This window comes from Rutidosis leptorrhynchoides, chromosome 1 (genome assembly GCF_046630445.1).
Source record: "Rutidosis leptorrhynchoides isolate AG116_Rl617_1_P2 chromosome 1, CSIRO_AGI_Rlap_v1, whole genome shotgun sequence".
NCBI lineage: Eukaryota > Viridiplantae > Streptophyta > Magnoliopsida > Asterales > Asteraceae > Rutidosis > Rutidosis leptorrhynchoides.
The window spans coordinates 637,321,931-637,394,019 of record NC_092333.1 but is presented as its reverse complement, the minus strand read 5'-3'; the positions used below and the strand labels follow the sequence as shown (position 1 = coordinate 637,394,019).

The 72,089-nt window shown below is 34.1% G+C and overlaps 1 protein-coding gene and 1 pseudogene across 1 annotated transcript; one reads left to right on the top strand and one right to left on the bottom strand.

Moving 5' to 3' along the window:
* The first annotated feature begins 30,739 nt into the window (after positions 1–30,739).
* Positions 30,740–31,180, top strand: LOC139849123 (uncharacterized). Its single transcript, XM_071838794.1, has one exon. It carries the CDS (start codon positions 30,740–30,742, stop codon positions 31,178–31,180), a length of 441 nt encoding a protein of 146 aa, XP_071694895.1.
* Positions 31,181–32,014: 834 nt separating this feature from the next.
* LOC139849117 (pleiotropic drug resistance protein 3-like) lies at positions 32,015–58,505 on the bottom strand (annotated as a pseudogene).
* Between the last annotated feature and the right edge of the window lie 13,584 nt (positions 58,506–72,089).

Genomic DNA, 72,089 nt, shown 5'->3' with positions numbered 1-72,089 from the left:
GTTGTAGTTGATGTTGTTGTTGTTGTTGTTGTTGTTGTTGTTGTTGGGCCGTTTGTTGTAGTTGCGATTGATGTTGCGATTGTTGGGATAATTGTTGCGATTATTGTTGTAATTGCTGTTGTTGTTGTATTGGTGATTCTTATCACCGTTTTCCTCCCACTTTCTTTTGACTTGCTTCACATTGGCCTCTTCAGCAGTCTGTTCTTTAATTCTTTCTTCAATCTGGTTCACTAGTTTGTAAGCCATTCTACATGCCTGTTGTATAGAGGCGGGCTTGTGTGAACTTATATCTTCTTGGATTCTTTCTGGTAATCCTTTCACAAACGCGTCGATCTTCTCTTCCTCATCTTCGAATGCTCCCGGACACAATAGGCACAATTCTGTGAATCGTCTTTTGTACGTGGTAATATCAAATCCTTGGGTTCGTAACCCTCTAAGTTCTGTCTTGAGCTTATTGACCTCGGTTCTGGGACGGTACTTCTCGTTCATCAAGTGCTTGAATGCTGACCATGTTAGTGCGTACGCATCGTCTTGTCCCACTTGCTCTAGATAGGTATTCCAACATGTTAACGCAGAACCTGTGAAGGTATGCGTAGCGTACTTCACTTTGTCCTCTTCAGTACACTTACTTATGGCAAACACCGATTCGACCTTCTCGGTCCACCGTTTCAATCCGATCGGTCCTTCGGTTCCATCAAATTCCAAAGGTTTGCAGGCAGTGAATTCTTTGTAGGTGCATCCTACACGATTTCCTGTACTGCTAGATCCAAGGTTATTGTTGGTATGTAGCGCAGCCTGTACTGCGGCTATGTTTGAAGCTAGAAAAGTACGGAATTCCTCTTCATTCATATTCACGGTGTGTCAAGTAGTCGGTGCCATTTCCTTCAAAATAGTTAAATAGAACAAGTTAATCATACAGAATATTAAGAGTAGTTAATAGTATTTCGTAGCATAATATGAACTCATTTATAAAAGCTTTTTCTTCATATTACCGTTTTATAAGTTTAAATTCGGGTAGTACCTACCCGTTAAGTTCATACTTAGTAGCTAATATGCAATTCAACTACTACAATTCTATATGAAAAACTGATTATAATAATATTTCGCGTTCAAACTTTTACACAATATTTTACAAACTTACAATACCGCTTATTTTACATATAGCATGAAATATAGCACACAATAAATTTGATACAAGATGGTTGTGAAGATAATTCTAGCTAGTACACAAGTCGTTCAGCAAAGGAAATAAAGACACGTAATTCATACGTCCAGAAACAAGTCATGCATTCTGGTTTTACTAGGATTACTTCTCATCCTTGGTCTTGTGGAACATAACCGTTATGGCCGTTGATAAGACAGCGTGTTGTAACGTTGTCAAAGGGACGAGGGTTACGTAATGTCCAACAGTCCCATAACAATCTAAAAACCTCATTTCTTACCCCAATTACCGACTCCGTCACTTGTGGGAACGTTTTGTTTAATAGTTTTAGCCCGATGTTCTTGTTCTCACTTTGGTGAGAAGCGAACATTACTAATCCGTAAGCATAACATGCTTCTTTATGTTGCATGTTAGCCGCTTTTTCTAAATCACGAAGTCCAATATTCGGATATATTGAGTTAAAATAATTTCTTAACCCATTGCGTAAAATAGCATTTGGGTTTCCCGCAATATATGCGTCAAAGTAAACACATCGTAACTTATGGATTTCCCAATGTGATATCCCCCATCTTTCGAACGAAAGCCTTTTATAAACCAAGGCATTCTTGGAACGTTCTTCGAATGTCTTACAAACTGATCTCGCCTTAAATAGTTGTGCCGAAGAATTCTGACCGACTCTAGACAAGATTTCATCAATCATGTCTCCGGGTAGGTCTCTTAAAATATTGGGTTGTCTATCCATTTTGTGTTTTTATACTGTAAAATAGACAAGAGTTAGATTCATAAAAAAAATACTTATTAATACAAGCAATTTTTACATATATCACAAAGCATAAGCACACTATATTACATATATTACACCACACGAATACAACTATCTTATTCCGACTCGCTTGTTTCTTCTTCTTTGGTTTTGGTTCGTTTTGCCAAGTTTCTAGGGATATATGATGTTCCCCTAATACGAGCCGTCGTTTTCCACATTGGTTTAGAAAAACCTGGTGGTTTAGAGGTTCCCGGGTCATTGTTACAACTTAAGGACTTCGGGGGTTGACGATACATATAAAGTTCATCGGGGTTGGAATTAGATTTCTCTATTTTTATGCCCTTTCCCTTATTATTTTCTTTTGCCTTTTTAAATTCAGTTGGGATAATTTCTATAACATCATCGGAATTCTCGTCGGAATCCGATTCATCGGAGAATTGGTAATCCTCCCAATATTTTGCTTCCTTGGCGGAAACACCATTAACCATAATTAACCTTGGTCGGTTGGTTGAGGATTTTCTTTTACTTAACCGTTTTATTATTTCCCCCACCGGTTCTATTTCTTCATCCGGTTCCGATTCTTCTTCCGGTTCCGATTCTTCTTCCGGTTCCGACTCTTCTTCCGGTTCCTCTTCGGGAACTTGTGAATCAGTCCACGAATCATTCCAATTTACATTTGACTCTTCATTATTATTAGGTGAGTCAATGGGACTTGTTCTAGAGGTAGACATCTATCACATAATATCAAACGCGTTAAGAGATTAATATATCATATAATATTCACATGTTAAAAATATATAGTTTCCAACAAAATTTGTTAAGCAATCATTTTTCAAGTAAACACGGTCGAAGTCCAAACTCACTAATGCATCCTAACAAACTCGATAAGACACACTAATGCAAAATTCTGGTTCTCTAAGACCAACGCTCTGATACCAACTGAAATGTCCCGTTCTTATTGATTAAAAACGTTCCATATTAATTGATTTCGTTGCGAGGTTTTGACCTCTATATGAGACGTTTTTCAAAGACTGCATTCATTTTAAAACAAACCATAACCTTTATTTTATCAATAAAGGTTTAAAAAGCTTTACGTAGATTATCAAATAATGATAATCTAAAATATCCTGTTTACACACGACCATTACATAATGGTTTACAATACAAATATGTTACAACAAAATAAGCTTCTTGAATACAGTTTTTACACAATATCATACAAGCATGGACTCCAAATCTCGTCCTTATTTAAGTATGCGACAGCGGAAGCTCTTAATAATCACCTGAGAATAAACATGCTTAAAACGTCAACAAAAATGTTGGTGAGTTATAGGTTTAACCTATATATATCAAATCATAATAATAGACCACAAGATTTCATATTTCAATACACATCCCATACATAGAGATAAAAATCATTCATATGGTGAACACCTGGTAACCGACATTAACAAGATGCATATATAAGAATATCCCCATCATTCCGGGACACCCTTCGGATATGATATAAATTTCGAAGTACTAAAGCATCCGGTACTTTGGATGGGGTTTGTTAGACCCAATAGATCTATCTTTAGGATTCGCGTCAATTAGGGTGTCTGTTCCCTAATTCTTAGATTACCAGACTTAATAAAAAGGGGCATATTTGATTTCGATAATTCAACCATAGAATGTAGTTTCACGTACTTGTGTCTATTTTGTAAATCATTTATAAAACCTGCACGTATTCTCATCTCAAAAATATTAGATTTTAAAAGTGGGACTATAACTCACTTTCACAGATTTTTACTTCGTCGAGAAGTAAGACTTGGCCACTGGTTGATTCACGAACCTATAACAATATATACATATATATCAAAGTATGTTCAAAATATATTTACAACACTTTTAATATATTTTGATGTTTTAAGTTTATTAAGTCAGCTGTCCTCGTTAGTAACCTACAACTAGTTGTCCACAGTTAGATGTACAGAAATAAATCGATAAATATTATCTTGAATTAATCCACGACCCAGTGTATACGTATCTTAGTATTGATCACAACTCAAACTATATATATTTTGGAATCAACCTCAACCCTGTATAGCAAACTCCAACATTCACATATAGAGTGTCTATGGTTGTTCCGAAATATATATAGATGTGTCGACATGATAGGTCAAAACATTGTATACGTGTCTATGGTATCTCAAGATTACATAATATATAATATAAGTTGATTAAGTTATGGTTGGAATAGATTTGTTACCAATTTTCACGTAGCTAAAATGAGAAAAATTATCCAATCTTGTTTTACCCATAACTTCTTCATTTTAAATCCGTTTTGAGTGAATCAAATTGCTATCGTTTCATATTGAACTCTATTTTATGAATCTAAACAGAAAAAGTATAGGTTTATAGTCAGAAAAATATGTTACAAGTCGTTTTTGTAAAGGTAGTCATTTCAGTCGAAAGAACGACGTCTAGATGACCATTTTAGAAAACATACTTCCACTTTGAGTTTAACCATAATTTTTGGATATAGTTTCATGTTCATAATAAAAATCATTTTCTCAGAATAACAACTTTTAAATCAAAGTTTATCATAGTTTTTAATTAACTAACCCAAAACAGCCCGCGGTGTTACTACGACGGCGTAAATCCGGTTTTACGGTGTTTTTCATGTTTCCAGGTTTTAAATCATTAAGTTAGCATATCATATAGATATAGAACATGTGTTTAGTTGATTTTAAAAGTCAAGTTAGAAGGATTAACTTTTGTTTGCGAACAAGTTTAAAATTAACTAAACTATGTTCTAGTGATTACAGGTTTAAACCTTCGAATAAGATAGCATTATATGTATGAATCGAATGATGTTATGAACATCATTAATACCTTAAGTTCCTTGGATAAACCTACTGGAAAAGAGAAAAATGGATCTAGCTTCAACGGATCCTTGGATGGCTCGAAGTTCTTGAAGCAGAATCATGACACGAAAACAAGTTCAAGTAAGATCATCACTTGAAATAAGATTGTTATAGTTATAGAAATTGAACCAAAGTTTGAATATGATTATTACCTTGTATTAGAATGATAACCTACTGTAAGAAACAAAGATTTCTTGAGGTTGGATGATCACCTTACAAGATTGGAAGTGAGCTAGCAAACTTGAAAGTATTCTTGATTTTATGTAACTAGAACTTGTAGAATATATGAAGAACACTTAGAACTTGAAGATAGAACTTGAGAGAGATCAATTAGATGAAGAAAATTGAAGAATGAAAGTGTTTGTAGGTGTTTTTGGTCGTTGGTGTATGGATTAGATATAAAGGATATGTAATTTTGTTTTCATGTAAATAAGTCATGAATGATTACTCATATTTTTGTAATTTTATGAGATATTTCATGCTAGTTGCCAAATGATGGTTCCCACATGTGTTATGTGACTCACATGGGCTGCTAAGAGCTGATCATTGGAGTGTATATACCAATAGTACATACATCTAAAAGCTGTGTATTGTACGAGTACGAATACGGGTGCATACGAGTAGAATTGTTGATGAAACTGAACGAGGATGTAATTGTAAGCATTTTTGTTAAGTAGAAGTATTTTGATAAGTGTATTGAAGTCTTTCAAAAGTGTATAAATACATATTAAAACACTACATGTATATACATTTTAACTGAGTCGTTAAGTCATCGTTAGTCGTTACATGTAAGTGTTGTTTTGAAACCTTTAGGTTAACGATCTTGTTAAATGTTGTTAACCCAATGTTTATAATATCAAATGAGATTTTAAATTATTATATTATCATGATATTATCATGTATGAATATCTCTTAATATGATATATATACATTAAATGTCTTTACAACGATAATCGTTACATATATGTCTCGTTTAAAAATCATTAAGTTAGTAGTCTTATTTTTACATATGTAGTTCATTGTTAATATACTTAATGATATGTTTACTTATCATAGTATCATGTTAACTATATATATATCCATATATATGTCATCATATAGTTTTTACAAGTTTTAACGTTCGTGAATCACCGGTCAACTTGGGTGGTCAATTGTCTATATGAAACATATTTCAATTAATCAAGTCTTAACAAGTTTGATTGCTTAACATGTTAGAAACATTTAATCATGTAAATATAAATCTCAATTAATATATATAAACATGGAAAAATTCGGGTCACTACAATATGCATCAAGGATGAGAACCATGATGAACATCAAGCACCAAGACCACCGGAACCCTTTTAAACTTACTGTTTCTGTCCAAAAGCTACTGATCTGATGTTTCTGTAACAGACCAGTAGACCTGGGCTGTTCTAACCTTGATTTTTAGATAGAACTTTTTGAGTAGATAACTTTTCATATAGGACTCGTCTTAATCCGAGTTAGGGTTTAGGATTTACGGCCCTCCGATCGTCACTATGTCCTTTAACGTTGTGCAGAAATTTCTGACCTATTCGCACTTAGACCGTCGCCACGGTCAAACAAAGACGAGTTTGCTTCTGGAATTTCTACCACACTTAAGGGACTCATAGACGGAGCTATGGCCACTGGTATCACCTTAATTCAGTAAGGGTAGAGGCCGTGGTGACTGACTGAAGTCAGACTTTGTTTTAAACTACTTTCATAAACGAAACCTACCTTACGCCTTTTGTTTAATGATGAATGATGATGACCCTTAAGACCTTAATTACATACTTTTAAACCTATTAAGACGATTTACTGACTTAGTACTATTTGACTTAGGTTGAGTGTGAAGACCCGTCCTAATCCATCCGGACGAAGTCCATATCGATTATAAACGATTCACAACAGTTGATTACATCGCGAGGTACTTGACCTCTATATGATACATTTTACAAACATTGCATTCGTTTTTGAAAAGACAATCTTTCATTACATCGAAAGTTGACGGTATGCATACTATTTCATAATATAACTAACTATAATTGACTTAATAATAATCTTGATGAACTCAACGACTCGAATGCAACGTCTTTTGAAATATGTCATGAATGACTCCAAGTAATATCTCTAAGATGAACAAATGCACAGCGGAAGATTTCTTTAATACCTGAGAATAAACATGCTTTCTAGTGTCAACCAAAAGGTTGGTGAGTTCATTAGTTTAACATAAATAATCATTTCAATATTTTAATAGACCACAAGATTTCATATTTCCATTTCTCATAAATACGTCCCATGCATAGAGACTAAAATCATTCATATGGATTGAACACCTGGTAACCGACATTCACAATATGTATATAAGAATATCCCCATCATTCCGGGATCCTCCTTCGGACATGATATAAATTTCGAAGTACTAAAGCATCCGGTACTTTGGATGGGGCTTGTTGGGCCCGATAGATCTATCTTTAGAGTTCGCGTCAATTAGGGTTTCTGTTCCCTAATTCTTAGATTACCAGACTATATAAAAAGGGGCATATTCGATTTCGATCATTCAACCATATAATGTAGTTTCAATTACTTGTGTCTATTTCGTAAAACAGTTATAAAAACAGCGCAGGTATTCTCAGTCCCAAAAATATATATTGCAAAAGCATTTAAAAAGGGATTAATGAATCTCACGCATATAATTATTGTAAAACGGTTAATAAAGCATTTGCATGTATTCTCAATTCAAGATATATTTCAAAAGCAGTTAATAAAGCAATTGTAAAAAAACAACGCATGTATTCTCAGTCCCAAAAATGTAAAGAGTAAAAGGGATCAAATGAAACTCACCTAATGTATTTTGTAGTAAAAATACATATGACATCATTGAACAAATGTAAGGTTGGTCTCGGATTCACGAACCTATATTATTTGTATATATATTAAAACATATACTCGTAATCGAATAAATACATTTATTATTAATGATGTATTTGTTATAATAATAATTCATAAGTTTCATTATTTATTTATATATTTTTATTTTATATATATAGAGATATTAATATAGTTGTAACAATAATAATAATCTTGATAACAATGATAACTCTAAATATTAATCATAATACGTAAAAATGATAAAATTATTTTTTAAATGATAATAATAATATTAGTAACAACAATAATAATACTAATAATCATATTTGTAATCATAATTATGATATTAATAATAAATGATATCTAATACATATTTTAGTAATACTAATAAGGATAATAACTATAATACTTATATTAATAGCAATTAATAATAATAATCATAATATTAATTAATAATAATAATAATAATAATGATAATAGAATAGAAGTGTATACCCTTAAAATAGCTTCCCTAAAAAGATTTGTCCCATACGAGGCTCGAACCCGTGACCTCTCATTAAACACAAACACTCCTAACCATCGAGCTGCGCGTTACTTTTCTGTTTAATGTTCAATCGAAATTTATTCAACCCATTATTATGTTTCATCTTCTTCATTCGCCTTTATCATTCATCATCAACATCATCATCGGTTATTATAAAACAGAAAACATGAATTATCATAATCATCTTCATTTTCACGAGGCATTATCATAAACTCGTCTTCCTATATCATCATTAACCACATCCTAATTCGTTAATCATTTAACCTCACCAACATCATAATCTTAACCGTATCATATTCGCGTTAATCATTCTCGTTATATCCTCATCACATAATCAACACCATACTCTTCTTCATAAATTCACGTAAAATCACAAAGCATAATTATAACCTGTTCAACCTTCGCATATTAAACTCTAATTGAAACAGCAATTGCTGAAGCAAGAACGCGTGTAACTTCTACCTGTTTGAGCAACAGTAACTTCGAAATAACTCAATGAATCGAAATAAAACAAAAACAGTAGACTATTCATCGTCTTCTTCTTATTTTTCCCATCACTGTTCATCTGGGTTTCGATTGTTTATTTGGATTTTGTTTGAAACAGCTCGTAGCAATAACAATGGGTGTCAATGGAGGTTGTTTAAGGGTCTGTGAAAAGAGAATATAAACAGAAGTATTGCAGCAGCATACCGGCTGCAGTAACCATCGCGAAAAAAAAATAAAATAAATAAATGTTGATAATTGTGATGGGTTTTACGGCTGCTACAGCAGCGGCTTTCGGTGGTGGTGGTTAAGGTGGTTTATTTCTCGGACAACAGGAGCACTAGTAACAGTAATGGGTTTCTTGGTTTTGCTTGATATCAATCAGAAATAGAAGTGAGAGAGAGAGAATGAAAGAGAGGTGAGGGTGACGGTTAGATGGTTGTACATGGTGGTTGCTCCGGTAGAAGGAAGGTGTCGATGGTGATTAGGGTGACGGTGTGGCTGTTGTTGGTTGATGGTTAATAGGGGGTAAGAGTCATGGTTGAAGGATAGAGTGGTGGTGAGTGATCAAGAGATGAAGCAACAGAATAATAGAGGATTTTGAGGTTTTATAAGTTTATTATGGAAAATTATATGTCTCCATCTTTTAAACGATCATGTTTCTCGAACATTATCACCTCCCTTGTTTTTGCATTTCTGCATTTTGAAGTTAGAAAGTGAAAAGAAATGGATTTCAATTATATAATTTTGATTGGACTTACATGTATCTATCGAGCAGTTATATAGATATAGAAGTAGATTTTTATATATAATATATATATAATATAGAAATTTAATATAATATATGTTAACACATGTGCACTCATAAGTCATACATACTGTAGTAATTTTAATTCAATCAAATACAGTAGTTTGTCAATCATAATCTATAAGCAGCCGAATATTAGTCCTATTATCAATTCACGGATTATTATATCGTGCTCCGTTGTTAATGAGTGGCGGATAAAATACACGAAAAAAATCCCAATTTTTATATATTAAATTTCTTTATTTATTTCAGTCATTATGGTATAAAATTCGATCCTTAATTTGTTAAATAAAAATTACATCAACAGTCCCTCTCAATTCTGGGTAAAATATAAAAAGTGTTAAAACTTAACAAATAGTTCCTAAATACATTTTTAATAAGTCTAAATTTATATAACTCATTTTCGTATCACCACTTATTTTAAAATCACATAAGTTTGAATTTAACTTACTTAATATCCATCAAAACCTCAAACGAGTATTACAATCATTTAATATTTATTTTTAATATACTTTATTTATATATAGAGATATATTTTAAATAATAATTATAATATCCTATTTTTATTTTATTAATTTTAAATAACAACAACATATAATACTTCAAGTTATATTTCGAATTATTATTTATATATACATACACACATATCTATTTATAATTAATATTTATATATTTTATATACAAATATATATATATATATATATATATATATATATATATATATATATATATATATATATATATATATATATATATATATATATATATATATATATATATATATATATATATATTTGTATATAAAATAGTGATTTCATTATTTAGTATATTATTTTACATGATTATTTATAACAACAATTTCATATAATGTATGAATAACATTTTAAGTTATTATATAAATATATTTATTTATATATATATATATTTACATATCGATTTATCAATAGTTGTTCGTGAATCGTCGAAAATAATTGAAGGGTAATTGGATATATGAAAATAGTTCAAAAATTTTTGAGACTCAACATTACGGACTTTGCTTTTCGTGTCGGAAACATATAAAGATTAAAGTTTAAATTTGGTTGGAAATTTCCGGGTCACTACAGTACCTACCCGTTAAAGAAATTTCGTCCCGAAATTTGAGTGAGGTTGTCATGGCTAACAATAAAAAATGTTTTCATGGCAAATATGAGTTGATAAATAGAATTTTATCACAGGGTGTAACCTGGATAAAATAATTTGATTATTCGAAGCGTACGAGTGAAGCTATCACGAAAGAATGAAATGAAGAAATAGAGATTCGTCTTAGCTTTTGGCGTAACCAGGGTTGAATTTAGAACATAAGGTGTGTCTTAACTTTTGACGTTGTCTTGGTTGAATTCCGGAATTCAAGGGATTTAAAGAAAAATCTTGGAAATCTATAAGATCTGATTCTTCGAGATTTATGGAAATTAAGATCTCTATAATTAAATGCGATCATCTGTCTCGATTACTTTGTCTGGTATTCTCACTATAAATGAACTTCTTCCGTTCCATTGTCTTTACCACTCCTATACTAAATTCCCAAACTCAAAAGGCTGTGAAAATGCTTAATCCAGTTCTGATTATTGTCCTTATCCTTACTATCTCAACAGTCATTCTCCTTTTCCAACTTCCACCTGAAGAATCTGTGTTCTTCTACTTCACCCTTGGGATTATAATGTTTTTAATTCTCCCGTGTCTTTATGTTGCGATAAACATTGATATACACGGTTTGTAATTTATGTGTTGTTATCGGGCTTTATTCTTTCTTATATTTCAAAGCTCTATGCTTTTGTTTTCTCTTCCTGATTTCAAGTCAAGCGAATAATGGTCCAGAATTCGTAGATATAGAGTTTCGAATGATTATAATGTTCTAAGCAGGGTGGAACGTGATAGCATGATTTTGATTTTCAAATTTATCAAAAATACAGACGATAGAACTATCAAGAATATATTCTTCTTGATATGTTCGGAGGTTATGTAGAATGAAAGAGTCATGTAACATGACACATGATGATGGTATAATCTACTGTGAACCATCATCACGTTCCATTAGAAACTCAGCATGACTTACTGTAATATAATCACGTTGATCAAGTGTCATTATATTATACTAACTCATGCATCAGTTCCCAACATTACTTCAATAACATTCATATTTTGAGCTCGAAAGTTAACAGAATATAGAAAATAATAGTTTCTATATGATGTAAAACTGATAGCACGAAGAGATTACTGTTTTCAGATAAGAATAGTTATGAAAATATCTTCAGAAATATGGAGGATATTTATAATGAAAGATACGATGATATCTTGGAATTTCTAATATCGAAGGATGATAGGAACTATTGTCCGCAAGGGTTTAGAGTAAAGAGCAAGATATTCGCTAAAGACTTTAGCAGTCATTGAATCATTTGAATTCTTTGAAGTCAAACTTATTCTTTGTGATTTGTCCACGGCTTTCTTCATAGTTTCGCATAATCTGCTCTTCGGTACTAAATTTTCTCTTTAATGTTTCCAATATAATGATACACAGGAAGCATGAAGAGGTACATAATTTCGGACGAGATTATTTATGAAAATATCCTCAGAAATATCGAAGATATTGATGATGATATTTTGAAATTTCTAAGTTCGATGGTTAATGGAGAAAGATTTTTCCGCAAGATTTTAACATGACTTCGGGGCAAGATATTCTCTAAAGATTTCAACGGATCCAGAATTACCTGAATCCTTTGAATATAGGGTTTGGTCCTTGTATTTGTTCTTGGTCTCCTTCATGGGTAGCTCAATCTGTTTTTCAATACTCAATTTTCTATTGAGCGTTCCTAACACTCCTTTCTTTATCATCAAACTTTTGGTCGTTTAGACCCTCTACCATTTTTCTGTTTCCTCTGCATTTAATGCTATGATATCTGAATCATCGGTTATTAATCCGAGGTGGTCTCAGGAAAATTGTGTTTTTAGATGATTAAACGCTGATGGTAATATGGTGGAATATGAACGGTTCCCTGGTAACAATAAAAGAGCATGCGTATATATCAACATTATAATAAGGTTGTTTCGTACGAAAAGTCGAAGTTGTCTTGCTGGAGCTGTGACAAAACTGGCTATCCCGAACAGCAGATGTAAAGTTATTTTCGGTAATAATAATGCTAAAGGAATTAGCACTGCTACGTGTTAAACGTTTAATCAGGTTCCGAGTATTTTTTTTTTTTTTAGGTGCACAACTATATGCATCAATCTTTTCTCCCGTAAATGAAGTGCGGTTGGTTCATCCTATTGATTGAGGTATTTTTCAAGAACCATGAAAAATTTGAACGCAGATTGTAATCGTCAAGATACAAATGAGGTTTAAGATGAAATCAAGTGGCAACTTGAAGAATTATTTAGTTTCATATGTTATAATCAGTATTTTAATTCATTTTAATTGTCCCATATCATTCGTCCACAGTTAACAGTTCAATAATTTATATACAGTTTAATATATAATATTCGAAATAATTAATAAGTGTCGTGACCCGTATACATCTCAGACTCGATCACAACTCAAAGTATATATATTATTGTAGAATCAACCTCAACCCTGTATAGAGAACTCGATCATTACTGCATATAGAGTGTCTATGGTGATTCCAAATAATATATATAGATGCGTCGATATGATATGTCAAAACCTTGTATACGTGTCCCGATATTTAAAGTGCGTAAAATAAATAACAGAAATTAAATAACGATAAATAAAGTGCGTAAAGTAAATAACAGAAATTAAATGACGATAAATAAAATTGCGAGAATGTAAATTGCGATAAAATAAATTGCGATAAATAAACTGCGATAAATAAAATGTAATACGGAATTAACAGTTAGCTAGGAACAGTTAGCTAGGATTTCGTTAGCGTGGATTCTTAACAAAATTTCTCATAGTTAATTTGTTTGTTTCTAACAAATTTTATCTTGTCTAATGTTTTCTTCATTATGCCACTTGTTGGATTCTGATAGATCAAAATCCAAATATGAAATTGAATGAAAATGGTTATTTGGTGGTGAACGGATTTGTATATCGGTAGATGTAAGTAGGATAGTAAATGACTATTGAATCTGATTCGAAGAATGTACAGTGTAATTTATTAATGTGAAATCTAAATATTCTTTGGGTATTACCTACCCGCTAAAATATTTTCACCATTAACAGTTTGTACAAAAAAAAATTTTAATTACAATCTTTATGAAAATATACTTGCATATATATTTTCTTCAGATGTAATTATGGATTTAATGAGTTAATATGATATTAATCTCATTTGATTTACCATTAGAATAAGAATATATAATCTCTAAAACATTAGATATTATATAATCGCCATGTCGAACGAAGATAAATGATGTAGAACAATTCATGGAACGATAATTATACTCGAGGTACAGATGGTGATATTGAGGCATGGATTGTTAATGATACTGGTGCTGTTATTGATGGTACTGTTGGTACCGGTGATGTTGCTGAAGCTGGTACATTTTGCACCATATTTTCCAAATTTGTTTCTCGAACTCGAAGTTTGTTGACTTCTTCTATTATTCCAGGATGATTGCCGGTCGGAACTAGCGGATGAATAACGTTTAGAATTGTGGATAGAATATAATCTTGGCGAGATATTCGGAAAATGAGAGAGAAAACAGTATTACAAACAGGTTCGCCGGTAAATGTTTCAGGTTCATTTCCAAGAGGTAAATTCAGTTGGTGGAAAGGAAAAGATCGCTTTCTTCTTTTCTCTATTGGTTTAGTCGACTACGAACCCATCAGATGAATTGGGGATGGCTGATTGGTTGTTTTCATTCTAGTGACACAGCTTTTAGAGTTTAGGTGAAACTCGATGTCAGAATAGCTGTCGGAATAACTATCGGAATAGCTATCAGAATCTGAAGGACTCGAACTGGTTGAGGGATTCATCTCGTATGATCAGACGAAGGATTTTCGATAAGAAATAGATTATAGGATGTAGATTAGTACCCTACAATACATAATTTACATATGCATATATAATACTAAAATCCCATAAGTTACGGAAGAATCTACGGGAGCTGTCAGGCAAAGGTAACAATAACATATATGCTAAGATATGAATTAGCAGATACGCTAAGATACGAATTTTGTCTATACACTATTCATGCAATCAATACAGTAAGATGTGTCTAGACTAAGAAGGATAAGCAGATGATTTTCGACAAGAAATGATAAGCAAAACTTTTGACATGCAGACACGGTCGAAGTCCAGACTCACTAATGCATCTAAACAACTACTAGTTAGACACTCTAATGCAAGACCTGGTTCGCTAAGACCACCGCTCTGATACAAACTGTGAAGACCCGTCCTAATCCATCCGGACGAAGTCCATATCGATTATAAACGATTCACAACAGTTGATTACATCGCGAGGTACTTGACCTCTATATGATACATTTTACAAACATTGCATTCGTTTTTGAAAAGACAATCTTTCATTACATCGAAAGTTGACGGTATGCATACCATTTCATAATATATCTAACTATAATTGACTTAATAATAATCTTGATGAACTCAACGACTCGAATGCAACGTCTTTTGAAATATGTCATGAATGACTCCAAGTAATATCTCTAAGATGAACAAATGCACAGCGGAAGATTTCTTTAATACCTGAGAATAAACATGCTTTCAAGTGTCAACCAAAAGGTTGGTGAGTTCATTAGTTTAACATAAATAATCATTTCAATATTTTAATAGACCATAAGATTTCATATTTCCATTTCTCATAAATACGTCCCATGCATAGAGACTAAAATCATTCATATGGATTGAACACCTGGTAACCGACATTCACAATATGTATATAAGAATATCCCCATCATTCCGGGATCCTCCTTCGGACATGATATAAATTTCGAAGTACTAAAGCATCCGGTACTTTGGATGGGGCTTGTTGGGCCCGATAGATCTATCTTTAGAGTTCGCGTCAATTAGGGTTTCTGTTCCCTAATTCTTAGATTACCAGACTATATAAAAAGGGGCATATTCGATTTCGATCATTCAACCATATAATGTAGTTTCAATTACTTGTGTCTATTTCGTAAAACAGTTATAAAAACAGCGCAGGTATTCTCAGTCCCAAAAATATATATTGCAAAAGCATTTAAAAAGGGATTAATGAATCTCACGCATATAATTATTGTAAAACGGTTAATAAAGCATTTGCATGTATTCTCAATTCAAGATATATTTCAAAAGCAGTTAATAAAGCAATTGTAAAAAAACAACGCATGTATTCTCAGTCCCAAAAATGTAAAGAGTAAAAGGGATCAAATGAAACTCACCTAATGTATTTTGTAGTAAAAATACATATGACATCATTGAACAAATGTAAGGTTGGTCTCGGATTCACGAACCTATATTATTTGTATATATATTAAAACATATACTCGTAATCGAATAAATACATTTATTATTAATGATGTATTTGTTATAATAATAATTTATAAGTTTCATTATTTATTTATATATTTTTATTTTATATATATAGAGATATTAATATAGTTGTAATAATAATAATAATCTTGATAACAATGATAACTCTAAATATTAATCATAATACGTAAAAATGATAAAATTATTTTTTAAATGATAATAATAATATTAGTAACAACAATAATAATACTAATAATCATATTTGTAATCATAATTATGATATTAATAATAAATGATAACTAATACATATTTTAGTAATACTAATAAGGATAATAACTATAATACTTATATTAATAACAATTAATAATAATAATCATAATATTAATTAATAATAATAATAATGATGATAATAGAATAGAAGTGTATACCCTTAAAATAGCTTCCCTAAAAAGATTTGTCCCATACGAGGCTCGAACCCGTGACCTCTCGTTAAACACAAACACTCCTAACCATCGAGCTGCGCGTTACTTTTCTGTTTAATGTTCAATCGAAATTTATTCAACCCATTATTATGTTTCATCTTCTTCATTCGCCTTTATCATTCATCATCAACGTCATCATCGATTATTATAAAACAGAAAACATGAATTATCATAATCATCTTCATTTTCACGAGGCATTATCATAAACTCGTCTTCCTATATCATCATTAACCACATCCTAATTCGTTAATCATTTAACCTCACCAACATCATAATCTTAACCGTATCATATTCGCGTTAATCATTCTCGTTATATCCTCATCACATAATCAACACCATACTCTTCTTCATAAATTCACGTAAAATCACAAAGCATAATTATAACCTGTTCAACCTTCGCATATTAAACTCTAATTGAAACAGCAATTGCTGAAGCAAGAACGCGTGTAACTTCTACCTGTTTGAGCAACAGTAACTTCGAAATAACTCAATGAATCGAAATAAAACAAAAACAGTAGACTATTCATCGTCTTCTTCTTATTTTTCCCATCACTGTTCATCTGGGTTTCGATTGTTTATTTGGATTTTGTTTGAAACAGCTCGTAGCAATAACAATGGGTGTCAATGGAGGTTGTTTAAGGGTCTGTGAAAAGAGAATATAAACAGAAGTATTGCAGCAGCATACCAGCTGCAGTAACCATCGCGAAAAAAAAATAAAAAAATAAATAAATGTTGATAATTGTGATGGGTTTTACGGCTGCTACAGCAGCGGCTTTCGGTGGTGGTGGTTAAGGTGGTTTATTTCTCGGACAACAGGAGCACTAGTAACAGTAATGGGTTTCTTGGTTTTGCTTGATATAAATCAGAAATAGAAGTGAGAGAGAGAGAATGAAAGAGAGGTGAGGGTGACGGTTAGATGGTTGTACATGGTGGTTGCTCCGGTAGAAGGAAGGTGTCGATGGTGATTAGGGTGACGGTGTGGCTGTTGTTGGTTGATGGTTAATAGGGGATAAGAGTGATGGTTGAAGGATAGAGTGGTGGTGAGTGATCAAGAGATGAAGCAACAGAATAATAGAGGATTTTGAGGTTTTATAAGTTTATTATGGAAAATTATATGTCTCCATCTTTTAAACAATCATGTTTCTCGAACATTATCACCTCCCTTGTTTTTGCATTTCTGCATTTTGAAGTTAGAAAGCGAAAAGAAATGGATTTCAATTATATAATTTCGATTGGACTTACATGTATCTATCGAGCAGTTATATAGATATAGAAGTAGATTTTTATATATAATATATATATAATATAGAAATTTAATATAATATATGTTAACACATGTGCACTCATTAGTCATACATACTGTAGTAATTTTAATTCAATCAAATACAGTAGTTTGTCAATCATAATCTATAAGCAGCCGAATATTTGTCCTATTATCAATTCACGGAGTATTATATCGTGCTCCGTTGTTAATGAGTGGCGGATAAAATACACGGAAAAAAATCCCAATTTTTATATATTAAATTTCTTTATTTATTTCAGTCATTATGGTATAAAATTCGATCCTTAATTTGTTAAATAAAAATTACATCAACAGTCCCTCTCAATTCTGGGTAAGATATAAAAAGTGTTAAAACTTAACAAATACTTCCTAAATACATTTTTAATAAGTCTAAATTTATATAACTCATTTTCGTATCACCACTTATTTTAAAATCACATAAGTTTGAATTTAACTTACTTAATATCCATCAAAACCTCAAACGAGTATTACAATCATTTAATATTTATTTTTAATATACTTTATTTATATATAGAGATATATTTTAAATAATAATTATAATATCCTATTTTTATTTTATTAATTTTAAATAACAACAACATATAATACTTCAAGTTATATTTCGAATTATTATTTATATATACATACACACATATCTATTTATAATTAATATTCATATATATATATATATATATATATATATATATATATATATATATATATATATATATATATATATATATATATATATATATATATATATATTTGTATATAAAATAGTGATTTCATTATTTAGTATATTATTTTACATGATTATTTATAACAACAATTTCATATAATGTATGAATAACATTTTAAGTTATTATATAAATATATTTATTTATATATATTTACATATCGATTTATCAATAGTTGTTCGTGAATCGTCGAAAATAATCGAAGGGTAATTGGATATATGAAAATAGTTCAAAAATTTTTGAGACTCAACATTACGGACTTTGCTTTTCGTGTCGGAAACATATAAAGATTAAAGTTTAAATTTGGTTGAAAATTTCCGGGTCACTACATTGAGGACTTCGGACCGTTTACTTGCACACCTTTCCCGACTACTACTTTACCGCTACATATCATTGTGAGTTATAGCATTCCCTTTTTACTTTAACTTGTTTTGGGAACTGAGAATACATGCTGATTTTATGTTTTACATACTAGGCACGAGTACTTAAACTTTATATATGTGTGGGTTATATAACGGCAGAAAGATTCCCTTTAGCTCGGTAACGTTTAATCATTGGTTTATGAACCGGTGAACGCGAATCTTAGATATGGATCCATAGGGTTTGACATCCCCACTCGGGCTAGTCGTGCTAGCAGTCAACGAGTGTTTAATACTTCGTAAACATACGCACTCGCCAAGTGTACTTTCAAGGGGTATTTTAAACGTTAAGTTAGTTACCAAGTGCCCACGGTTAAGCATATACTTTTACATACTTTTGAACGCTCGTTGTAGCACTGAAATCTCGTGGCCTACTTACATTACTGTTATACTTAAACTATAGCTCACCAACCTTTGTGTTGACAATTTTAAGCATGTATTTCTCAGGTGCTTGAGGTTGCTTCCGCTGTGTACTAGTCGTGCTGTAGAACCCGCTGCTTAGAGTTGTTATCGCATGACTACTTATCTTGCATTCAAACTTATTTTTCTTTTGAAACTATGTTATGTAACGACCTTTGGGGTCACGTACACTTATTTATTGCTTCTACTTAGCGAAGCATGCTTTTGGATTGTAAAACATTTGACGTTAGTTATGACGTCACCTTTTATTAATGAATGCAAACTCTGTTTTGAAAACGCATATAGTACTTAACCTTGTAATGATCCTGTTGTTGATGGTCCATACATGATGATTTAGTACGGGGCGTCACACATTAGAACTTTGGTATGGCTTACCATAATATAACCACGTTGATCGAGTGTCGTTATATTATGCTAACTCATACCTCCATTCCCACATCACCCCATAAATTCAAGTTCGTGTAATCGTGAAAATTTAAAATAAACAAAGTGTAACGACGTCTCTAACGTGACTCGTATTGAATCGAAAGAATTAGTGCAACTCTAAAGAAGCGTTCCCCGAGGGAAGTGTATAAATGATTGTTCACGTCAATGCGGTTCAAGTCAAACAATAATGCATTTAGGTACTAAAAGAGTAATGCATCATGATAACGAATAGTACGCAACTGTAGTGATAAGTAGTGACGACGATACTCACCTAGAGTAGTGATGTTAGTAACACAAAAAAGTAGATAGTAAGAAGCACCGGTGGGAAACCGATAGTAATTTGAAACGGTGGCGAATAACAATCCGGGAGACAGAGTTCCCGAACTAGTGTGACTAATGAAGTCGTCGTCATCCTTACGCGTATGAATCTTGAATTTACGTGTGTTACCAGAAAGTTACAGAATACGAGTTCGTATGATGGAAGCTTGGTACCATCAAGAAGTTTGCCTAAGAATGATTCAAGTATAATGCACAAGTAGTCAAGTAAGTGCTATCTATAGCAAATGTATGTCAGAATGCAATGGCTAACAATCCGGTTGTAGTCTAGATTCACTAATGCGTCCTAACGACTCTGTCAGACACACTAATGCACGTCCTAGATCCCTACAACCAACGCTCTGATACCATCTGTAGCGACCAGACAAAATCGTCATTGGCGGCGCCGCTAACTTAGGTCCTGTTACGTGGTCGTAGTCCCTATATGAGACTTGTTTGACCAAAAATATGTCGCATTCATTTGAAAAGTACCAGACTTGTAAAGTTTAGTTTACCAAACGGTTCGACAACAAGTTTAAGTTTACAAAAGTATAAAGTATAAATGGAATAACTTTTGACATAATTAGTTTAAAAATCACGGTTGCTATAAATAGCGTGAGTATGTAAACAATATGTTTAAATCCAAAGGTGCTATCACTAGCGTATGTATGTATGTATGTATGCTTGACCCCAAGAAAGAAATCAGAGTGTATGCATGTATGCTTGACTCCAAGCAAGTATGAGTGTACACGGAAGCATATATCAAATAGCCAAGTATGAACATGAGAAACATATAGAAATTTGTCAACGAAAAACGTTGGTGAAATCATAGGTGTTTGTAAACGTTGTTTTTGAACCACAAGATTTAATATAAGATGATTATCAAAATCATTTGCATTCTAAAGTTGTTGTTTGTATCGCGGGCACCCAATTATCAAACTTAACTGTTTTGCACCCTTTGCGTAGTGTTAGAACATACACTAGACCCTAAAATATATTTCATCCGCTAACGGTAGCGAACCGTCCAAATGAGGCTCGTCAAGCCCATGTGATCACATAATATAAGTTCACGTTTACACCCTGCAAGTGTAACTAATGATAATTGAATTAAGGATTTTTGTTCAAACCCGTACGTGGAATGTTCGTTTTCGTACTTGTGTTCAAAGTGTAAAAGCATGATACGTATATGTTTCTCATCCTATAGTTTAAAGCATAAAAGTTGTTTGAAAGATGGGACTATGATCTCACCTCAAGTGCACGAGTATAAAAGTACTTCACAAAGTAAACATGTGCATGATTGTTGCTTAGCCTTGACCTAAACAAGTAAGTTGTATCAATTAACCGGTTACGACACAAGGTCGGGCAAAATGTGTTCAGTTAGTCCTATGGCTCGTTACGACTTGATTAAATATAGCATGTGAATCACGTTGTCAAGTTTCATGCAAGAATCAAGTATAAAATAATATTAGAACGATTGCATAAACGTTTGGTTAAGTTTAACTAAAAGTCAAACTCGGTCAAGTCAAAGTCAACGAAAAAGTCAACACGTTCGGGTCGGGTCCCGAACTATTTTTCTATGCTTAGAAGTCATATTTGAGCATGTTGGCCAAGTTACATGTTAATCAGAGGTGAGTAGCATAGTTGGAATTTAACGAAAAAGTGCAAAGTTGAACAGTCCCCAAACACGGCCATTGCCGCATCGCGACATTAGGCGTGGCCTGGTACCTGGGCTGTTTCAAAAGTTCAAGTCTTGATCCAAAATTTAATTTAGCGCAAAACACAAACCGTAAACACTTAGAATACGTATTTTATATCGTTGGAAAGCTCTTTTGACAAGGAATACGACTAACCACTTTTCATCAAGCAAAAACATTAATTACAATAACCGAAATCTCATCAAGTGATCAATAAAGGTTTATTTTCAAAGTTTCAAGTTCATCAAATGCATTTTAAGTTTCGGGAATCCAATTCACACATATAATATGCCGTTTTGAATGTAATGAAACATGCATTACAACTATACATTTACAATTTACATTTTATGGCATTCAAGCATCAAAAAGTTTGTTTTAAGTCTATCAAACCCTAACCAAAATCCACAAAAATCAATATTCATGTTTTTGAAGTTTTCTTAATCAACCTATGCATCAAAACGAAGCTAGTGATACTAGTAACACAATTAAAACATGAACTTTAACAATTTAACAACATTAACTCATCCAAAACCAAAGATTTAGCACACCCATTTCAAATTTTCAAACTAGTTACTCAAAACAACGAATCGAGCAAACAAAACATATATTCATGTTATACACGAGCCATAGACACTAACTAACACCATTTCAAGTATATAAAATAAATTTAGAGAAATTTAGTGTTTTAGAAATGTTACCTAAACTTGATGAAATTGGTACCAAGATGTAGAGGATGAAGAGAGGATCACGAATATGTAATTTTTTTTTATGTTTGCTTCATGATTCGGGTTTAGATGATGATTCCTTGATGAAGATGAAAATGGGGTTTTGTTGCTAGAGAGAAAAGAGAGGTGGGAGGTGAAGAGTGAATGAATGGTGATGGTGGGGTTTGACTAGTTGACCTAGTCAACTAGTTAGGCCCCCTTGCAACTTTGGTCCCTCAAGTTTCAAAGCGGGTGCGGGAATTAACCAAACGAATATTTTAAAAACGTTAGTGTAACCGAGAGATGTTATAACCAATTAACGGAAATATTATGAACGTTAGTCAACGGAAGCTACGAATTTAAATAATGAAATATATTATTTAAAAAAAGACAGTGTTAAAAATAAATTTAACGGAAAAACGCGGGATGTTACAGGAGGAGAATAGCTCAAAGAAGAAGATGTTGACTTTCATAACGGATTAGTTGACCTTTGCAATTACAGTTAGTTTGTTAGAGTTAGTTGAACTGGAGCTAGCTATTAGTAGAGATGTTATTCCGTTTGTAAGATGTCAATTAATTTCTGTTGTAATTCATTCTTTTCTCTCAATTTCTGTAAAACGACGATTAGTCAATAAAAGTTAAATAGTTCAATTCCAATCTTTGTTCTTGAAATCAAGGATTCTATTGTTCTATAGATTCATTTTTGAATATATTGTGATTCCTAATTGAATCATATCAATTGATATCAGAGCAATTTCCTGTGGAATCGATCAAATTTGAAGAAATTCATAACAATGGTGATGTTTACCAGAAGCTCAGCTGTAGATGAATCAATAAAAGAAAGTATTACTGAAATTGTGAATTCATCTATGGCAGGATTGCAAAACACCATCGCAGAGTTGACTAATCAACTCAAGAGTGTTCTTGTGCAACAAAACTACCTGACAACTGAGATGCAGAAGATGAAGGCTGATGAAGGTGGTAGTAGTCTGCATAGAAGAGGTGGGATGTAATTAACAAGAATAACCAAATTAAACTTCCCTAAATTTGAAGGGGAAGATGTTAAGGGTTAGATCTATCGGTGTAATCAATTCTTTTTTGTGGATGGAGTGGAAGAAGAAGATAAAGTCAAGATTGCTTCCATTCATCTCTATCATAAGGCATTAAATTGGCATCAGCAATATATCAAGATCTATGGTGAACATGTATATTGGGATACATATGCTGAAGCAATTCAGAAGAGGTTTGGTTCAAGTGTGGAAGATCCAATGTTAGAGCTTAAGAATTTAAGACAAACAACAACTGTGCAGGCATATCAAGATGAGTTTGAAGTGCTTTTGAATAAGGTAGAGATTAGTGAAAAATAAGCAATTAGTCTATTCTTGGGTGGGTTGCAGAAGGAGATAGAGTTGCCTATGAGAATGTTTAAACCCAAATCATTAGAAGATACATATTGCTTAGCCAAATTGCAAGAAGATACTATTGCAGCTGCTAAAAAGAGGTATACACCTCAAGTGTCCACCATGAGAACCAACCAAACTTACCAGTCAAAAAGTGTAACCCCTGCTCAGAATACTCAACCCATACTAGCCCTACCATCAACACAATCAAGACTAGAATTACCATCCACAGCTAGTAATCCAATTAAAAGTGCTGTTCCAAGAAAACAAATGACATAAAAGGAATATGAAGATAAGAGATCAAAAGGATTGTGTTTCTATTGTGACCAAAAGTATATGCCAGGTCACAAATGCAGTGGCCAACTATATTCACTAGAAGTGCTGGGCAATGATGAGGTGTCAAGTCAAGATCAGACAGATTATGAAGAGCCACATTTAGAAGAAGATCTCATGCAGGAAGAAGAGGTGATTCAATATACACCTCAAATATCTTTGAGTGCTCTTACTGGTACAGCCACATATCAGACCATGAGGGTGACTGGTCAAGTTCAAAACAAGTCAATTAACATCTTAATTGACTCTGGAAGCACCCATAATTTTCTGGATCTGGATACTGCAAAAAAATTGGGTTGCAGACTTAGTAGCATCTGTCCAATGCAGGTTAATGTACCTGGAGGTAATAAGATTTTAAATACTAGTGAATGTCTTGATTTAAGGTGGAAAATGCATAACCATGAATTCAAGGATAGTATGGTCATAATATCATTAGGGGGTTGTGAAATGGTTTTAGGAATCCAATGGCTAAAACCATTAGGTGATATTTGTTGGAATTTTGATGAGTTGAGAATGGCATTCACTTATAAGGTTAAAAAGTAGTGTTAAGGGGAATCGCTAAAGTTGATGTTAAATGGTCAAAAGGGAAAAAGGTGGCTAGAGTGTTAGCTCAACAGGAGGCTCAATTAGCATTTATGTACTTGTGTGTCTACCCTACTAGCTATTGTCACATGGCCTTGGTAGAAAATAATGAAAGCAAGAGTGTGGACCCCCCACAAATTACAGAATTGTTGAGTAAATACTCAGATGTATTTGCTTTACCCATTGGTCTGCCACCTAAAAGAAGTCATGACCATAGGATACCATTGAAGGAAGGTACATGAGCTCTTAACATCAGGCCTTATAGGCATCCACCTACACAAAAAGATGCCATTGAATCAATGGTCAATGAGCTGTTAGACACAGGAGTGATAAGATCCAGTCAAAGCCCCTTTTCTGCTCCAATAGTGATGGTTAAGAAGAAAGATGGTAGTTGGAGGATGTGTATAGATTATAGAGAGCTTAACAAGCATACCATCAAAGATAAGTTTCCTATCCCAATTATAGAGGAGTTGATAGATGAGTTGCATGGTTCCACAGTGTTTTCTAAGTTGGATTTGAGGTCTGGTTACCATCAAATCAGGATGAATGAGGGTGACATTGAGAAAACAGCATTTATGACCCATGAAGGTCATTATGAATTTTTAGTGATGCCCTTTGGTCTCACTAATGCACCTTCAACCTTCCAGGCTTTAATGAATGAAACATTCAAACCCTACTTAAGAAAATTCACATTGGTATTCTTTGATGATATCTTAGTATACAGTGCTACCCTAGCAGATCACATTAAACACTTGGATTTGGTCTTACAAGTGATGAGGGCTAATACTTTGTATGCTAAACAATCCAAGTGTGTTTTTGCCACTAGCAAGGTAGAGTACTTGGGTCACATAATTACTGCAGAAGGAGTGGCCACAGAACCATCTAAGATAGAGGCAATTAAACAATGGCCATTACCTACAACTCTTAAACAACTCAGGAGGTTCTTGGGCCTCACAGGTTATTACAAAAGGTTTATACAAGGGTATGCAACCATTAGTCACCCATTAACCCAGCTTCTTAAAAAAGATGGGTTGCACTGGAATGATCAAGCCATTATAGCATTTGAGAAATTGAAGGAGGCAATGCATCAATCTCTAATTTTGCAGTTTCCTGACTTCAATAAGGAGTTTGTCATTGAAACAGATGCATCAGGGTTAGGCATTGGAGCAGTGTTACAGCAGGATGGTCACCCTATTGCCTATCTCAGTAAGACCTTGGCACCTAGGCATCAAAAACTGTCTACTTATGAGAAGGAATTTTTAGCTGTGCTCCAAGCTTTGGAGAAATGGAGGGGATACCTTTTAGATAGACACTTTAAGATCAAAACTGATCATGTTAGCTTGAAATATTTGCTTGATCAAAGGATTTCAACCCCTAGCCAGATGAAATGGTTACCTAAGCTCCTAGGGTATGACTATGAGATTATTTACAAGAAAGGAGTTGATAATGGGGCAGCAGATGCACTCTCTAGAGTTCAAAGTAGTGGTGAATTGTGTCAAATGCTTTTGTCCTCTATAGATAGCAATTTACAACAAAGGATTGATGCAAGTGTAGCTGCTGACATTGACTTGCAGCAAGTGATTAGTCAACTTCAGTCAGACCCTAGTTCTTCTAAGCATTATGTGTGGAAGGATCACTAATTGAAGAGAAAGGGGAAGATAGTAGTAGGTGCAGACCCAACCTTGAGGGCTGAATTGATTCATTACTTCCATAATGATTCAAATGGAGGCCATTATGGGATTCATGCTACTATTAAAAAAGTTGCAGCTAGTTTTTACTGGAAGAAAATGAGTAAACATGTGAAGCAGTTCATTAGGGAATGCATTGTGTGTTAAAGAAATAAACATGATCTATCCAAATATCCAGGGTTGCTTCAGCCATTGCCCATTCCATCCCTCATTTGGAATGAATTTTCCATGGACTTCATTGAAGGGCTACTTGTATCTGGGGGTAAGTCAGTAATATTAGTGGTGGTAGATAGACTGAGTAAATATGGACACTTTATGGCACTTGGTCATTCTTTCAATGCTGTACAAGTGGCCAATGTTTTCTTGGATGGGGTCTATAAATTGCATGGTCTGCCTAAAACAATTGTGAGTGACAGAGATAAAATCTTCATTAGTCACTTTTGGTAGGAGTTGTTTAAATTGCTCAAGGTTAGCTTACACTTGTCCACAGCCTACCATCCTCAAACAGATGGGCAAACTGAGGTGGTAAATAGATGTTTTGAGTGTTATTTGAGGTGAATGTTGTAGTGACCCGAACTTTTCCATGATTATATATTAAAAAAAACTATATTTACATGATTAAATGTTCCCAACATGTTAAGCAATCAAACTTGTTAAGACTTGATTAATTGAAATAGGTTTCATGTAGACACTTGACCACCCAGTTGTCCGGCGATTCACGAACGTTAAAACTTGTAAAAACGACATGATGATATATATATGATTATATATATATTGAACATGATATTATGATAAGTATGTATCTCACAAAGTATATTAACAATGAGTTATATACATAAAATGAGACTATTGAATTATGAAACTCGAAACGATATATATAACGATTATCGTTATAGCAACGCCTTACTAAATGCATATGTATCATATTAAGATATATTCATTGTTGGTGATTTGTGTCACCAATATGATTTAAGTAATGGGATTAATTTGTTAACCAAGATAACCTTGCTAAATATTGAACAAGTTTGGGAAAGTGTTGAGTGCACACTTGTTTGAACTTATCGTAATTATGACGGCGGTTCGGGGGCAGCGCCCTCGATAGCGGGGTCTAAGGGGTGATAACCCCTGGCGGGGTCCAAGGGGCAGAGCCCCTGGTTGGGGTCGAGCTTTATTAAAAATGTGTTAAAATTTGATTTAAAGCTTTCAACAACATTAAATGAGATCATTAACTTAAAGTTTTCAAAAACAACACTTACATGTAACGACTGACGTTGACTTAACGACTCAGTTAAATGAATATACATGTAGTGTATTAAGATGTATTAATACACTTTTGAAAGACTTCAAGACACATATCAAAGTACTTATACTTAGCAAAAATGCTTACAATTACATTTCCATTCATTTTCATCAAAAATTCTACTCGTAGTCATTCCGTATTCGTACCCGTATTATACAGGTTCTAGACGTACTTACTATGGGTATATACCAATAGGAACTAGCATGGGATTCCACTCTTGATTATGTCATGCATGACTAATCAAATTTAACTTCTACCATGAACTAGTCAACTAACTAGAACTCCTTTTAACCCCACTCACCACTCACCATTCACCACTCACCAATCAATCCATTTCACTTCCAATTCTCTTTCTAATTCTCTCTAAACACACACACACTCTTAGGAACGAAATTTCCAGTAAACTAATCATCATAGGAAGAACACTTCAAGAACACTTCGAAAATCCTTTCAAGTTTGCTAGTTTACTTTCAAATTTGCAAATCCATTCCATGTAATCATCTAAGATCAAGAAACATTTGTTAATTATAGTAGTTTATCTTTCTTATTCAAGGTAATATTCATATCCAAACTTTGATTCGATTTCTATAACTATAAACTATCTTAATTCGAGTGATAATCTTACTTGAACTTGTTTTCGTGTCATGATTCTACTTCAAGAACTTTCAAGCCATCCAAGAATCTTTTGAAGCTAGATCAATTTTTGTCACTTCCAGTAGGTTTACCTACTAAACTTGAGGTAGTAATGATGTTCATAACATCATTCGATTCATATATATAAAACTATTTTATTTGAAGATTATAACATGTAATCACTAGAACATAGTTTAGTTAACTCTAAACTTGTTCGCAAACAAAGTTAATCCTTCTAACTTAACACATGTTCTATAGCCATATGATATGCTAACTTAATGATTTAAAAACTGGAAACACGAAGAACACCTTAAACCGGACATACGCCGTCGTAGTAACACCGCAGGCTGTTTTGGGTTAGATAATTAAAAACTATGATAAACTTTGATTTAAAAGTTGTCCTTCTGGGAAAATGATTTTTCTTATGAACATGAAACTATATCCAAAAATCATGGTTAAACTCAAAGTGGAATTATGCATTTCAAAATGGTCATCAAGACGTCATTCTTTCGACTGAAATGACTACCTCTTACAAAAATGACTCGTAACCTGTATTTCCGACTATAAACTTATACTTTTTCTATTTAGTTTCATGAATTTTAGTTCATTATGAAACCATAGCAACTTGAATCACTCAAAACGGATTTAAAACGAAGAAGTTATGGGTAAAACAAAATTGGATATTTTTGCTTGTTGTAGCTACGTGAAATTTGTAACAAATCTATTCTAACCATAATTTAACTAACTTATATTGTATTATACATGTACTCTAACATATTATGTAACCATGATAGACCATAGACACGTATACAATGTTTTGACATATCATATCGACCCATCTATATATATTATTTGGAACAACCATAGACACTCTATATGCAGTAATGCTTGAGTTAGCTATACAGGGTTAAGGTTGATTCCAAAATAATATATATACTTTGAGTTGTGATCGAGTTTGAGACTTGTAGACACTGGGTCGTGGATTGATTCGAGATAATATATATTGATTTATTTCTGTACATCTAACTATGGACAACTAGTTGTAGATTACTAATGTTGGACCGCTAATTTAATAAACTTAAATCATTAAAACGTAATAAAAAATGTTGTGAATATATTTCGATCATACTTTTATATATATGTATATATTTGTTATAGATTCGTGAATCGATCCGTGGCTAAGTCTTAAATTCCGACGAAGTAAAAATCTGTGAAAGTGAGTTATAGTCCCACTTTGAAAATCTAATATTTTTGGAATGAGAATACATGCAGTTTTATAAATGTTTTACAAAATAGACACAAGTACATGAAACTACATTTTATGGTTGAATGATCGAAATCGAATATGCCCCTTTTAGCTTGGTAGCCTAAGAATTAGGGAACTGGCCCCTGATTGACGCGAATCCTAAAGGTAGATCTACAGGAACTAACAACCCCCATTCTGGAATTTGGAATGCTTTAGTACTTCGAGTTTATCATGTCCGATGGGTGTCCCGGAATGATGGGGATATTCTATATGCATCTTGTTAATGTCGGTTACCAGGTGTTCACCATATGAATGATTTTTATCTCTATGTATGGGATGATGTTTATGAAAAATGAAAATATGAAATCTTGTGGTCTATTATTACGATTTGATTAATATATAGGTTAAACCTATAACTCACCAACATTTTTGTTGACGTTTAAAGCATGTTTATTTTCAGGTGATTATTAAGAGCTTCCGCTGTTGCATGCTAAATAAAGACAGGATTGGAGTCTGCATGCTTGTACAATATTGTTTAAAAACTGCATTCGAAGACTTAAGTTGTTGTGTAATATTATTGTAAACTATTATGTAATGGTCATGTGAAAACGCTACATTTTAGATTATCATTATTTGATAATCTTCGTAATATTTTAAACCTTTATAGTAAATATAAAGGTTATGGTTTGTTTCAAAAATCGAATGCATTCTTTGAAAAACGTCTCATATAGAGGTCAAAACCTCGCAACGAAATCAATTAATATGAAACGTTTATAATTATTATGAACGGAACATTTCATATGTCTGGGGATAAACCAAAGGATTGGTTAAAATGGCTACCTTTAGCTAAATATTGGTACAATACCAATTATCATACTGCTATCAATACTACCCCATTTGAAGTTGTATATGGTCAAGCTCCACCTACACCAATCTTATATACTAAGGGAGATAGCAGAGTGGAAGCTGTGGATAGGACCTTGGTGGCTAGGGAACAAGCTATGCAAGTGTTGAAGTTTCATTTGAAAAGGGCTTAAGATAGGATGAAGAGTCAATCAGACAAACACAGAACTGATGGGGAGTTTACCATACATGATTGGGTGTATGTCAAATTACAACCACACAGGCAGGCAGATGACCGTAAGAGGAGGAAGGCAGAACAAGCTTTCACCCAAATATTTTGGCCCTTTCCAGATAATTGAAAGGATTGGGAAGGTGGCTTATAAACTGCAGTTACAAGCAACATCACAAATACATCCAGTAATTCATGTTTCACAACTCAAAGTGCATAGAGGAGTTGCTCCTGCTACGATTGGGAATTTACCTGTCCTAGACCCAAATGGGTTAATTGCTACTGCCCCACTGAAGATTTTAGGGCGAAAATTAGTGAAACAGAACAATCGAGCTGCAGTGTATGTGTTAACTCAATGGATAGATGGAAATGAAGATGATGCTACTTGGGAACCTGCTGAGGACTTGAATCGTCGGTATCCTGATTTTCAAATCGATGCTTGACATTCTTGAGGTCAAGAATGATTTTAAGAGGAGGGAATTGATAGGGTTTAAAAGTGATCACGTGACCGGCACCAGTCATCTTTAATACCAGAAGCATGTGAGTGGCACGTGGGAGGAGAATAGCTCAAAGTAGAAGATGTTGACTTTCATAACGGATTAGTTGACCTTTGCAATTACAATTAGTTTGTTAGAGTTAGTTGAACTGGAGCTAGCTATTAGTAGATATTGTTATTCCGTTTGTAAGATGTCAATCAATTTCTGTTGTAATTCATTCTTTTCTCTCAATTTCTGTAAAACGACGATTAGTTAATAAAAGTCAAATAGTTCAATTCCAATCTTTGTTCTTGAAATCAAGGATTCTGTTGTTCTATAGATTCATTTTCGAATCTATTGCGATTCCTAATTGAATTATATCATTGTTATGATTTGATGATATTGATGAGTATAGTATGAATGTTGAAGAAATTAGGGCTTTTAGTTTTCATAAGGATTAAGATGAAAGAGCAGGAGATAAAAGGATGAATTTACGATTAAAATATTAAATGTTGAAAAATGTTAAATCCTAGTCAGGAAAAACAGGCGACGTGGAAAAAAATCGGTGACGTGAAATGCCACGTTGACATTTAACGGAGAAAGTTAACGAGACTCCTTTTTTTGATTAACTTTTGAAAATAGACTCCTTTTTTGTGGCCAAATGAAATAGATTACCTAAAATAGGAAAACAAAGAAAGTAAATTACCTTTTTATGTAATTTGCCCTATTATTTAATGTCTTCAGAAAAACATACGATCGATCTGAGGTGAAACTCCAATGTTACTAAACAATTCGTAGGACTCACCTTTTTTGGAAGTTTAGTTTCACTATACAATACGCAAATAGAGAAGCAAAAGCGATTGGATATAGTGCAAGAATAACAAGTGTAACTGGCAGCTGCTCATGATGATAACCAAAGTAATCTCTTAAGAAGGCTTCCACAGATTTAGTTTCCCCAAAAACCATAATCTCCTTCTTCACATCACCAAACTGTGACGTTAGCAACGCGTTAAGTGTCCATGAAGTAGGAGTCACATAGTAGAGCCATATCCACCAATTCGGAATTTTCTTCAATAAAACAAATTATTTTGTTAAGAATTATTTTATTTTTATTTTGAATCCTAATTAACTTATAAAAAACTAAGCAAGCTAGAGTCAATATGGACTTACTGGCTTAGGAATTAAAAATCCAGCAAACAAGTTAGATACTGCGTAAGACGCAGATTGTAGAATGCCAACTATTGGTAAGCTTGGTGTGATTGCAGCAAAGAGCATACCCAAATATGTAAAGTACATCAGTGTGCACAAGAATGTATAGAAGTAGCAGAAAACTTTGTATGCTGACCAACTATATCCAATCATAGGATACGTGATGTAAGCGACTGGATAATGAGATACGGAAACTCAACTGTCACCTGTAAATTTCTTCATTAAAAAAAAAAAAGGAAGAAGAAGAAAAAAGAGTACTTATGGAAGTAGACTTGAAAGGATTGTATACCTGTGCAAGGGAATAAGCTAACGATGCATACATCCCAGAAAACCTTTCTCGATACACAACAGTTCGCTCTAAGGATATGACTGGTATAACTGCAGCACCATTGTGTGTGCCACAAAATGTAACGGCAGTGAACATCGAACCGAGGATGTTAAATAAACTCTGTTGGGTATGTCTGTCACACACACAAGAAATGTGCATAGACACATACATATATATGTAAGTAAGCAATCAAACGAATATACAAAAACGGTTTTTCTAAAAAAAAAATTAAGGGTTATGTTATTGAAGAAGGTGTGGCTATCAATAATGACAGTTTGAATCATTCATAACATATGTAATTATAAAAAATAAATATAAATATTCAGTGATGCTTACATTTTCTTTCCTTGCCCCCAAAAGAGTAACCCAAAAATACATGAGACAATGAACATGTGCAAGCAGCGCATAAAATTGTATGAAGGACTTCTCCAATACGACAAGTGATGTTTCCATAGGCAAGCTTTGAACGGGCCCCAACCATTGTGCGAAAATCGTGTCGTAAAATACAACATTTTGGAACCGGGAGGTGGTTTACTTAATGTGTTTATAAGGTCTATATTGCTCCTAACATAATAGCCAAAAAAAAAAAAAAAAACCGTAGTAATCATAAGTAATTTCATCTGTAGTAAAATATGTTAAAGGTCCTGTTTCCACTCCAAAAAAAAAAAAAAAAAAGCAAACAACCACTCATAACATTAGAACTTAAATTGCTCCTAACTTCGACCGAATTAGAAGCTGTCACCGACACCATTAAACTCGCAGCAATTTTCCAAACCTGAGAGTACAACTTTCTCCGGCATACTGTTCGAAACGCGCGCCACGCGCCGCCTCTCAGGTCACCGGAATTTTTTTTTCTTTTTTTTCGTTCACTTTTTCTGTTCTTTTTCGCAGGTAGTATAACGGAGACTTTAGCAAGAGCCATTGGGAACCAGAAACTCTGCTAATCTGCTGTTTGCTGCTGTCTCTGAGCCGTCGGGTGCCGCTGCTGCCGGAACTCCCTTGTTTAAACAGGGCTGAGTTTGTTTTCTCTAACCCTTAAACTTCCTTTTTCTATAATCTTTGCTACTCTAATTTCAAGTTGGTTTTTGTTTGCATTTTTCTTTAATTGTTTTCTCAAATTGCATTTCTATTACCTGTTCTTTTATTGTGTAATTTTTAGGAGTTTTAGTTTTTATTTTTTATTTTTCCAGCTAGTAGGATCTTTTTATATTTATATATTTAGTTTTTTTTCTCATCTTTTATTTCATATTATAATTGTAGTATTTTTCCTTCTAATTTGTTATAAGCTAAATTTTTGGTTAGGTTACTTATAATTCTATATATAATATATATAATATAATAATTTACCTACCGTGAGTTGGTGTAATTTCGTTTTATTTACTCCCTGTTATTTATTTATATTTTTACTACTTGCTTATAGTTATTATTACTTTATCATATTTTCTTCTAGCTGCTTGTAGTTTGGTAAGATAGACACTAGACGTTCTTATGATTTCTTGAGGTCATGTCCTTCTAGTTCAGGGGCAGGTAGGTCTATTGGGCCTAGAAGCGGCAATAGGTTAGCGAGGTTGGGTAGGATTAGAGTGGGTAGTTGGAATGTGGGAACTTTAACCGGCAAGCGGTATGAACTGGTCGAGACTTTACGTGAATGCAAAGTGGACATTTTGTGCGTCCAAGAGACTAGATGGAAAGGTCGAGGGGCGGCTAGGATCAATGACTACAAGTTGTGGTTCTCGGGATCGAGAGTAGCTAGGAATGGGGTTGGAATCATTATTGGCCCACCCTACAACGAGTATGTTGTGGATGTAGGTAGACAGAGCGACAGGATTATGTCGGTTAGGTTGGTTATTCAGGAGGTGACTTACACGGTAATTTGCGCTTACGCACCCCATGCGGGCCGTGGAGATGCTGAAAAGAGACACTTCTGGGAATCGTTAGACGAGGTTGTGAGGATGTGCCCTCCGGACCACAGATTACTTATTGGTGGAGATCTCAATGGCCATATAGGATCTGATGTTGAGGGATATGCGGGAGTCCACGGGGGTTTCGGTTACGGAGCTAGAAATGAGGAAGGACTCTCTATTCTTGAATTTGCTGTTGCCCACGACTTGGCAGTTGTGAATTCGTTTTTCAAGAAGAGGGATGCTCAGTTAGCAACTTTTCATAGCGGAGGTCATAGTACCCAGATTGACTACATGTTAATTCGCAAAGGGGATCTTAGGACTTGTGGAGACTGTAAGGTCATGACTGCCTGGACATGCTCCTCCCAGCACAGACTGTTGGTCATGGATTTGGTTCTCCAGAGACGGACCACCAAGAGTGTGAGACAAGTCCAACCTAAGATCTTGTGGAAGAAGTTGAACGGAGAGAAGGCAGAGACCTTTAAAACCTCGGTTGTAGGTAGAGTGGATGCTGAATTAGAAATGGTATCCAATGATGACGCGGATCAGATGTGGAATTGTCTGGCGTCCTCCATTAGAGAGGTAGCCAAGGAAACCCTAGGTGTGGCTCTAGGTACATCTAGAGACCATAGGGCTGTTAGAGAATCATGGTGGTTCAGTGACGAGGTTCAAAGCAAAGTTGCGCTTAAGCAATTAAGGTTTAGGGAGCTCATCACTGGTGGGGAGGGGACTCCGACGGATAGAATTAGGGCTGTAGAGAGATATAAAGAAGCCAAAAGAGAAGCTAAGAAGGCTGTAGCCCTAGCAAAAGAAAATGCATATGAAGATCTGTATAAGAAACTTGACTCCAAAGAGGGAGCTAATGATATTTACAAGATAGCCAAAGCTAGGGAGCGAAGACGTATGGATCTTGATAACATCAAGTTTATCAAAAATGAAAATGGTCAAACTTTAGTTAAGGAAGACGAAATTAGGAAAAGATGGGAAGAGTATTTCTCATCTCTCTTTGTAGGGGGAAGACCAGAGCGCCACGAGGACTTACAAGACGCTGATATAGAACAATCCCATAACAACATAGATTGTGAGAGGATTAGCGAAGAGGAAGTAAGATTGGCACTACGAAAGATGGGGAGAAATAAATCAGTGGGACCGGATCAGATCCCTATTGAGGCGTGGCGGTGCCTGGGCGACACTGGTGTTAGGTGGCTGACTTGCCTTTTTAACAAGATGTTTCGAAGCTCTAAAATGCCTATGGAATGGAGACTGAGTGAGACTATTCCCATCTATAAGAACAAGGGGGATGCTCAATGTTGCGGTAACTATAGAGGCATAAAATTACTTAGTCATACTATGAAGCTTTGGGAGAAAGTGATTGAGACTAGACTTCGACGCGAAAGCAATGTTTCGGAGAACCAATTTGGTTTTATGCCAAAGTGCTCTTCGATAGAGGCAATCCATATTATTAGGAACCTTATGGAGAAGTATAGAGAAAAGCAAAAGAACCTAGAGATGGTCTTCTTAGACTTAGAAAAGGCCTACGATTGCGTGCCACGAAACTTGATTTGGAAGACCCTTAAGGGTAGAAGTATCTCGAGTAGGTATATTAATGTTATTAGGGATATGTACGAAGGGGCGAAGTCTTGTGTTCGAACACCGGTGGGAAATACTGAAGTTTTCCCAATAGAAGTAGGCCTGCACCAGGGATCGGCCCTTAGCCCTTTCCTTTTCGCTTTGATCCTTGATGAACTTTCTCTAGGGATACAAGAGTGCATCCCTTGGTGCCTGATTTTTGCCGATGATATTGTGCTCGTTTCGGACTCTAAGGAGGAGCTTAATAGAAGACTGGAGCAATGGAGGGTGGCCTTAGAAAGTAATGGTCTATACATTAGTAGACAAAAGACAGAATATCTTAGTAGCGATTTTGATAGGAATGTTGATGAACAAAGTGATGGAGTGAACATCTGTATTGGAGAACAGATCTTGCATCCACAAATTTCGTTTAGATACCTGGGCTCGGTGCTCCACAAATCGAGGAGGATAGATGAAGACGTGTCGCACCGAATTAAGGTAGGGTGGGTGAAGTGGAGAGCAGCGACTGGAGTCTTATGCGACAAGAAGATCCCCCTTAAGCTGAAAGGGAAATTCTTCAAGGTGGCAATTAGACCTGCCTTGTTATACGGATCAGAGTGTTGGCCTATGACGAAAGCACAAGAAAGGAGGATGGAGGTGGCAGAGATGAGGATGCTTAGGTGGACATGTGGTAAAACTGTCATGACCCGGAAAATTTCGACTAATTTTAAACGAAACTCTCGATACGATTTAATATTCTCGACACAATAAGAGAAATCTGTTAGGTTGAGTCTCAAAAATTTTGAAGTGTTTCATATATTCAAATGACCTTCGACCATACCTAAAGATTCACGAACCATTGCTTGTAAATATATATATATATATATATATATATATATATATATATATATATATATATATATATATATATATATATATATATATATATATATATATACATATATATATATATATATGCTGTTATATACAAATATATTTATTAGGAAATCGGTATTATTATTCATTTTTATTATTAATATTATTATTAATATTATTAATATTATTATTATTATTATTATATTTATATTTATTTAACATTAAAAATATAAACGAATATTAACATGTGATTAAGTGTAATGTTTCCATCATACTGTGATCCTTTTTGTTTTTGTATCTTTGAACTTGTGCAAACAAGATTCTATCTCAAGAACCAGACAAACTCAATTAGTACAAACTTTTTATTTTTTTTTATTTCTTCTCTGTTGCTAATTCTAATTTGTCGAGTAAACAAACTATAATTGAGTTCATATGGGTGTAATAACATCACTTCACTTTTATATAACCCACACAAGTGTTCGACCAAATTGCCATATTTTGATCATCACCCTTTCCTTCCTTTCTTATTCCGTCGACCACCACCCTAAGTTCACCGTAGACAACCATCATTACTTACCACCTTTCACCATCTTTTCTTATCCCAATATCCGCCACCCTAGTTTCTTCAACAATAAAACCTGCAACTCATTCTAGTTTTATATTTTCTTTTCGAAACCTTAATCATAACAACAAACACCCTACCACCAAGAAACATCACCTTATAATTCAGATTCTACCTTTGCAACTCACCATCATCACAAACAATCAACATTCCTTGTTGTTATAGTTGCTGCTACATACTTCTGTTTCTGCTTCAACCGACAATCACCACCCATAAACCACAACAAACCGATTCAAGCTGCTGCATATTCTTTCGGTTTGTTCGATGACTCACAGACCCAAACAACCCTACCACAGCTGCGTCCTTTTTCCTATATTTGTTTAATACTATGGAGATAATATATGGGGATGGTAGTGATTTAAGTAATATGATAAGGAATTGTTAAATCATGATGAAGAGTTCACGTTCTTTTCTTTTTCCTCTTGTTGTGGCCGACATCTACCAACCAAACCCCACATGTTTATTAAATAAATATGGAATCAGTTCGTTACCAGGCAAAACCCACTCATTTCCTTTATAACAGATTACAACTTGGGCTTGTAAAACGGGTATTGAGCTGCCGTGTTTATGGGCCGAAAACTTTTGAGACAACTTGGGCCAACACATGTAAACCCATAGATTTATATTCCTGGTTTCTGTCATGGTGTTAATTCTTTTTGTTCCAATCGACCAAAATCAAAACACACATGTTATTGTTGCTGTATTTTCCTTTCTGTTTCCAACAGTAACAGACGAGACGATTATGATGATATTATGTTGATAAATGATGGATGAAGATGTATGTGGGTGTGTATTATAAAGACAGTCGAAATATAGGTTAAATACATTTAGGATACAAAATAAACAGAAAAGTTTTAACAGGGGGAGATCAAAAACTTTTATTACTAAAGCTGCAAGTCATCTGTTTCTGGTCCCGGTTTAATCAAAGGCGAACACCACAATTGGGCTTTGTGAATCAAGTAACAACACAAATGGAATAGGCTTTAATAGGTTTAACTAGTTGGGCTTATTATAGAAGCAAACTAGGCTATTAACATAGAATGGTCTTCGTGATCATTCGGGCTTTTAATGCACTGAATTCTGGCCCAAACATATTTAAGGAAGAAGAAGAAGAACTGAGGGTTAAATAGATTATATAATTTTAATTTGGGGCTAATTCGAAAAAAACGAAGTAACTCAGGTGATCTGGGAGTGTTTGTGTGTTTAACCGAGAGGTCGCGGGTTCAAGTTTGGGCATTGGCAATTCTCTTTAAATGCTTAGTTTTTCAAAGGTTGTATTCCATAATTATTTTTATTGTTATTATTATTATTATTAAAATTATTATTTTTATTATTATTATTATTATCATAAGTATTAGTATTAGTATTAGTATTAGTATTAGTATTAGTATTAGTATTAGTAGTATTATTATTATAGTTATTAATTATTAATATAAATATTAGTTTCATTATTACTATTAGTAAAATCATTATTTTTATAGTTATTATTAATAGTATTCATTATTATTAAAATTAACATTTTTATTAAAAAGTATTATTTTTATTAAAGTTATCATTTTATCATTTATATTAAAAGTTTTATTTTTAACCATATTATCATTATTATTATTTTTATCATTACTAACATTATTTTTGTATTATTATAAATTTTAACAAACAAACGATATATATATATATATATATATATATATATATATATATATATATATATATATATATATATATATATATATAACAATATATTTAATACATATAACATAACAAAATTTATATTTTTATCTATTTTAAATATATAAAATGAATATATGAAACATATAGGTTATTAATATAAAAATAATATAAATTTGTTCGATTACATTTATGTGTGTTAATATATAAGTAAATGATATAGGTTCATGAATCCGAGGCCAACCCTACACTTGTTAAATGACGTCATATGTATTTTTACTACAAAATACATTAGGTGAGTTTCATTTGCTCCCTTTTTAATTGCTTTTACAATATATATTTTTGGGCTGAGAATACATGCGCTGCTTTTATAAATGTTTACGAGATAGACACAAGTACTTAAAAATATATTCTACGTTGAGTTGTACCACCCTGCATATCTTCCCTAATAGCTTGGTAACTACTATTTACATGTGATATTGTAAACTCGAATCCTGTTGATAGATCTATCGGGCCTGACATCCCCAACCGGACTGGACGACCAGTATTCAACGGTTGCACAGTACTTCATTTCGGTGACTACTCTTGGTACAGTGTAGTGAGATTTCATAATAAAGGGAATATGCGACGTTGATTAAATGTTAAGTATGGTTACCAAGTGCTCAACCACTTAGAATATTTTTATTAAAACGTTTGTGTATATGAAATCTTGTGGTCTATTAAGATATTGAAATGATTGTTATGATAAACCTATGAACTCACCAACCTTTTGGTTGACACTTTTAAGCATGTTTATTCTCAGGTATGAAAGAAATCTTCCGCTGTGCATATGCTCATTTTAAAGATATTACTTGGAGTCGTACATGACATATTTAGGTCGGTACCTCGCAATGGGACCAGATGTTGAAGACTTCGTCCAGGTGGATAAGGACGGGTCATCACAGGTGGTATCATAGCGGTGGTCGTAGCGAACCAGGTCTTGCATTAGTGTGTCTAACTAGGAGTTATTAAGATGTATTAATGAGTCTGGACTTCGGCCTAGTAGTTGTTAGGTTATATTGATAAGTCTGGACTTGAACCTGGTCTGCATGTCAAAAGTTTTTTTTGCTTACCACCATTTGTCGAAAAATACCTGCTTATTATTCTTAAGTCTCGACACGTCTTATTGCAATTATTGCATAGATGGTGTACAGACAAATCCATATCTTAGCGTATCTGCTAATTCATATCTTAGCGTATCTATTACGGTAAACTTTGCCTGATATCTTCCGTAAATTTCTCCGTAATTTAAGGAATCCTGGTACTATATATATCTATGCATATTATGCATTGAGAATACCATCCAACTATCAATTGTTGTCACTAAACGTTTCATACCAAAAATATTTTTCTGTGATCATGAAAGATAGCCTCTACGAATCGTCCAAGTTCCTCTGACTCCGAAGACAGTGTGACGGGAGCACACCAACCAATTAACTACCGTGATTACTGGAAAAGATGGGGGTGGGTTCACGACATACTCACCTTATGGAGAAGGGAAGAAGGTACTCCATATCATGAACCGAATCTACCACCTAACCTTGGAGTACTCGACCCACTCACCGGAGAACCTGTTCGCAACACCGTTTATACCCTTTTTGCGAGAATTTTTCGTCTTGAGACTACCATTAACGGAACTAGAGAAGATATCCGATCTCTACCTCACACTGATAACCAACCAGGGTTAGTAGAAGAAGTTAAAGAACTTCGAGCTCGAGTGCTAACCTTGGAGAATATGGTTCAAAACTTACAAGCACCAGCAACATCACCGGCACCAACAGTACCACCAACAACCCAAGTTTCAACATCACACGCCTCAACATTTCATTCTGTACCTCGAGCATAATCATCGTTCTACGTATCGTTCTATCTACTTTATCTTCGTTCTTCATGATAATTATGTAATCTCTAATATTTCAGAGATTATGTATTCTAGTTCTAACGGTAAATCAAATGAGTTAATATTATATCTACTCATTAAATCTATGATTACATCTGAAGAAAATATATATGTAAGTATATTTTCATAAAGATTGTAATTAAAAATTCTTTTGTACTAATTGTTAATGGTGAAAATATTTTAACGGGTAATACCCGAGGAATATTTAGATTTCACAATATTAATTTACACTGTACATTCTTTCAATTCCGATTCAACAGTCATTTACTATTCTACCTACATACACAGATATACGAATCCGTTCACCGCAGAATAACTATTTTCATCCAATTTCATATTTGGATTTTGATTTATCAGAATCCAACAAGTGGCATAATGAAGAAAATATTGGACAAAATAAAATTTGTTAGAAACAAACAAATTAACTATGAGAAATGTTGTTAAGAATCCACGCTAACTGTTCTTAGCTAACTGATTACATTTTATTTATCGCAATTTATTTATCGTAATTTACATTCTCGCAATTTTACTTATCGTCATTTAATTTCTGTTATTTACTTTACGCACTTTATTTATCGTCATTTAATTTCTGTTATTTATTTTTACGCACTTTAAATATCGGGACACGTATACAAGGTTTTGACATATCATATCGACGCATCTATATATATTATTTGGAATAACCATAGACACTCTATATGCAGTAATGCAGGAGTTAGCTATACAGGGTTGAGGTTGATTCTACAATAATATATATATAGTTTGAGTTGTGATCGAGTCTGAGACGTATACGGGTCATGAAACGTATTAATTAATTCGAATATTATATATTAAACTATATATGAATTATTGGACTGTTAACCGTGGACTATCGACTGTAGACTAATAATATTGGACAATTAAAATGAATTAAAATATTGATTATAACATATGAAACTAAACATTTCTTCAAGTTTGCCACCTGATTTCACCTTAAACCTCATTTGTACCTCAACAATTACAATCCGTGTTCAAACCTTTCATGATTCTTGAAAATACCTTAATCGAGAGGATGAACCAACCGCACTTCATCTATGGAAGGAAAGGTTTATGCATATAGTTATGAACCTGAAAAACTCTCGGAAACTGAGTAAACGTTTAACACGTAGCTGTGCTAATTCCTTAGTGTTATTTTTACCCAAAATAACATCTCCACTCTTTTTCAAATTAGACAATTGTGTCACAGCTTCAGCAAATCAACTTCAACTTTTCATTCGAATAAGTCTTATTATAACTTTGATATATATGATTGGCTTTTCTCATCGTTACCGGAGAACACTTCATATTCCACCATATTACCATCAGCGTTTAATCATCTAAAAACACAATTCTCCTGAAATTACCTCGGTTTGATAACCGATGACCCAGATCCATTAACCTTGAAAATACAGATGAAGCAGCATGTTGTAGATGGTCTTAATGGCCAAAAGTTGATGATAAAGAAGGAAGTGTTAGGAACGCTCGATGGAAAATTTGGTACTGAAAAACGGATTGAGCAAACCATGAAGGAAACCAAGGATAAATGCAAGGACCGAACCTTATATTCAAAGAATCCTGATGATTCTGTTTCAGATGAAATCTTTAGAGAATATCTTGTTCCGAAGTCAGGTTAAAATCTTGCGAAAATTTTTCTTCATCAACTCTCGAACTTAGAAATTCCAATATATCATCATAAATATCTTCGATATTTTTGAGGATATTTTCATAAATATTCCTGTCCGAAATTATCTACCTCTTCGTGTTTTCAGTATTCCGTTATATTGAAAACTTCAGTAAAATCTAAGTATTAATTATGAATGAATTGTGGAGAAGTGTTGAGAATTGAAGCATGAGTTAGTATAATATAATGACACTTGGCCAACGTGATTATATTACAGTAAGTCATGCTAAATTTCTAATGTAACGTGATGATGATTCACAGACCTTATCCTCATCATGTGTCATGTTACATAACTCTTTCATTCTACATAATCTCCGAACTATCAAAAAGAATATAATTTTTATAGTTCTATCTTCAGTAATTTTGATAAATTTGAAAATCAAATCGTGCTATCACGTTCCTTCCTGCTTAGAACATTATAATCATTCGAAATTCTATATCGATGAATTCTGGACCATTATTCGCTTGACTTGAAGTCGGGAAGAGAAAATAAAAGCATAGAGCTTCGAAATATAAGGGAGAATATAAAGCCCGATAACAACGCATAAATTACAAACCGTGTATGTCAATGTTTTTCGCAACATAAAGACACGGGAGAATTAAAAACACTAAAACCCCAAAGGCGAAGTAGAAGAAAGTGGATTCCTCTGGTGGAAGTTGGAAAAGGAGAATGAATGTTGTGATAGTAAGGATGAGGACAAGGATCAGAACTGGATTAAGCATTTTCACAATCGTTTGAAAGTATGGATCGAGAAAGAAAGAATTGGAGGGGTGAAAATAATGGAACGGTAGGGTTTAATTTATAATGAAAATATCAGACGTAGCAATCAAGACAGATGACCACATTTAATTGAAAAGATCCTAATTTTCTCAAATTTCGAAGACTAAGATTTTATTTAGATTTCGAAGATTTCCTTAATCCCTTGAATTCCGGAAATTCAACCAAAACAACGTCAAAAGTAAGACGAATCTTTATCCTCCACATATCACTCTTTTGTGATAGCTTTACCCATACGCTTCACATGATTGAATCGTTTTATCTATATTAATCAATAATGATAAAACTCTAATTATCAACTCATATTCGTCATGAAAACATTTTTATTGTTAGCCATGACTACCTCACTCAAATTTCGGGACGAAATTTCTTTAACGGATAGGTACTGTCACGACCCGGAAAATTTCGACTAATTTTAAACAAAACTCTCGATACAATTTAATATTCTCGACACAATAAGAGAAATCTGTTAGGTTGAGTCTCAAAAATTTTGAAGTGTTACATATATTCAAATGACCTTCGACCATACCTGAAGATTCACGAACCATTGCTTGTAAATATGTATATATATATATATATATATATATATATATATATATATATATATATATATATATATATATATATATATATATATATATATATATATATATATATATATATATATATATATATATGCTGTTTTATACAAATATATTTATTAGGAAATCAGTATTATTATTCAATTTTATTATTAATATTATTATTAATATTATTATTAATATTATTATTATTATTATATTTATATTTATTTAACATTAAAAATATAAACGAATATTAACATGTGATTAAGTGTAATGTTTCCATCATAATGTGATCCTTTTTGTTTTTGTATCTTTGAACTTGTGCAAACAAGATTCTATCTCAAGAACCAGACAAACTCAATTAGTACAAACTTTTTATTTTTTTTTATTTCTTCTCTGTTGCTAATTGTAAATTTGTCGAGTAAACAAACTATAATTGAGTTCATATGGGTGTAATAACATCACTTCACTTTTATATAACCCACACAAGTGTTCGACCAAATTGCCATATTTTGATCATCACCCTTTCCTTCCTTTCTTATTCCGTCGACCACCACCCTAAGTTCACCGTAGACAACCATCATTACTTACCACCTTTCACCATCTTTTCTTATCCCAATATCCGCCACCCTAGTTTCTTCAACAATAAAACCTGCAACTCATTCTAGTTTTATATTTTCTTTTCGAAACCTTAATCATAACAACAAACACCCTACCACCAAGAAACATCACCTTATAATTCAGATTCTACCTTTGCAACTCACCATCATCACAAACAATCAACATTCCTTGTTGTTATAGTTGCTGCTACATACTTCTGTTTCTGCTTCAACCGACAATCACCACCCATAAACCACAACAAACCGATTCAAGCTGCTGCATATTCTTTCGGTTTGTTCGATGACTCACAGACCCAAACAACCCTACCACAGCTGCGTCCTTTTTCCTATATTTGTTTAATACTATGGAGATAATATATAGGGATGGTAGTGATTTAAGTAATATGATAAGGAATTGTTAAATCATGATGAAGAGTTCACGTTCTTTTCTTTTTCCTCTTGTTGTGGCCGACATCTACCAACCAAACCCCACATGTTTATTAAATAAATATGGAATCAGTTCGTTACCAGGCAAAACCCACTCATTTCCTTTATAACAGATTACAACTTGGGCTTGTGAAACGGGTATTGAGCTGCCGTGTTTATGGGCCGAAAAATTTTGAGACAACTTGGGCCAACACATGTAAACCCATAGATTTATATTCCTGGTTTCTGTCGTGGTGTTAATTCTTTTTGTTCCAATCGACCAAAATCAAAACACACATGTTATTGTTGCTGTATTTTCCTTTCTGTTTCCAACAGTAACAGACGAGACGATTATGATGATATTATGTTGATAAATGATGGATGAAGATGTATGTGGGTGTGTATTATAAAGACAGTCGAAATATAGGTTAAATAGATTTAGGATACAAAATAAACAGAAAAGTTTTAACATAGGGAGATCGAAAACTTTTATTACTAAAGCTGCAAGTCATCTGTTTCTGGTCCCGGTTTAATCAAAGGCGAACACCACAATTGGGCTTTGTGAATCCAGTAACAACACAAATGGACTAGGCTTTAATAGGTTTAACTAGTTGGGCTTATTATAGAAGCAAACTAGGCTATTAACATAGAATGGGCTTCGTGATCATTCGGGCTTTTAATGAACTGAATTCTGGCCCAAACATATTTAAGGAAGAAGAAGAAGAACTGACGGTTAAATAGATTATATAATTTTAATTTGGGGTTAATTCGGAAAAACGAAGTAACTCAGGTGATCTGGGAGTGTTTGTGTGTTTAACCGAGAGGTCGCGGGTTCAAGTTTGGGCATTGGCGATTCTCTTTAAATGTTTAGTTTTTCAAAGGTTGTATTCCATAATTATTTTTATTGTTATTATTATTATTATTATTATTATTATTAAAATTATTATTTTTATTATTATTATTATTATCATAAGTATTAGTATTAGTATTAGTATTAGTAGTATTATTATTATAGTTATCAATTATTAATATAAATATTAGTTTCATTATTACTATTAGTAAAATCATTATTTTTATAGTTATTATTAATAGTATTCATTATTATTAAAATTAACATTTTTATTAAAAAGTATTATTTTTATTAAAGTTATCATTTTATCATTTATATTAAAAGTATTATTTTTAACCATATTATCATTATTATTATTTTTATCATTACTAACATTATTTTTGTATTATTATAAATTTTAACAAACAAACGATATATATATATATATATATATATATATATATATATATATATATATATATATATATATATATATATATATATATAACAATATATTTAATACATATAACATAACAAAATTTATATTTTTATCTATTTTAAATATATAAAATGAATATATGAAACATATAGGTTATTAATATAAAAATAATATAAATTTGTTCGATTACATTTATGTGTGTTAATATATAAGTAAATGATATAGGTTCATGAATCCGAGGTCAACCCTACACTTGTTAAATGACGTCATATGTATTTTTACTACAAAATACATTAGGTGAGTTTCATTTGCTCCCTTTTTAATTGCTTTTACAATATATATTTTTGGGCTGAGAATACATGCGCTGCTTTTATAAATGTTTACGAGATAGACACAAGTACTTAAAAATATATTCTACGTTGAGTTGTACCACCCTGCATATCTTCCCTAATAGCTTGGTAACTACTATTTACATGTGGTATTGTAAACGCGAATCCTGTTGATAGATCTATCGGGCTTGACAACCCCAACCGGACTGGACGACCAGTATTCAACGGTTGCACAGTACTTCGTTTCGGTGACTACTCTTGGTACAGTGTAGTGAGATTTCATAATAAAGGGAATATGCGACGTTGATTAAATGTTAAGTATGGTTATCAAGTGCTCAACCACTTAGAATATTTTTATTAAAACGTTTGTGTATATGAAATCTTGTGGTCTATTAAGATATTGAAATGATTGTTATGATAAACCTATGAACTCACCAACCTTTTGGTTGACACTTTTAAGCATGTTTATTCTCAGGTATGAAAGAAATCTTCCGCTGTGCATATGCTCATTTTAAAGATATTACTTGGAGTCGTACATGACATATTTAGGTCGGTACCTCGCAATGGGACCAGATGTTGAAGACTTCGTCCAGGTGGATAAGGACGGGTCATCACAAAAACCATGTTAGATATGATTCCTAATAGTGTTTTTAGGGAGAACCTGAAAGTTAGAAGCATCATCGACAAGCTTAGAGAAGAACGGCTTCGATGGTTTGGGCATGTGAGAAGACGACCTCCTACTGCCCCTGTTAGGAGGGTCGAGATGCTTACGGTTGACGGCGTACGAAGAAGGGGTAGACCTACGCGTAGGTGGGAAGATAGGATAAAGATAGACTTGAAGGAGCTCTTATTGACCGAGGACATGACCTCTGATAGGGTTGCGTGGAGGACTAGAATTAGAATAGATGAGTAGGTTGTTTGGTTTTGTTTGTGTGTTTGTGGTTTTGTGGGTCTGTGTGGGTGTCTTCTTTCACTATGTTCTTTGCTCTTTGCTGGTTTGTTGTTTTTTTTGTATGCTTTTTTTGTTGTGCGACTTTTTTTTTTTTTTTTTTCCCCTAGACCCATGCATAGATGGTGTAAGTTTGGACATGTGGGTTTCAATGTGTATGTATGGATGTTCGTGTTTGTATGTATGTATTTAAGTTTGTGCGCAGGTTTATGTATGTTTGTTTGTATGTACGCTTGTTTTGCATTTCTGCTTGCCTATGATTGTATTTATGTATTTATGTACGTTTGTATGTTTATATGTATGTATTGTTATATGTTTGGTTGTATGTATATTCGTATGTTTGTATGTATATCCGTATGTTGGTATGTATATTCGTATGTTTTTATGTTTTATATCTATGTATGCGTATGTAGGTTTTTCCGTATGTATGCGTGTAGGTGGATATCTATGAATGTACGTTTGTATGTTTATGTAGGTTTGAGTAGATACGGTTTTATGTATGTTTGTATGTTTATTTTTATAGACTGGCTTGCTATGATGTGATTTTATCTGTTTGTGGACATATATTTTTATTTCTCATTTAGTGCAGCTTTACTTTATTCGTCATGTGCTCCGCAGTACACTCTAAGGTACGTTTTTTGTTTTTATTTTTATTTTTTTATTTTTTTTATACGGCGCTGTTTCGGGAGCCATCAGCAAGCGTCTACTTATTGGCGACTTGACTGTCGCTTAGAGCCTAAATCGAATTCCAGGCAACATTTTAAAACCCATGGAAATTTGTCCCACCATTTTCATGGCGTTGGCTTTTTTTTTTTTTTTTTTTTTTTTTGGCCGGAGGTCCGTTGCAAGCAATCTCTTTATCCGTCGAACATAGAGAGGAAGGACTTTCTCTACTCTTGTGAGTGTTTCACTCGGGGTGGTGAAATGACTTCTCTTTGTCCTAGGGTAGAGGAATGATTGTCTACGTGTAACCTCCCCCATACCCTACAAGTGTGGGATTGGGTATTGTTGTTGTTGTTGTTGTTGTTGTTGTTGTTGTTGTTGTTGTATACTTGTATAGAGTTGAAGTAGAATAAATTTGTCCAAAATCAACTCCAAGTTGAGCTTCCATTGATGCCGAAGTATCCTCTAACATCCATGTTGCTGGATTATAGTTGTCCCTTATCTTTGGCACACCAGAGATACTCTGTTTCGAAGACATTTATGTGAATGTAAGTTAATACTCGTGTTGTTATTTTCCAACTAATTTACATGAATTTTCCGTATTATAAGCAATAATACATTAATGGTTAACGATGTTGAGGGATTTGTAAGATGTGCATAGGTTATGAGTCAACGGACCTCAAAGTATTCAATAATCCTACTTGAGTGCAGGCCCAATGGCCCAAAGTAGATCATGCTTCCTCCATTTTTCAACACGATTAACTGCACTTATCACCGTTTACAAGATAGTTACAAGAATTTTCTCACTAACAATCTCATGATATCACAGTGGTTAGGGCCCTGATATGCTCATAAGATGTCACAGGTTCTGTTAGTGTATAACGTAAGTCCCTACTTCATTATCATGTATTCGTGAGTGTTATGGACTTTGTAAGTTCTTGGACAATTGGTTGTTGGTTTATTACGTTTACTATTTGGATTACGATCAATTGTATGCGTTTATTATTTTAACTTACGGTCTGTGTAACCGCACGGATGCAGAATGCATCCGTACGGATACAGGTTCAACCACACGGTTGCAAACTGCAACCGAACGGTTACAAGTGCAGACCCTATTTAATGAGGATTTCGGGTTCATTGTTGGGGTTACAAACCTTTACACAACCCTAGCCGTATTTGTGATTCTCTGCAGGTCTAACACTTTTCTAAGTCGATCTATAACATCTACAAGTCGTGTTTATTCAATAGATAACAAGTGTTTAAGTTGTTTTTGATATAAATCCCAATATCGAGTTATTCCGCACTCGATATAGTTGATTTGCTCGATTAATACCGTTTAATCGTTCCTACAGGTTCAAACCTCACTAGCATCATATATTAGGGTCAGGGGTCCAAAAGGGTCACAGGATAACCCGATCAGGCCACATAAATCCGAGTAAAAAATTACTCCCCTTTCCCTGGGTAGACTGACAGAAGTTGAACTTGGTTACATTTACTGTGTTGGTCGAAATTAAGTAGTATTTGCTTATCTCCTTTATACCTCATCAAAGGCCTCAAAAAATGTCAATGCTCGGTTGGTGAATGGTACAAACTATTGTTCTTCCTGTATCAACAATATTCTTCACAGCCCGCATAACAATAGCAGCTGATCTAGCATCCAGTCCCGTTGTAGGTTCATCCATGAATATAATCGAGGGGTTAGCAACAACTTCCAAAGCAATCGTGAGTCGCTTTCGCTGCTCAGTTGATAAACCACTAATCCCAGAAACACCAACTAATGCATCTTTTATGACATAAAGCTCAACCGTTTCCAAAATTTCTTTTACAAATCTCTGTACACCATATAAAAATAGCACCCGCTCAACAAATGTATAAACAATGTGTGTCAATATTCAAAAAATGTATCACGTACATATTTAGTTTTTAAATTGATTTCGGGATGAAGACGGAGCCAAGCAGAAAATACTACTGATTCTTCGACTGTAATTTGGGGAGAGTGTACATCCGTTTGTTCACGGTAACCTGAAATCCTAGCAAACGTATCTTGAACTTTCGGGTACCCACTGATCTTAATCTCCCCTTCAATGATGCCACTCGTTTTCCTTCCAGCAAGAACGTCAAGAAGCGTTGTTTTACCAGCACCGCTTACACCCATTAACGCTGTGAGAACACCAGGTCTGAAAGCCCCTGTGACGTCATGCAATAATTGAAGTCTTTTTTCGGTGAAACCATGCTCTCTCATTTCCTGAAATAACGAGTAGGAGAAAACAAAAACAATCACCTGTCACATATAATCTAAAAAAAAGACATCAAAGGTTTAAGAATAAAATAAGACAAAATTGCTGAAATGGTCCCTGTGGTTTGTACCAAAATGCTGGTTTCATCCCTGTGCTTTTTTTTTGATGGATTTGGTCCCGGTGGTTTATAAAAGTTGCTGATTTAGTCCCTCTGACCGACGGTCGTCAAAAAAGGCCGTTAAGTCCAGTCATGTGCCAGACATGTGAGGGTATTTTCGTCAGTTTCTTTCATTTATTAGCAAAATTGCTGAAATGGTCCCTGTAGTTTGTACCAAAATTGCTGGAATAGTCCCTGTGGTTTGTAAAAAAATTGCTGAAATCAATTTACCTTATCTCCTTCCACACCTTCATCTTTATCCTCAAAAAAGATGAACAAACCCTAATTTATTAATTTTCTTCAAACACTCTAATTAACATTAACATGGTAAAATCAAACCCACCAAAACTAAAACTAAATCGAAACTATTAAAATTAATCTCAAAACTAAATCCAACCTCAAACTAAAACTAAATCCAATATACAAAATCAAATTTACAAAATCAAATTTACAAAATCAAATTACAAAACCTAACTTCATCTAAATTAGAATATCCGCAAAAACATGGAAACATAAGAAATTAAGAATAGCATCAGAAACTTAGAAACATAAATTAGAAACATAAATTAGAAACATATGAAATAAACAAATTAGTTTCAGATCCGATCGTTCAAACCCGATTGCATCTGGATCTGAGATTCGTCTTCTTTATCGCATCTACATCTGGGTTTCGTTTTGATAATTAAATCGATTTGATGACTCGATTTGGTGAAGATGACGACGGTGGTGGTTGTTGAAGATGAACGATTGTACCTGTTGCTACTATCCTTCTATTTCTTCAGTTCCTTACCTGCTGCAATTCGTTATCTGGATCTGCAATTTGAAACCAATTTGTTTCCTGCTTCAATTCGTTACCACCAAAATGATTAAAACTAGGGTGGAAGGTGGTGGCACCACTGACGATGGTGGAGAAAAGGGGATGAAGGGTTTGGTGGATAGAGAAAAGATCGGATGATCGTGTATGAATTATTTTGGGGTAAACGAATCGCTGCTTTCGTGTAAAGAGAAAGTGAGTTTTAAATTGGGTTTTAATAAACAGAAAGTGGGATTTATGAGTGAAATTGAATTTGTTTTGATGTAAAGATTGTATAAAATGAGTATTTGAAGTTGGATTTAGTTTTAGTTTGAGGTTGGATTTAGTTTTGATCTTAATTTTAATAGTTTTGATTTAGTTTTAGTTTTGGTGGGTTTGATTTTAACATGTTAATGTTAATTAAAGTGTTTGAAGAAAATTAATAAATTAGGGTTTTTTCATCTTTTTTGTGGATAAAGATGAAGGTGAGAAAGGAGATAAGATAAATTGATTTCAGCAATTTTTTTACAAACCACAGGGACCGTTTACGCAATTTTGGTACAAACTACAGGGACCATTTCAGCAATTTTGCTAATAAATGAAAGAAACTGACGAAAATACCCTCACATGTCTGGCACATGACTGGACTTAACGGCCTTTTTTGACGGCCGTCGGTCAGAGGACTAAATCAGCAACTTTTATAAACCACCGGGACCAAATCCATCAAAAAAAAGCACAGGGACGAAACTAGCATTTTGGTACAAACCACGGGGACCATTTCAGCAATTTTGGCATAAAATAATATAATTTAACAATTACCTGTGAGGGCTCAACAAAGTACTGTAGATCTTGAAAGGTAATCGTTAACGGTTCAAATGGTAAAACTATGTTTCCTGTAAGATAAAAGGACGAAAATCATGCATATAATTAACATTAACATTGATATGTTAGAACGATATGCAGTTTAGAGAAAAGAATAGCTAACCTTCGTTAGGCTTCGAGACAGATGTGATGGTACCGTTTATCGATTTATCGTTGTAAATCGAGGATTTGGATACTTGACTTCCATGCAACTTAGCTAGTGTTTCTTTTGAAACAATGGCACGAGCAGTAGGAGCTGAAGTAGTTTACAGAATATCTTACAAGACTAAAGGTAACGAAATATGGCACTCTTTATGTTTAAATTTTGATATTTTAAATAAAATAAAAAGTTACCGTTCAAGTAGCTCAAAGCGATGGTGAAACCTATGTTGAATAGTAGTGCAAAACTAAACAAGGCACCAAGTGATATCCAGAAATAATATTCATCAAAATTTAGCCCGCGGCTTTGAAGTGTTTGTAGCCCTATGGTCGTGTTTGTAGATGCCATCTGCTAGGAAATGTTAAAAAGCTTAATAATATACTAGCTAACCATATACCTGGCAAACGAGTCAGGTTGGGCCGAGACTTGAACGGGTTTGGGTCGAAGCGGGTCATGGATCGGATGGGTCAGATTTTTCAGATTGCCACACGAGTCAGGTCTAAATGGGTCGGGTTGGGTCAAGACCCGTTTCTCAGAGTTTCTTAAACTCGTAAAACCTCTAGATAATAATACGTTTAAATCTTGTATGTAAAGAGCCGTTAAGACCCATTAAAACCCGCTGGGCCTTATATATATTTGTTAGGCTTCATAAACCCATTTTTTTAACTTTTTTGTGGACACAATTGGTTAAATACGTAACTCAAGACCCATATTTCAAGCTATGGGTCTCAATTGCCGGGTATAGCTAACCTATAATTTTTTGAATTCTGCTGATCATTTACCTTGTTCCATCTTGGAGAAAGAAATTCATTCACTGCAAGGCCTATTTCACCATATGACAAAGGACAAACCCAATATACCCATTTTAACCAAGCTGGCATTGAATCTGCAATCAGTTGTAGTAAGGAATAATAAATAAATCTTTAGTATTATTTGAAAGTCTTTACAAGTCTGTTGTGTATTAAAATAATAAAAGAAAAGAAGTTTACTATGAGGTAAAATGAAGCCGCTAAAAGATAACATTATTAATATTGCGATACTGGCCGCAGTTGTAGTAGCAATGATATTTTGAAATAACGAAGCAAAGAATCGGAACATGGACGCTGACATAAAATGCATTGCGAATAGCAGTCCAAGCTGGCGGAAGAACCTAAAAATCGCATACCCGCAACAATAAGTCACATCCTCGAATCATAGCTAATTTCTATCTAAAAAAATGAAATAGTGTATAAGATGCAGACCTTCCTGGTTCAGGGCTGTATCCAATAACATAATATGTAAGACACGTCCAAATAAAGGCTTCTAACATTGATACCGGAATCTTTAAAATGGACGCAGGAATTGCGTATGCCCAAGCAGGGTACAAGTACATATCCCTTTGTTTATAAAAAACGGGAAGTCGTGCGACTGTCATAGACAATTCTGGGAGCCCATCAACTAGAAGAAGTATCAGCGAAAAAAAGAGTGAACCGAGGTAATAATTTGCATCGATGGCATCAACCTTTAACTGAGTTCGTAATAATACTGTCATTGTTATTACTGCAATTACAATAAGCTGCCCATACATATCTCACATAGTTAGAAATAGTTAAAATACTCTGCAGTATTGATTAATAATTAATATTTGATAATCAACCTATAAAGGAAAGGTGTGTTTTAAGGCGGTTAGGAGTCACTGACAGGTCGAATGCGAAGTCAGAACTCACCCACCTAATTTCCCTGGACGAACCATTACAGTCCTACCGCTCTCAGGAGAAAACCCCCATGACGAATCCAGCATCGCGTGTGGTAAAACCCCTCGGGTGAGGCTCAAACGCATAGAGTCTGAAACCTCCGAGCCCATGAATTGGGCGGGTTGCAGCACATGAGAGTCGAACCCCTGACCTACCTTATGGGAAGTCGAGTCAACACCAATGCAACGTTACTTTGCTGTTAGAAAAGTGTGATTTTTACCTGGGCCGATTTGAAAACGTAGACAAATGAATTTCGTTTCATAAGAAGAATCTCGCGGGACATGCAAGCTCTAATAAGATCCCATTTAGAAAGAGAATGTGCACTGAAAGACATGGCGTTTTCATGATTTTGTGATCTCGTGAAGGGTTTAGAGATATCCGAGTGTAAATTTTTTCCTAAATAAGAGTCATAAAATATCAAGGATAATTCATGTGCTGAAACATAATTATGTGCCTGTTCAGTTCGGCACCAATACTTCGCTTGATCTTTACTTGAGACAACCTGTGAATCAATCTTTATACCATAAAAACACACACTAAAGAAGCAAATGCATGTTTTGTATTGCTGCACATAAGCATGAATATTATAAAGTTTACGCGCTTTACCTCTTGAAGGAAGTCTGCAACGCCTTTTCTCTGAGGGCATCGAAAACCAAGACCCTCAAAATATTCTAAAACGTGACTGCGAGGTCCATGATACACAATCAGCCCTTCTGACATCAACATGATGTCATCGAAGAAATCAAAACTTCTGGTGATGGCTGAAGAAGTGAAATGAGTATAGAAGCATCGGTTATATGCGCCAACTGCTGAAGACAAGTGATTATCTGATACGTAGTGGAGCTGTCTAGGCCATTTGATATTTCATCCATGAATAAAGCTTTGGCGGGACCAACAATCATCTCGCCTGTAGTCAATCTTTTCTTCTGACCACCAGAGATTCCTCTCCTCATAGCGTCTCCGAACATTGTATCAGCACATATATCGAGTCCAAGAATCTTGAATATTATGATAATGGTGAGAAACTTAACTTATTATGCTCATTATAACTTGTTGGTCCGATTAATGATCATTAACAACCATATACGAGCAAAATCAAAGACGGAAGAGATAAACACGGTGAATTCAAAGTAAATCACTATAATTAAATCAACATTATACTTACATGAATGATTTAAACAGAGAAACATCGGTGGCCAGGGGAGATCGAGCATGATCTCCCCTATGCACAGGATCGCCAAAACGCGGCTCTCCCAATTAGGGTTACACTCTTGAACCCTAATGAAACACAAGAACTGTATTTAAAGGCACTCGCCCTAATGGGCCTCATTCATATGAATGGGCCTCTAGACATTATAGTCAAACAGTCACAGATGCTTCTGTAACCGACAGTTTCATGCGTTTATTACTTTCTAGGTGTATAACATAATGATAAACGTTTCTAATCTTGTCGCCCAGCAACGACCACACAAAATATGCATCAACATATCGAGATACAAAAATGGTTTAAGAGCTCATATCAGATAAAAGAATTACCTTCAGAATGTAGTTTGTCTGAAGAGTTGTCTTTTGTCCTTCAACGGAAATTGACTGGAAAGTACGGAGTAACACTTAACCGTTATATATTACTGTATTAAAAATAAAATTTCCCTTAAATTTACAAGATAACATCAAAAAAGGTCCGTTATTCCCAAAATTGCATTAGCATTCTTAAGAAATATGTGGTGGCGAAATGGGCGGGTCATGTTGGGTGTCAAGCAGGTCATTTTCCTGGCTGGGTTGAATGGGTCAGGTCAAAACAGGGTGAGTTTAGCCTTCATAAGTTAGGCTTCATTAACAAAGTAACAAGCTTTTAAGAAATATCTAACGAAATTAATCAAAAGTCTGTTTTAGCTTGCTCGCAACAAACATTGATCCAGAAATAACCAAACAACAAATATAAAAATGTTACCTTCATAAAAGTGTCTATATCCAAATCTGGTATAATTCCTTTTTCTTTCTCCTTTCTGCTAACCTCCATCAAAATCTCTTGACGAGAAGAAAACAGTTTTCATTTAGTTCTTAAACCATCGTTTATTATAACAGAGTACATGTTTGTTGTGTTTACGAAGTAGGTAATTGATCGATCAGGCATACCTGCACGACTTTTAGTACCCTGACAGCGAGAGGAGAAGTCAAGTGTTTCTCTAACAGTCATAAGAGAGATATGCAAATCCTTTTGGCTGATATAAGCAGAAGTTTTCTGAGGTACAAATTCTTCAAAATTATATCCGTTGTAAGAAATTTCACCAGTTATCTGCTTTATCATTAAACAACTATCAGTAGTTTGGAGGATCGTGTTCGTAATGAAACCATGCGATGCAAACACTATAAGTTGTATGGATATATCATGCTTAATTTTAAATCTCAGTCAAAATGGAACTACAAAACCTTGAGAGATTTGTTTAGGTTCCCTGAAAGTGCTTTCAACAATGTGGTTTTACCGCATCCCGGAGGACCAAGAAGCAGAGTCATCCTGAAAATTATTTAGCAGACAAATAATGAATAAGATTGTTCTAACGTCGGCCCTTAGGGTTCTTGTTAGCGTGCTTAAATGGATGTACATAGCAGTTACATAATGTAACTGCTATGTACATCCATTTAAGCACGCTAACAAGAACCCTAAGGGCCAACGTTAGAACAATCTTATTCATTATTTGTCTGCTAAATAATTTTCAGGATGACTCTGCTTCTTGGTCCTCCGGGATGCGGTAAAACCACATTGTTGAAAGCACTTTCAGGGAACCACATTGTAACTTACATTTAACTATTATATGACAGTTACTAATTTTTACAAGTTGTGTTTGCACGCTATGGACAGCCCTAAGGGTTGTGTATTGTTAGTCATAATATTACTAACATGTCACAATGTTGCAGTAACTCATTCAACATGGGTCAATGGATGATGACCGATTGCAATGTTGGATCGACTGTAAGTATTTATCTTTACCTTCCTGGCTTAATGACACCAGTAACATTTTTCATAACGGTTATCTTTGTGCGTTCGGACTTTAAGCCAGGTATCATGACAATGTCCTGGAAGAAAATAAATTGGCAATAAGGTCATTCACATCATTAACGGTCTATAACATTCCTACATTACTATCTGTTGAATAATGATGTACTGTAATTATAAGCTAACATGAAACTAATGGAAAAGGACTTGTCCTATAATTGTTTTATTAAATTGTGGAAAGTTTGTTATTTTGCAGGAACATAAAGGGTTACTTCTGTGGCTGAAGAGTGAATTTGAGAAGTTCAGGGTGTAACTTGTAAATTGGAAACTTTTGTAGAAATGTTGATAGAATCAGATTGGATCTAAATCCTACAATACACTTATGAGGAAAAAAAAAAAAAAAAAAAAACAGTTAATTACATGAGACAGTAGGATACTTACAGAGAGCATACTGCGAAAATAGTTCCACAGTGTTGGTAGGGGCTTGCCATTAACAATTTCACACTCAACTTCAACACACAGATTCTTATATCTTACTTCCACACAAGGCAACTCAACACCAACTCTAACAAAACATATATAAGTAACCGTTATAACGATGATGCCAAGTTTAAAGATGTACGACAGAAAATCTTACTTGTCTGTTCGGTTTCGAAGTTTTTGCAACAACTCAAGATTGTCATTAACAATATTATGTCCGATGAGCTTCTCAATAAACGTGTGGCGCTCGGTTGGAACCAGTTTTGTGACATCAACAACTTTCTTTTCATCTTTGTCATCAAACAATGATGATCTTAAACGTTCAAATGTTGGTAATCTATCGATTTTAGCCCACTTACGACGAGTATTCTCATCTGTCTCATCTGAATTTTGTTCTGAATTTGAACGAAACGTAGATGTTAAACTCGGTCCTGTATCCGACAGCTCCATTTGTAGTGACTATATCTACAGAACCAACTAGTTGAGACATATTCAATGTCTAACTTGGAGAGCTTTGTACCTAACATGTGTATATATACTCTTTCCTATCGAGAAAAAAAAATATATCCCCTACTGCCCTACGGGCTACATACTTGATGGCTTGATAAATAAAGACAAAATGTTCAATTTTATTGTCTTAAATATATCTTTTACATTTCCAAAAATATATAATTAAGAATAAGAGATTAAAAGGTCAACATGTTTTGTACCTTAATGCAAAAATAATTTGTACATTCGTAACATTGAATTTCGTTGCATTTCTTTGGTTTGTAAATTCCAGAATGTTGTCTGTGTATTTTAAGCGGTTGAAGGAAGTTATTTTCATGGAATAGTTGACTGTTTTCATTGTACAAAAAATTTTAACATGTTCGGATATTTTAATAATCGCTCTTAGGGTTGTCATTATTAGAAAACTTTTAATGTTATATATATGAAAAACGATAGGTAAAAAAAAAATGAAAAAACCTGTAATAATGATATTTCTCTAAAGAGATAATAAATTTAGGATGGAGGGAGTAATTATTTTATGCAAATATAATATAACTAGTTGGGGAGCCCTCGCTTCGCGCCGGGGGCTCCGTTTTGAATGCGAGTTAAAAAAAGTGTTGATCTATTTTGTAAAAAAAAAAAAAAAAATTTCGACATCTAACATTGAAGGGTTGTTCCTTTGTGAAAGTTGCTTCTTTTAGCGTTCGGTTTTTAAAAAAAAAAAAAAGTTAGTTGATCTATTTTGTAAAAAAGAATATTTTTCGACATCTTTTGATAGCATTGAAGGGTTGTTCCTTTTATGGAAGTTGCTCTTTTATCGTTTGAGACAAAAAAAAAAGTAGCACAGTAGTAGCGTGGTGAGTGTTATTATTCAATATATTTAGTGTTAGTAATGGGATAAATAATATTTTAGAATATAGGTATAAAATGGGAGGGTTCGATTTGTATTTTAATGAAAGTTAGGGAGTTGGGTGTGTGAAAAATGAAATAGTAAATAGTGATATTCATAACTAATAAGACAAATTTTGTAATAGTAATAGTAATAGTAATAGTAATAGTAATACAAATATAAATAGTAAGATGAATATTTTTTTTTACTTTTTTTTTTTTTTTGAGATCGATAGAGGTACGTATTACAGACATACAAATTGTGCTTATAATATATGTGTGTACGCATTCAAATTGACATGGAAAATGACTTATTTAATAGATAAAGATATATTTTACTGGAAAATAACAGTCTCAACTCTCATGTCAACTTGGACTGGGTCAAGAAAATAAAAATATAATATACTCTTAAAACATTTAAACGATATCACGCTACAAAATCACATATAATAATAATCTACTTTTTTAATTGGTTTATTTATTTATCATTTTTATTGACTATTGACTATACATATCCTTTTTAATTTTTTCCCAAACGAAAACATATATAAAAAAGGCAACTTTCATAAAAAAGATATAACTTAAACGAAACAATACAAAGACAAACATACACATCACAACACAACCAAGACTAATTAAACAAACTATACGTATCAATTAATAGCTCACAACAAATGAAGAGATGTTTACTTATTTCCGATGGTTTTCACAGATTCCGATATGTTTGTAATTTCCAAAGACCATCGTGAACGTCAGTTATGGTATAATCATGTCGCTACAATGGTTTCTTTTGCATAGTTTCCTAGGTCATTGTTTAATTTTCCTTGTCAATTGTAATTCCACCAAAAGTGGTGGGTTTGATTGTTTAGGTTAGTTCATTTTGTTTATGTGGTATGTTGCAGTTACTGATTTATGCTTGATTCAGATTGTTGTTGTATCGGTTGTACTTGTTAATTTTCAGATCTTGTTATTTAATTACTCGTATAATTTTTTAAGAAAAAGCACATGATATGATTCCATATTTTAAAGTACAACTAGCATGATCAATGCCACTATGCTAGTATAGTCCTAAAATGACGCTTCTTCATAATATTTTTAAATGTATAAATTGAAATGAATCAATTATAAAAGTTATAAATTTTTTATAATTGGATTCATTTCAATTTAGGTATAGAAAGTAAAGCATGGGTCTTCAAAATTTAACGAATGTGGGGCGTTACTTATTGGTGGGTTTGATTAAATAGTTTATTCATCCCACCAAACCAACATCTTTTAATCCCATATGGCAAAATGTAACGTCGATAAACACAGTGTCAGATCTGACGCCGACGAGGCGTTAGGCCATGACTGAAAAAAATTAGGGCGTTTGATTTGTTTTAGCCAATAAAACATATCTTTAGATTCTATTAAATTCTTAAAATAATACATTATAAAAAAGCTTTTTCCTTTTTAAAAAAAATCAAAATAGAAAAAAAATTAGAAGCTATGTTGATGATGTAATAATACTAATTAATTATTGATTAAATTGATTAAATATAAACAAAGCCCACGCGTTAAAAAGAACATATAAAAAAACTGGTTTGACTCATTTTAATGAAAGTTACTATAATTTGTAAATTTACCAAGTAATATCATATTATTATTATTATTATTATTATTATTATTATTATTATTATTATTATTATTATTATTATTATTATTATTATTTTATTATTATCATCTAATACACAAAACAGGTGAATAGTAATCAGGGGTATTTTCGTCAACTCACCTTTTTTTTTTTTTTTTTTTTTAATTTTAACTAACTTTCATTACACCAATAAAGCCCCCTACATTTTAAATTCAAAATGACCCCCCAAATAGGGAGGTAAACTGTCAAATAACCATTTTCACAAGAAATCTTAAATAAGCTCCACCGTTAAACTCAACATAAGAAATCATATCTTCTCGCTCGCAACGAGTTAAATTTTTCCGGCACCATCGTTAAACTCGAAATAATTTTAGGAACATAATATCGCTAACTATACGCAAAACGGACGCTTTTTAAAAAACGCTAAATATTTGAGGTACTTTTCATACATGTTGATTTTGCGTTAAATTTTTAAAAGTCAAAAATTTCATAGCGAAACGCGGAGATGCACATATATTGTTAATTTAAAATAACATTTAAATCTTTAGTGAGTTATACCTTTTAGTTCAACTCGAGTTGCGCTTCAACAACATCATCGTTAGCCACGAAATAATTTTACAAACTAAACGCAATAAGATACATTGAAAACCGAACTACCGGAGCGAAGCGACGGTTCGAAAACTAGTTATAATTATTTTCAAAGTTGTACGGAGTAACAACTAATAGTATTTGTTTTGAATTATTCAACAAGTAATATTATCGTCAATTTGTTTTATTTTTCACTTATAGATATATACTCTCTATGTTGTCAAATTCAAATTACCAGATTTCACATGTTATTGAACAAAATTGAATTTACTTGTCTTTTTTTTTTTTATGTTACATATTTTTATATAAACTAACCCGTGAATTCACGGGTCTTACATATTATATTATTATTATTATTCAAATATGGATTTTCTTTAAGGGAGGGATTAATTACGTTACATATGTATACGAAATATATGTCTCAATAAGATGTTGTAATTTAGGCTTTTATGAAAAGAAAAATAGTAATTGTGATGAAAATTTGAAGAAGGTCGTGGGAGAATAAATGTAGTTCATTTATTCTGACCAAGTTAAGTATATCAATATGTTTGTAAAAACAACAATAAGTTTCTTGATCGGATTCTGTGGTTCCACGGGTCATTAAACTAATAGTATTTACGTTCACTTAATTCCTAAAACATGTAATTAAACTGTTTCGTTTAGTGGTAGGATCAAGAGGGAAGTAACCAATCGGGGGGAAGCGGGAGGAAGCAAAAACTTTTTTTTTTTTTAGTTTTTTGAAAAAACTGTGTTCACGAACATTATAGATGAGATGAAAATATGAACATTTAGTAGAGACACTTTGTGATAAATGTTTTTATTTTGGCGGGAAAACGCTCGAAGAAGTAAGATATAACAATTATCGTGTTTTTCGAGCGTATGTTGAGGTTTTAGCTATTGGGGTTTAGATATTAGGGTTTATAGGGTTTAGATATTAGGGTTTAGAAATTTAGGGTTTAGGGTTTAGATTTAGGGTTTAGATTTAGGATTTAGATTGAGTTTTTAACACGAACGGTTTAGAGTTTAGGGTTTAGGGTTTAGGGTTTAGGGTTTGGTGTTTTGGGTTTATGGAATAAACCCAAAACACCAAACTCTAAACCCTAAACCCTAAACCCTAAACTCTAAATCGGGCTAAATTTTACTTCACAAAACATGAAAAAAAAAACGTTCATATTTTTCACGAACAATATTATTTTGAATGTTATTTTTGTCGATCGTTTTTCCGCCTAAATAATACGGAGTAACTGTGATGCCCCGTACAAAACCATCGTGTACGAATCATCAACAACAGATCATTACAAGGTTAAGTACTATATGCTGTAATAAAAGAAGTTGCATTCACGATAGAAAGATGACGTCATAATCGACATCAAATGTTTTACACCAACAGTATGCTTCTACGAATAGCAATCATGAATAAATGTATGTGACCCTTAGGTCGTTACAAAACATAGTTTCAAATGTATTAAAGTTTGAATGCAAGATAAACAGTTCATGCGGTGGTAACACTAGAGCAGCGGGTGTCTACGGCAAGACTAGTACACAGCGGAAGCAAATAACCTTAAGCACCTGAGAAAAACATGCTTAAAAACGTCAACACAAAGGTTGGTGAGCTATAGTTTAAGTATAACAGTATGTAAGGTAGGCCACGAGATTTCAGTGCTACAAAGAGCGTTTCAAAACAGTATGATAAAGTATATGTTAACCGTGAGCACTTGGTAACTAACTTAACGTTTATACCCCCTGAAAGTACACTTGGCAAGTGCGTATGTTTACGAAGTATTAAACACTCGTTAAATGCTAGCACTACTAACCCGAGTGGGGATGTCAAACCCTATGGATCCATATCTAAGATTCGCGTTCACCGGTTCAAAAACCAATTACTAAACGTTACCAAGCTAAAGGGAATGTTTCTGCCGTTGTATAACCCACACATATATAAGTTTAAGTACTCGTGCCTAGCATGTAAAACATAAAATCCGCATGCATTCTCAGTTCCCAAAATAAGTTAAAGTAAAAAGGGAATGCTATAACTCACAATGATAAAGTAGCGGTAAAGTATGACTCGGAAAGTAAGCAAGTAATGAACGTTGTCGAAACGGGTCCTCAACCTAAGTCAAATAGTACTAAGTCAGTAAATAGTCCGAATAGGTTTAAAAGTATGTAAATAAGGTCTTAAAGGTCATCATCATTCATCATCAAACAAAAGGTGTAAAGTAAGTTTCGTTCATGAAAGTAGTTTAAAACAAAGGCTGAGTTCGGTCAGTCACCACGGCCTCTATACCTACTGAAATGTGATGACCCGGAAAATTTTTGACCAAATTTAAACTTAATCTTTGTATGATTAACATTTCCGACACGATAAGCAAAGTCTGTAAAACTGAATCTCAAAATTTTTGAACTATTCAAATACCTTTCGGCTGTTCTCGACGATTCGCGAACAATTATATGTATATAGATACATATATATATACTATAACTTGAAAACATAACAATGTATTAATTGTTTAATACCGTACATTAAACTGATTGGTTTAAATATTTATTTGAATATATATGATAAGTTGGAATATTAATTGTATGAATAACTTGCGACGTATATTTAAAACGTGTTTATGAATGTTGAAAATATATATTAACTTGGTCGTAAAACGATTTATTATTATATATATATTAACAAATAGCGAATAATTTATAGAAGTAAATGATCAAAATACTCGAAAGTTTAAGATATACTTTTAGTGGTATAGTTTAGGGATAATTTAAGGCTATATTTTGACAAAGGTACGTGACACGAAATGTAAAATACAAGTTTTCTCAGCGTACGAAAGGACATTTGAAAAACCGAAACCGGGACATAAGTCGAGTGATGACGTACGACTTATCGGAACAAAAATTACAAGTCAACTATGCATGTGAATTTAATATAATATATAATTAATTATATAAATTAAATATATTATATATATTATATAAAATTATGTCGACAAACAAAAAGTTAAAAGTTTGTGAGCTGGATCAGAGGGCCATGCGATCGCATGGCCTTGAAGCACAAATCCCATGCGATCGCATGGGGTACTTTTTCAGAAAAGGTTCTATAAATTGCTTAGTTTTCACACTCTTTCTCTAAATCATATATTACAATGTATTTATTTTATTTTTTATTATTATTATTATTATTATTATTATTATTATTATTATTATTATTATTATTATTATTATTATTATTATTATTATTATTATTATTATTATTATTTAGATTAATATTATTATTAATCTTATTATTATTAATATTATTAATTAGTATTATACATAAAATACTACGACGAGGTTATGAGCGTGTCACTTTCAAAATGGTTTTCAAGCGGGATAGAGCTAAGGAAATTATGGGTTATTGCCAAGGAGGTTATGGGTAATGTTCGGGGGTATATTTGTGAATCAAACCTAGTGTTTATCATCTCCGTTACGTCTACCTACTTTCTACAATATTGAATCTCAATATTAATACGTAAGCATTTATATTTTATATTTTATAAATTAATAGTGTATACATACTAGTGCTCGAGTGTATATATTTATACATGCTTGTATGCTAAATTTTGTCGTTAAACAGTTTATAATAAATCACGAATTAAATACATATATTACGGGTAAAAGGTATATGATATACATGTTTTCGGAAAACTGGCGAAAAGTCAATAACTTTTCATTTAGATATCGAATAGTTTCGAGGAACGAATCAAAAGATATGGTCAACTGAATTATAATTGACATTAATTGGAATTGCTTTTTGAATCTGCAATTAATACTTAAACAACTTGTTTACGAGATTGATAAAATGGATTTTTGAATATTACCAACCGAGCAAATGAATCCTTATATAAGGTACGTCTCGTTTGTTGAACTATTGTCAAAATTGACTTTTTGAAACAACTTTGAATAACTTTTGTATGTCAATTTCGAGCATTAGGATTGGATACACTATGACCTGGCCTAGCTTGATAGACATTTATTGACCAACATATGTTCTCTAGGTTGAGATCTACGATTATTTGGTAATCCGAGTTTCGATCACATTTTGGTGAACGACTTTATATGCTGCTAAGGTGAGTTTCATTTGCTCTCTTTTTAAATGCTTTTGCAATATATATTTTTGGGCTGAGAATACATGCACTTTATTTTAAACAATGGACACAAGTACATACTAAATTCTATACTGAGTTTGAACTGAAAATCCCTTAGCTTTGGTAACTAGTAACTGCCGGTTATAAGAACTGGTGGGCGCGAGTAGTAGTATATGGATCCATAGGGCTTGATATCCCCGTCCGAGCTAGAGCGCTAGCCTTTTAACGGACGTATGCTATTTGAGAAGCGTACACGTTGGTTTGCGTGTATTATTAAGATGATTATACAAAGGGTATAAATTATATATACGTTAAAGTTTAGTTACCAGGGTGCTCAATTTCGTAGAATATTTTGATAAACGTTTCTGGATGAAACAACTAAAATCTTGTGATCCACCTTTATATACAGATTATATGAAACATTAAAACTATGAACTCACCAACCTTTGTGTTGACACTTGTTAGCATGTTTATTCTCAGGTTCCCTAGAAGTCTTCCGCTGTTTGCTTATATGATAGACAAGCTATGTGCATAGAGTCTTATATGACATATTTTTCAAGGAAACGTTGCATTCACCAAATCATCACCATGTATCTTATTTTTACTGCATTGTTAACGGAAGTACTATTGTAAACTATTATTTACGGTGATTGTCTATATGTAGAAATCATCAGATGTCGAAAACCTTTGATTTAAATATTCATTTATGGTGTGCCTTTTCAAAAGAATGCAATGTTTACAAAACGTATCATATAGAGGTCAAATACCTCGCAATGAAATCAATGAATGACGTGTTCGTCCATATGGATTTGGAGCGATCGTCACAGTTGGTATCAGAGCGTTGGTCCTAGCGAACCAGGTCTTGCATGAATGTGTCTAACTGATAGTTGTTAAGATGCATTAGTAAGTCTGGACTTCGACCGTGTCTGCATGTTAAAAGTTTTGCTTATCATTTCTTGTCGGAAATTACATGCTTATCATTCTTAAGTCTAGATACGTTTTCCTGCATTTATTGCATAAATAGTGTATAGACAAAAATTCATATCTTAGCGTATCTGTTACTGTAAACTTTTCCTGATATCTTCCGAAAATTTCTCCGTGATTTATGGAATTTGGTATTATATATACATTTGTAAATTATGTATTGAAGAATACCAAACTAAATTCTATAATCTAATTCATATCAAAAATTATCTCCCTAATTATACAAGATGGATCCCGTATCTAGTTCAAACTCTGAAAGCTATTCCGATATGGATATTCACCTGAATTCCGAAGACAGTGTAACCGGAATGGATCAACCAATTAGCCATCATGTAACAACCCAACCCGTTAACCAACCAATAACGCAGAGAAAAAAAAATATTTTGCTGGTACAGCACATGGCGCGGCGCGCCATATGGCCGCGCGGCGCGCCAAATTGGCCTGTCCAAAAAGTCATGAAATGCGAAAATGTTTGACCACTTCCCGACGTATTTAGACAAAACGCTTTTAACCATACATTAATATATGTAGAACTAACACGTTCCATTAATAAAATTAGTTTTACGAAGACCGGGCCCACATTGGCCGTTTTACGACTTTCGTACGAAAATACAAGTTTTCAACCACATGATTTGTAATACAAAATTAAGGTCGAGCATGGCGATTGGGGATACGCTACCCAATCCTAATCAATCCAAAAGCAAGCCTTCTAAAGCAACTACGCGAGTCCATTAGTCCCCGCTTACCCAAGCCTCCGCATCCATGCAATCTATAAAAAAAGTCAACAACGAGAGGGTAAGCTAACGCTTAGTGAGTGAAAATATACTACATACATATATATGTATAAAATGGACACGCCACAATAATAATCAAATAGCGCATACCGAAGCATCCAAGTATAAGGCAAGCTAAACCTAGCATACCGTACGTTCACTAAGCACAAGCTAACAACACCAACAATATAGTAAGTTCGCAAACAACGTTACGAACAATGCCAATAAGCTACAGCCAGAAGGTTAGCTACATCACGTCAATACAACATTATACGTACACAATATATATATAACAACGCGTAAAACTCCCAAGGTTAACCATAACGCTATGGTGCTACCGGATCGTGGTTCACACCATACGCAATTGAGTCATACTCTTTTATAGTGCTACCGGCTCGTGGTTCACACTCGATGCTACCGGCTCGTGGTTCACATCAATTATTTTATAGTGCTACCGGCTCGTGGTTCACACTCGATGCTACCGGCTCGTGGTTCACATCAATTATTTTATAGTGCTACCGGCTCGTGGTTCACACTCGATGCTACCGGCTCGTGGTTCACATCAATTATTTTATAGTGCTACCGGCTCGTGGTTCACACTCGATGCTACCGGCTCGTGGTTCACATCAATTATTTTATAGTGCTACCGGCTCGTGGTTCACACTCGATGCTACCGGCTCGATGGTTCATACCATAACATTCACAAATAAATACGCCATATACACATACGTATAATTATTCCACTCACAATACTACCCTTCGCCATTGGGGTTATATCTAAGTCCGCATCACAATATTAACCCTTCGCCATTGGGGTTATATAATCCACATCATACCGCGTGTGATAATGTACACACAAATTGTGTACCCAGCCAAAGGTGGCCAACTAAAACTCACAACCGTGCCAATTGGACCTATACACAAGTCCATCAAATCCACCTATATGTGAAGTGAGCTCTATAACCAAGAAACACTTCAACCCGACCCGCACCCATCCTACACATACATATGCACATAGGATATTAACACTCACCTTGTCGCCTTGATGAATGCTTCTAAATAAACCGCCACGCGCCAATGGAAAGTACCTATTCCATTATCACAAATACAATAACACGATTAGGGTTGACTTACAAACCAACCCATATGACACTTAGTGCAATTTCGACCCAAATGCACTTCCAAGTACAAACCGCGCCCAAAATTAACCAATAATCACTAACACAAGTGAAAATGGTCTTAATACGCTAATTAAACCCGATCATAGGTGTTAAACACCTATCTTGCCCAAAAAGACACTTAAACCCTAATTTGACCCATAAGAAGTCAATATCACTCCATTAGCAAGTTTTGACACCAAAACATATTTAACTTGGTTCTATGCTTCAACTTAATCCATTTTAAGTTTATAAAACTTATTAAATCGACAATTGGGTCATAACCGTCACCAAACCCTAATTTTGACCCATAGTCAAAATTAGTCAACCAAATAACCTTAAATGGGTTTCAATACTTCCATAATCACTAACTTAAGTGATTAAACTCAATTTCAAGTCCTAAACATGGCCAATTAGTTTACCAACCCAAAATCCACCAACACTAACAATAAACCCAATTACTAGCTTCACTAAACCCATTTCATCACCTAAAAGGGTTTTACCACAAACTAACTCAAAACCCTAACTTGAATATCAAATCAAATAGATGAAATTCGGAGTTTGAGCTTACCAATACCACCACAACGTAGCTAGGAACGAAAGGAACAACTTTAGAACCCGAGCTTTTGATCCAAACGGCCTCCTTCTTCTCCAAAACCCCAAATCTCTCTCTAGAATCTCTCTCTCTCTCTAGATAGTTGGGAGTGATGAATGGATGTGAAAATGATCCAAAACTGATCCAAACCAGCTAATATGGCTCACAAATCCGGCCCCAAGTGAAATTACCCAAATACCCTTCATTTAAACCTTTTAAAAAGGCTGAAAATTGCCTCAGCAGCAATCGGCGCGCCGCGCCAGAAGGTGGAGCGCCACTCCAATTAACTGGAAATTGTGGTCGAGCCTAAAACAGGTTTCAGCAACTTGTTTTGGCCATAACTTTTCGACCGTAACTCCGTTTTCGATGAATCAAATATCGTTAGAAACGTAATAAGATATTCTATCCAATGGTAAGGCTTTGAAACATCAACTCAAGCTTTATTTAGGTTTGAAAAGGTACGTACACACCTTGTACCTCAAACAACGTCCAGTATTCTTCGACGGTCGAGCAAGCAACACCTACATGCTGTGCACACTCCATTCTCACATCGTACATCTTAAATACATTATGTACAATAAATATTTGGGTCTTACAACTCTCCCCCACTTAGAATCGATCACGTCCTCGTGATCTTCTCCACTTAACCAATCCGGACCTACTCAACGATCCTCAATCATAAGTCCAATACGAATTTTCCTAGATAATTCTTCCCAATGAATCACCTTTAACCACTAAAATCGTCACCCACGATTTATCAAAACCACAATCCGAGCACTAAAACCATGCTCCTACCCCAACATCGGGAGAAACTCAACTAATCTCGTACCGATATATCAATCCCTTAGCGTACTATTACCGAGTACAATGCTAGAAGAAACCAAGTCTCAACCTAGGTTCAACAACCCGAAACGATGAAGACCGAACCAAACTAATCCTTACGGATCCCATCAATCAATAAACATCCATTGCAGTGCGCAATACGACCAATACGCAACTATCGTAACATCATAATCCAACGGTTAGAAACCGGTAGCGCCCAAGCGACTATGGCGACGCTAATCCCATGGTGTACAAAATCGACGATCGTCACACTCGTAACAACACGTGAGCGAAACACGGCTATCGCATCACTAATCACACAACACACGAAGGCTGGCCGAAAACACACGCGCCTTAGTGAATCCGAACTACACGCGACTCACTACCTTCACCACAACAACAATCGGGAATGGCCGAACTACACGCGCCATAGTGAATCCGAACTACACGAGAGTCACTATCGCGGAGGAATGACCGAACTACACGAGTCATTTGTGAATCCGAACTACACGAGACTCACTCCTCAATACAATGACCGAAACCACACGAGTCATTTGTGAATCCGAACTACACGAGATTCACTTCCACAACATCGAGGTTGGCCGAACTACACGAGCCTTAGTATTCCGAAACCACACGAGATTACTACCTCAATAAGATGACCGAACTACACTAGTCACCATGAATCCGAACTACACGAGATTCATTCCAATAAGATGACCGAACTACACGCGTCATCGTGAATCCGAAAACACACGCGATCCACAATCTCAACACATGAATGGTACTCGCATTTCCCACCGGTACTCGCATTTCCCGATAGTGTTACACCATACCGACATAACACTACTCCCTTGATGAAGTCAGCGGACCTCGAAGGTCATGCTCCACCAATCACAACACCGGATGAAGTCAGCGGACCCGAAGATCATGCTTCACCGATATAACACCGGATGAAGTCAGCGGACCCGAAGATCATGCTTCACCGATATAACACCACGCTCATGATGAAGTCAGCGGACCCCGAAAGTCATGCTCCACCAATCACGTATTCCCATGACGAAATCAGCGGACCCTAAAGATCATGCTTCATCAAACAACCATACCATAATCGAGCAAGAACCACCTATACCAAACATAGGTAGCAAACAATAATTCTCCACAAGAGAACCCGACACACACCTCCCTTAACCGGAGGATTTCATCTTGCTCGCCAAACACGTCCATTATCTCTCAACGAGATTTACCACGTTACCACCTCGGTGATGATTCAAATCCAAACCATAAGTACAATTTATCCGAAATTGTACTCTACCACAAATCGACCCAACCAGGTCTCGACAACATTTTCTGGATCTACCAATAGCATCATCCGAAATCTCACACTAAAACTTCCTCGTGCGGGAGTGTAACTCCCCCACTTAGAACCACGTTCCATATCCACAACTCGTACAACCGTACAATGCTACCACAGGTAGACTTTACCAACAATTGGGCTCACACGACCCATTACCACATCTTACTCCAACCTTGAGCACACAAAGGATTTTAACCAACCCTTAAACACTTTGTACGAAAAGTGTACCGCAACACAATCGGAGTCGAACACCACGCTAGTAGGTATAAAAGAGGCACCTAATGTCGCGTCATAAGGACTCCATTACCAACACACATCGAGATTTAAAACACTCGATCTCAAGGGTTCCAACCAACCGTCGAACCTCATGGTTCATCAACTTCAACACGAGAGCGAACATGCTCTAACATCCGAACACCAAAACTCATTTCCATGGCTTGGTAGAGACATTTTCCAAATACTAAGGAATGCTTGGTTACGCCAAGTCTTACGCCCTTCGCCCGTCAATCAAACATCAACATAGGGTACTTCCATTAGGAACGTCACCCATAGCATAACATGCACAACAAAGGCACGCAACTCAAACTCAAACGGCATTTAATAAATAATCAAAAGACATATTTATCAAAATTAAACGTACCTTAACGTCTCCTGGCCGCACCCGTCC

What these genes read in the sequence shown, in the direction of transcription:
- LOC139849123 (XM_071838794.1), top strand. Translation starts at nt 30,740, where the DNA reads ATGGGGAGTTTACCATACATGATTGGGTGTATGTCAAATTACAACCAC.